At 38.3% G+C, this 72,089-nt stretch overlaps 4 protein-coding genes across 6 annotated transcripts in view; 1 reads left to right on the top strand and 3 right to left on the bottom strand.

Annotated features, from left to right (window-relative positions):
* camk1a (calcium/calmodulin-dependent protein kinase Ia) overlaps nucleotides 1-10,713 on the top strand; it is a 12,016-nt gene extending 1,303 nt beyond the window's left edge. The window contains exons 2-12 of the mRNA XM_034532272.1: nucleotides 172-290; nucleotides 6,478-6,609; nucleotides 7,501-7,575; nucleotides 8,095-8,233; nucleotides 8,347-8,473; nucleotides 8,764-8,839; nucleotides 8,920-9,032; nucleotides 9,131-9,209; nucleotides 9,672-9,759; nucleotides 9,876-10,044; nucleotides 10,610-10,713. Coding sequence (XP_034388163.1) covers nucleotides 205-290; nucleotides 6,478-6,609; nucleotides 7,501-7,575; nucleotides 8,095-8,233; nucleotides 8,347-8,473; nucleotides 8,764-8,839; nucleotides 8,920-9,032; nucleotides 9,131-9,209; nucleotides 9,672-9,759; nucleotides 9,876-10,044; nucleotides 10,610-10,713 — 1,188 coding nt within the window. The 5' untranslated portion in view covers nucleotides 172-204. The remainder of the gene's footprint in view (nucleotides 1-171; nucleotides 291-6,477; nucleotides 6,610-7,500; nucleotides 7,576-8,094; nucleotides 8,234-8,346; nucleotides 8,474-8,763; nucleotides 8,840-8,919; nucleotides 9,033-9,130; nucleotides 9,210-9,671; nucleotides 9,760-9,875; nucleotides 10,045-10,609) is intronic.
* A 2,604-nt stretch (nucleotides 10,714-13,317) lies between these two features.
* LOC117730538 (protein FAM107B) lies at nucleotides 13,318-18,546 on the bottom strand. The gene is made up of 5 exons (XM_034532293.1): nucleotides 18,038-18,546; nucleotides 16,861-16,903; nucleotides 15,152-15,317; nucleotides 14,907-15,063; nucleotides 13,318-14,330 (listed from the first exon to the last, which is right to left on the bottom strand). Exons 1-5 carry the CDS (start codon nucleotides 18,059-18,061, stop codon nucleotides 14,220-14,222), a joined length of 501 nt encoding a protein of 166 aa, XP_034388184.1. The 5' UTR covers nucleotides 18,062-18,546; the 3' UTR covers nucleotides 13,318-14,219.
* Nucleotides 18,547-18,550: 4 nt separating this feature from the next.
* Nucleotides 18,551-21,105, bottom strand: si:dkeyp-67f1.2 (uncharacterized protein LOC556106 homolog). Of its 2 annotated transcripts, XM_034532290.1 has the most exons (10): nucleotides 20,951-21,105; nucleotides 20,781-20,873; nucleotides 20,633-20,674; nucleotides 20,410-20,533; nucleotides 20,260-20,318; nucleotides 19,875-19,925; nucleotides 19,693-19,777; nucleotides 19,485-19,611; nucleotides 19,248-19,362; nucleotides 18,551-19,133 (listed from the first exon to the last, which is right to left on the bottom strand). In XM_034532290.1, the coding sequence occupies exons 1-9, from the start codon at nucleotides 20,961-20,963 to the stop codon at nucleotides 19,255-19,257; spliced, it is 702 nt and encodes a 233-aa protein (XP_034388181.1). In that variant the 5' UTR covers nucleotides 20,964-21,105; the 3' UTR covers nucleotides 18,551-19,133; nucleotides 19,248-19,254. The 2 variants fall into 2 exon arrangements, with proteins under 2 accessions (XP_034388181.1, XP_034388180.1); XM_034532289.1 differs by having other exon boundaries at nucleotides 18,551-19,362.
* A 5,680-nt stretch (nucleotides 21,106-26,785) lies between these two features.
* On the bottom strand, nucleotides 26,786-56,689 carry cfap20dc (CFAP20 domain containing). Of its 2 annotated transcripts, none has more exons than XM_034532259.1 (17): nucleotides 56,669-56,689; nucleotides 56,437-56,526; nucleotides 55,768-55,861; nucleotides 55,605-55,677; nucleotides 54,565-54,679; nucleotides 54,279-54,426; nucleotides 53,752-53,898; nucleotides 51,857-52,046; nucleotides 51,661-51,752; nucleotides 49,445-49,555; nucleotides 49,209-49,343; nucleotides 47,724-48,046; nucleotides 40,927-41,262; nucleotides 39,772-40,011; nucleotides 34,548-34,609; nucleotides 27,768-27,862; nucleotides 26,786-26,904 (listed from the first exon to the last, which is right to left on the bottom strand). In XM_034532259.1, the coding sequence occupies exons 1-17, from the start codon at nucleotides 56,687-56,689 to the stop codon at nucleotides 26,786-26,788; spliced, it is 2,391 nt and encodes a 796-aa protein (XP_034388150.1). The 2 variants fall into 2 exon arrangements, with proteins under 2 accessions (XP_034388150.1, XP_034388149.1); XM_034532258.1 differs by having other exon boundaries at nucleotides 39,772-40,026; nucleotides 51,661-51,769; nucleotides 51,877-52,046.
* Between the last annotated feature and the right edge of the window lie 15,400 nt (nucleotides 56,690-72,089).

The following is a 72,089-nucleotide window of genomic DNA, read 5'->3' as shown; positions in this document are numbered from 1 at the left end:
TAACACTTAATTCATTAAAAGTCACTGGTCCAAACAGGGAATCATTGGTTTGATTTAGCACAATACTCTTGATCAGAGATTTATCTTGATTTGATTACGCATTACACTTAATCGTGCATTGTCTGAGTCTACTCATAATTGTGTTTTCATTCTGCTCTTTTTCCCCCGTAGCTGTAGTGTGGCGAATCTGATCAGCATATTAGGATGCCTCTTGGAGAGGATGGAAATGGATGGAAAAAGAAGACATCAGATATCAAAGAACATTATGACTTCAAAGAAGTGCTGGGAACGTAAGTTGCGCTCGTAGTTTAGTGCTGTTGTCAGGTCAAGGCTGACCCCAAGACCCCTAATGGTCCCAAACACCTCAGCTGTGTCAGTTGACTTGCAGGTAACAGAGTATATTTACAATTCAAAGAGAGTTGAACAAATCAAGAGGGTCAAAGGGGCACCACTCATTCGTTCCCCCATCTGTGCTGCAGCATTTGAGTCTGGACTCTGGCAGCTCTAGAAATTGTATTGACATTTTGAACAGGCCTGTCACTTCTGCCTGTTTTGACTCAGACTTTTCTTGTTCTTGGCCGCTGTTGGATGGTGACTCAAATATTTCCCACTCGCCTGGAAGTATTCAAACACGCATTTCTTTCCCTTGGCCAGTTTGACTTTCTTCTGAACTGTGCAGAAACATTTAACATTGATTAAAGTGTTTATGGAGTGTCTGTTCAAAGGCAATGAAAAGTAAATAGAGTATATAATAACAAAAGCAATAACAACTTCACGTGAGCTAGTTTTGGAAGCAGTTTATATATTTCCACGTTGTTGGTCTGTGAGCAGATCCTGAGTTTAAAATGACGGCTCTATGGCTAGAGCTGCAATTGCATGCGTTTATTAATGAGCATTATTGTCAGTTTAGTTATTCTTCCTACTTTGGACATTCCGATTGTATTAGTGAACATGAGTATTTTAAATGTAACACTAGTTTATGTTTCAGAAACAATATGATAAAGACATCTAATGGCAGATTTAAACTTTATTTTAGCAACTCACCACAAATGATCTATATTGTATAGCAGCAATCGCTGATAAGCCATTATTGCCAAGCCAGTGTAGATACTGTGTAATGTGCATAAAGTGCAGTGCATGTGATATTTAGGCAGTTTGACCTTCATGTTAGCTCTGACTTAGTTGTTGTCACAAGACAGAAATCCTAAATGGATGCAAGGCAGTGGTCACTGACAAACAAGTGAAAGCCCATGTTTCATCCTGCCACTTAATTCAGTGGTTCTTTATTATCACCAACAAGTTGTAAGCATATGAATACTATTAAACTTAATGAAACCTGCAATATCTTAATATAACCTGTCTGTATCTTAATATGTAAGTCAGCTGCACCTTCCTCTGCACATGTGATGATTGACTGGAAGGCAACACAAGTTATGTATTTATCTTAATTTCTTAAAGGATCAAGAACACATGTTTGTTCAAAGCTAAACAAATAGATCACATAAACCCGTTTCTGCAGGTGCTGCGTAAGATTTCTCTGAACGTAATGTTTATGATGTGGCATGGTGGCAACTTCTTTCCGTTGCTTGTAGTCTGGAATCTAAAATAGGTTACATTTACATAAAACTTACATAAATACATCTTCCTTTTTGCTATAAATGTTGTTATAAATTGCTAAATGAATGCCCAACCAGCAGGGAAAAGGTTGCCTTGTAAAGGTGAGGGCTGGACTTACAAAGACATGGGACTGCACTTCCCAGGGGGATACGACTTAGCGCAGATGGTCAGTGGACACATTCAGATGGTCAGGCGGCCCCCCCAGACTAAGTAGAAGTGACCTAGCACACGTCCACCTGTGATGACACCAGTGTGCCATATGGGCTGGGTTTGTTTTCTATCTTCTTGGAATCACACCTGCTTCCCCAGAGAGGCTGCACAGAATCAGATTTTAATGACTGTGCAACTCTGGTTCCCATCCAAAAAAGTGAAATATCAGTGGGTAGAAGATGAGGCTGTTTGGTTATGTCGAGCGCTGTAGGAGGACATCAAATAAGACTCCATTGGTCTCATATGTCTCGAGTCTCAGAGCTACAAATGCTAGATGCAATGCACTGAGAACACATGACTGCTGATAACTTCTGTTATGAATCCACTTAGACTCACAGGTACTTACAATTGTGATTGTAATGTGGAGTATAATATGAAGGGTTTAATATGAAAGGATTGAAATAGTGAATTTCCAGGATAGACAGTCCCAGATTTATTAAAAAAGACGGGGGGGGGAGCTGGAGTAATATTCTTTCCCTCCTGTCCCCATAGCTGGACCTGGCAGAGGGCAGAATTAATGTGTTGACGGAAAAGCTCCTTATGCTCGAAGAAAAGATTACAGAGGAGCTTTATCCAGGAATTCAGTGCATGAAGTTAATTGATTTATGTTGAAATATTATATTCAGATCCAGCTAATCCTCACAGTTCTACCTCTGTTTGGAGTCCACCTCAGGACAAGCTGTCCTAGGTTTAGCAGATTGAAACAATTCCCCCACGTTACAGATATCAACAGATGTCTGTCAACCTTCGGTCACACTTGTTTTTTATTATTCTAACTATCATTTTTCTCCTGTCATTTATCTATGATGTAAACAACGAGACATGCACAGTGTATCTCTGATACAACTCTCTATAACTATTCTTCGGATGCCTCTTGGAGTTGTGATGTTGAGAATTCAAAGTCAATATGGAGCCATACATCTGCATCAAGTGATTGCAGAACACACTTTATGAGATTCTATCTAACGTGAACGAAGCGCCCCATGAAATTATTTGATGCGTTTACAGAATGTAGGAAAATGCAGCGTATAAATGCTATGGACAGAGATATCCCCATCAGCCAGCAGCTTGTCGGACAAAAATGAAGAGCATGGGGCCAGTTAATACAACAATGTCAGACCACAACACAGCAGTTTTAAAGGTGCTGCATATGAGATTGGGAGCATTTTGATTGCCTCTCAACTGCTCTCAACCGATGTCTCAGCTAATGTTTCTCCCAGCGCTAACAGTGCAAACTATGGCAAACGTGCTGACAGGGCTAACACATCCCTCAGATGCCGTAGCTCGGCTTACAAGAGTGACTTTATACTCTGCTCAGGAAGACATTACTCCGCTACATCTTTAAATAGCAAATAGTTGCTGCTACAAAAATGCTCTGAATACAGAATATTGCACCTTTTAACATCCACAGCAGAATACTTGTTATGTGAGAATATGGTCGGCCTTTGTGAACTTGTCTACCAACTCAAAATAATGAGCTCAAAACAACTAAACCTGCTTAGAGCTGCAGCATTTGGTTTTGCATTGAATTGGAAATGTAAAGACATATATTAGGCATATGATGAATAGTTGAATTTTGTACTGAAAATCAAAGCATTGGAATGGTGCCTTAAAAAAGAAACCAAGATATAAGAAGATGGGGGAGGTGATTTTTAAGAACTACTCGTGCAGTGCCGGTGGGTAATGTGTAGGAGCATAAACCACGAGTACTCAACACTGTTGGAAAGCTCTCATAATGGCTGTTTATAGAGAAGTGCAGAGGAGTTAAGAGGTTTGACCTACGCATGACTTTAGTAGAGTAGATGGAAAAGTGAATGATCCAGTCCCAGGCATTGTTGATATGAATATATCGTTTTTTTGCATAATGACAGCGATATAACAATGAATGTAGAGATTGTTTGGAATGGGATAACACTGTATGTCCATAGCTATCCACTCTTCTCTTTGTCTCTTTCTCTTAAACACCCCGCCCCCTACACACACACACACACGCACACAAACACACACGCACACAATATGGATTAGCCTAAAAAGAGAAAGCTTTTTCGGGACTTGGAGGCATGTTGGACTTGAAAGGGCGCACTTGCATCAGGTGAGATCGATAAACTTCCGGATGCTCAAAGCCGTCTGCAACAGGTCCAAGGGCCCTGAGCGACCTGATTGATAGTGTATCTTTAGAACAAAAAAAAAGAACATTATAGGAACAACATTTGACATAGCAGCAGACATCCATCATTTTCAGCGCAAATGGGATTTAATTACATCACGCTCTCTTGTCAGCCGAAGCCTTTAAGACATGAAAGAGTACAAGAAGAGCACACTTGTCACGGCGAAAAACACGGAGAGACACTGACAGCAGTATGAGAATGTGTGAATCAATATTTCCCCATATGGACAGCTGGGATTAAAGCGTCTTCAACAACCTGTGTGTGATATGTGTGATTGTGTGTTTGTGTGTCAGACCCAGAGTCCTATCTATCTATCTATCTATGGAGGTTTAGTCCAACCTTTAATTTGTTAACAGCAAGTTAATGTGCACGCCAGGACTATTTATTGGCATTAAATAGATAAAAAGATATTTCCGAGTCGTCTGTTGCAGATTGCTGGGGAAAAAAGAAACTGTGTGTTCTAATCTGAGACTGCAAAAAAATGGAAGTCTTTAATCTGGACTATAATCATTTCACTCCTGCCTAATGTTAAGACTTACACATTAGCTGTTAACTAAATCTCACGTTTGCCATCCGTTGTGAATAACAGCAGTCGCTTCCTTTCTCCCTCTGACTGCCGTTCCACTTCCCGAACCCCCTGAGAGCCCACCCCTATTACGTCTGCAAGTAGAAATTAGCAACTGGATGCTTACAGTAATTACAATCTGTCTCACAGCAACAGGAGAGAGAGCTTTTTAGGAGTAGCATAGATAGATAAAGCACGGATCAGGTCACATATAGTATAAACTTGAGTCAAAATATGTATATGAGCAGATATTTATTGTAGTACAGTTCTGACTAATTTTATAATAATCGTTAAAATAACGGTATATTGTTGCTACACTGATACTGTTGTGACTGTCATCCTCTTGTTACTGTAAACTGAATTTAAACTAATTTAGAGAATAAATGTCAAACGTGATCTAGTTCCAACTTCTCAATTGTGAGCTGTTGCTGCTTTTCTCTGTTTTCCACAGACATTTGAAGACACCGACATTGGTTCTTCGACACCCTGACTTGCATTTTTCACTAGAAAAACATTATAATAATCAAAGCCTTTCCCCATGCATATCTAGAAATAGAAACATTGTGTTCAGTTCCCACAATAACTACTCAGTCACCACCTTTAGGGTCACTACGTGTCCGTCTCCCTGTCCTGGCCAATTCGCCCTTCTATTTTAAAGTAAACAGCCAATAAGACTAAATAGATTATCACACACCAATAATAGAGTTTTATCGCTCCCGATCCTCTGAGGAATCCCTCGCTCTAAATGCTGCAGACTTAAACACATTAAAATGCTTTTATGGGTCGATGAGAATTGGAGCTTTATGTGATTTAGCTTTGAGATTATTTTCAGGACTGTTTAAAAAATGAAACCAGAGATGTGAGAATCGTTTCTACTCATGTGCATCAGCTTCACTATGCAAACGTTTCTGCTGCGCTGGTTCGTTGAGCACAAGATGGCCACGGTACAAAGCCATCTCAAGGATTACCACAGATCTGCACTGGGCATTTATTATGACATGGTGATGGGAGGAAGTGCACCAAGAGACGGTCGTGGTTGCACAATGACTCTAGTGCTTTATAATTAACTGTTAATAACCATTAAAAGCAGAATAAACAGAACATCAGAGAGGTTTGCCTTCTTATCACAGGGTTGTTGTTGGCAACAGCCCTGTGCTTTTTTCATTTTAGGCATTTTAGGTTGCACACTTAAGTGAACTTCATTTTGCGAAACCCTTAAGGTGCTCCACAGTGTGACGGATGGAAGAGAAGAGGGGATATTAAAACATGAACATTGAACTGCCATTGTGTATTGCATGACGGTGCTGTTTCACACACATGTAAAGGATCCTTGTGGTTTCCAACAATGTTTGAGCTCCCTCCCACGCTCCTTTGGGGCGACTGTGTAAATACACACTATTCTGCCTCTCACCATCACCATAATACATAATGCAGGTGAGTCTCCCTCAGAAACAGCCACACCACATTTACTGTATTTATTATTGAGGAGATTAAAAATAGTCTATTTCTTTGTTGTTGAAACAAGTGATATAAGTGTCTGTATGCATCTGTTGCTGCACCTCCTGAGGGTTTTCTCAGCCCTCCAAAACGCTCAGTAATGTCACCATTTTGAATTATTCATCTAACACACACAGATGGACAGTATTTGGAGATAATTTTTTTAAACCTTGTGGATAGTTGAGAGGCAGTTTTACTGCTCTTTATTTAGTGTGGGAATCAAACAAGAGCACCCCTTTACACTGAACAAATAAAACAAATAATAAAATGATTTGCATGAAAAGTTCCTTCTTAAAATTAGTCAAATTTAAATTTATCATGGCCCGTATAGCCTAAGAACAATACTCTCCCATCTTGTCTATTTCACTCAACACATATTCCTCTTACTTTTTCTAACATTTGCATATGTCCGTGTTTCAGGGGAGCTTTCTCAGAGGTGGTACTAGCAGAGGAGAAGAGGACTCAGAGGCTGGTGGCCATCAAGTGCATCCCCAAGAAAGCATTGGAAGGCAAAGAGAACAACATCGAAAATGAGATTGCTGTACTACACAGGTGAGGTCACTTAGGTTCCTTGCAATGCGTCAGCTGGTGTTTTGTGTCCAACGGGACAAATTAGTCAGTGCAGTCTCTTCCAGCAATGCATGCACAGATGCATAATATATCCAAGGGGTCAATTGCATGGGTGACTAAATGCATGGTGTCAGTAGAAACAGTAGGATTGTGCACCGGAAATGTCAGGAGTAAAGAAGATAGACCTATTTTTAGTGTCCCTGTTGCCAGGGCAACAGCACACAGAGGCGGAGATGGCGTGGAGTTCCCCGCAGCAGTGTACTGAAGAAAGAGAATGAGACAGAGAGGATGTGGAAGTGGAGAGGGGGGTAGGGTATGATAGAAGGAGAGAGATATGGCAGAATGGGAGGAGTGGAGTTTGGTGAAATACTTGAAGACACTATTAAATAAATGAGAGAGTCATGAGAGCGAGAGACTTGAAGGAAGTGAATCTGAAAAAAAGTCTACGAAAAATCACAGCTGCCGATGTGTTACAGCGATGCTGTGTCAACTTGACTTGAGAGCCAAGAGAGATGCTCGACTGTCTGTTGGCTGCTTCATGACAATAAACAAACCAGTTGGTGAGATTTGTATTTGTGATAGATATTCTGTCAAGCCCTACAACGACAATATCCCAAAGTGTTCTTTGCTACTGGTTCCAGCTGGTCATTGTGTTTCTTAGCAAGAGGTTGTCGCTGTATCAAGAGCTCTCTGTAGTTGATCTGAGAGGCTTTTTCAACTTTTGTAGAGGGCAAACACAAAGTTTTGATCCCAATTAACTGCATGGCCTTTCAAACAGTTTTTAATTTATATAACACAGCAAGAATGCCATCTGGTGACCAATTTAAAGCATGAGAGATTTGTTACGATTTCTGTCCATTTACTCTTCCTCAGAATCAAGCACCCCAACATTGTTACGCTAGAGGACATCTTTGAAAGTACTTCCCACCTCTATCTTGTCATGCAGCTGTAAGTACTTCTTTCTCTTACACAATGGCTAATTATATAATAGAAGGGGCTCATTTAGCATGCATTTTAACTGTAAAAATTATATTCAACAAAATGTCTAGTTCATTCGAACTATTGGCTATTTTTATGATTTGTAAATTGCATATTCCGGGGTTGGGACTTTACAAATGTCGCTAGTGGATCTAAAAACATTCTATTACATTAACATTCAGTTAACATGTTTCTCCTTAAATAGTTTTCAGGACCATCTTATTCCACATTCTATTTTCATATGTCACATGTGCATCATATATCTATTTCAATTAAAAAAATCAAAGTCAAAGCCATTATACATTTTCTTTACTGCACCAAATATTCTAGATGTCTTGTGTATCATTTTACTCACACTTTCTGTAAAATGATATTTGGCAACATATATATCTAGAAATAAAACAATATTGGACAATATTTGGCTGCACAGCATAAGTGTTTCTTATAGCCCACATTCAATACAAAACCACCATGATTTTCACCTGGCAGGGTATCTGGAGGCGAGTTGTTTGATAGGATTGTGGAGAAAGGTTTCTACACAGAGAGAGATGCCAGCCAACTCATCCACCAGATCTTGGATGCAGTCAAATATCTCCACGATATGGGAATCGTTCACAGAGACTTGAAGGTATTATTGCTCAGTGAAGGCAGAAATAAAACAGCTCGATCCGGCTTGCAGTTGACGCTCTTCTTCCCCTTTCTCTAACCCTCCTCTTTGATCGCTCGTCTTGTCATCTGCAGCCAGAGAATCTGCTGTATTACAGTATGGACGAAGACTCCAAAATCATGATCAGTGACTTTGGTCTGTCAAAGATTGAGGGAGCAGGCAGTGTCATGTCCACAGCCTGCGGAACTCCTGGATATGTGGGTAAGGTCTTTATTTCACTGGTCAGTCGGACTCTCCTCCCCGCCCCCGATCTCTTTCATGGGAACTTAGCGCTTGATGTTCAACTGATATCCCCTCTTTATTCATTGCGCTGTGATAAGCTCTTTCATCCACTACTGAGGCAATTGCAAGTGTTTCACAAGTGCTCTCTACCTGTTTAACGTGACCAAGATCACATGCTATTACAGAAAGGTCAAGATTACTTGAATTCAGCCCCTCTTCAGCTCTATTTTCCACTTTGCCTGAATGTTGTCTGTGCGTGTGTTTCACAGCTCCTGAGGTGCTCGCTCAGAAGCCATACAGCAAAGCAGTGGACTGCTGGTCCATAGGAGTTATTTCTTATATTCTGTAAGTATGAGCTCATTCATCACTGAGAAGTATGTCAAGTTAGTACTAGTATTTAATATGTTCCAATATCGCTCCCTCAGCTTATGTGGATATCCTCCATTTTATGATGAAAACGATTCGAAGTTATTCGAGCAGATTCTGAAAGCAGAGTATGAATTTGACTCTCCGTATTGGGATGACATCTCAGATTCAGGTACTACCGATAACAAAAAATATGCACAGCAGATCCAACAGTGAAAACTAACAAATCAGAGTTGACTATTACACCATGAACTTGATTTTTGTTTGTAGCCAAAGACTTCATCTGTCACCTAATGGAGAAAGAGTCATTGAAGAGATATACATGTGACCAGGCCCTCCAGCACCCATGGTAAGAAAATCAAAATACTTCTATCTATCTATATCTATTTATTTGGCAATTAGTTAATTGACCGAACTGAAAAATGGAACTACAGCAAAAGGGGAATAATTCATTGTCGCTATAATTCCACCAAAAAGTAACATAATGGCAGACAGAATATACGACTATTTTGGTCATGGGTTTCATATACTCTCTGTATTACCACATCTAAAAGAGTGTCTAATTTGTGTTAGTTTGAGAACCATCATTACTGTATCTGTGACAAAGAAAAGTAGAACATCTTCAGAGATGCTGGGACTAGCTAAAGTTTGTCATTTTGCTTGAAAGAAATACTGCAACAATTAATCAATTATCAACATATTTGCTGATTTATTTTCTGTCAATCTACTAATTGACAAATAATAAGACGAATAAGCTTTAGCCCGGTGCCACTCCTGCCTTTATAATCTGTAATTCTTGTTGATTTTTCAGGATCTGCGGAGACACAGCTCTGGACAAGAATATCCATGAATCTGTCAGCGCTCAAATCAAGAAGAACTTTGCCAAAAGTAAATGGAAGGTCAGTGCCGTGGAGGAATCCTCATGCAGCCTACTCAACGTACACACATTTTGTTTCTCACTCAGTCGCTGTCAGTCACAGACAGGCTTTTCCTTCCTCTCTCTCTGCCCGTGTAGCAAGCATTTAATGCCACAGCGGTGGTGCGCCACATGCGGAAGTTGCAGCTGGGTACTAGTCTCGAGGGACCGAGTCAGATTACTCCCACCAGTCCCTGCCATGGACATTTGCTCCCAGAGGAAGAGGAGGAGGAGGAAGAGGATCTGGGGAATGGGGAGGAGGAGAGCTGTAAGTTATCAGTGAATGAACAAACACTCTCAGTCTATTTCAGATGTCTGGCTCTCTTCACATACAAGCATCATGCCATACTATGTAGTTTAAGGGTTTGTTATGTAATGGATATTGTGATACATTGTATATTCACAGTATTTTAACCATCTTGCGGTCAACTTTGCAATGATATAATTATCTTGAGTAAGTCTACCAACTATCCCATACGACGCAAATGCAGAATCAGGAAAAGGAGGATGCAGGTTTGGCTGGTCCAAGACAAATGTTGAACAGAAAGGAAGACATCTTCCTCAGGCATTGACATCTAATTAGAGAAGAGGAAGAAATTACTTTTGCAAAATTAGAGTTTATTTTGTAAAGCTTTAGGTGGCTCCTGCTGCTTGGTCAGATATGTTGTTTTGGAGGTGTCAAATTTCCTAAGTATCAACAAAAGAGGTGGAAAGTGCAAAGTGAGGACGATCCATATTCAGAATGGCCATTATTGTGAGAATAGGACCCTATTGAAGAGTACCAGAACATCCCTTTTACTTCACATGCTCCCTTGTTTTGCTCTAATCTCCAGTGTCCCACTATGAGGACGGCCGTCGCGGAAGCACCGAGGGCAGCACAGACCGGGACAGCCTGAGAAGCTGCACCTACTGCTGCAGGCCCGCTAGTCGCGTTTGAGCCCCTCCCGTTGTCACGGTGACATTGCCTCCCTGGAGCACCCAGAGCCTGCTCGCCCAGTCTGGCCAGGAATGCAGAGTAGTTATCAGGGTACATCCACAGCGAGCAGGTCACTGTCACAGTGTGGAGAAACATACTGTGAGTCTCCCCCTCTGTAAAAAAAAAAACACATCCTGACTCAAGACACACAAGATTTTACTTTTTTCTTTTGCAGAACAGAATGCGACGCTGCGCCAAGTGGACAGTGATTCAAAGAAAGGGCCAGTCTGCCTGATTAGCAACCTAACATGTAGTTGTACCTTTGTGCAGTGTTAGCAGACAGGGGTCATTTGACAGCATGTACATTACAAAATGTGGCTCTGGATGTTAGCTACCATAAAGGTCTGAATCAAAGACGAGGCAGTGGCCGAAAGGCAGGCTTCTCCATTATTTTTGTTCTTGCATGATCTGTCAAATCTACCTCTAATCACAATTACTGTTCGTCTGCATCAATCTGGCTCTCACACTCTAAATTACTGGCAGCTTTCTCCAAAAATCTGTCCAGACAGGGCACAAAGGAAAGCGGGAACACTTTCTAGAGGGAACTACTGACAGCTACTCATGCATGTCTTTATACTTCTTACCCATCAATGTGACTCGGTCTAGTCATTGACCAAGTAGCTGTTTAGTTGAAAAGAGTTCATCTCAAGGCATGACTTCACTGCCGATGCCACCTGCTCATTTGTTCTGTTTTGATCACCCTGTCTTTTTTTCTCATATTAAGTGTTTCTGTCCTTTTTTTGAATAGTTGATAGTGATTCTGGGGGTTATGGACTCTATATTCTGGCTCAGACTGGGTTTGGTGATAAGTGGTTCTGACCTGGAGTGTCTGCATGCTGCTGTTTGGGAAATGGGAAATCAAAATGTATGAATATCAAAAGGAGACTTTGATTTGTTTGTTTTATATCTGTTCTGTTATCAGAGGCTCAAACTGAGATCCCTGTAAGTCTGTAAATCACAGGAATCTGACTTTCCTCCGTGGGCTCACATCATTTCTGGAGGAGTTATTTTGAACATGCGATTAAGTTGAGAATCCACTGTGCGTGGGAAGAAAACGATCATATTTATATCACGTTCATCCTCCCTTTTCTGTTTCTGACAAGCGTCTAAATATCTGTCTGCCGTCAGTCTCTTATGCCGAGTCGGCGGGATCTCAGTTTGGGCTCTCCGCTTGCTCTGTGCTGTGCACCTCTAGTGGAAGAAGTTTTGGTCTACTGTTTGCATGACCTGGTTAAATATGTTTACATGAATGATGATCAATTAGTATAAACACACATGATTATTATTACTATGTTGTATTGAAAAATGATGTAATACTGTAACTTTGAGCTATATAATGTGAAGTGAGTAACACCAGAAGTAATGTTGTTGACAAAGTACAACACAGCACAGTGGACTTATCCTTTCCATTGACTGTGATGGTCAAGTTTCTACCTGAGTGACATTTCAACTGTACTTTGTTTATTTACAACTAAAATATTATTTTTTTCAGCCTGTTTTCTTGCCGTTGCTTATGTTGAATCTATTTATCCCTCTATGATACCCAGACACAGGCAGAACAAATACACATATTTTACGCAGGTGCCAGCCACAGTACAAAACATCGAACAATTATATAATTTTATGTATATCACCTGTCTGCCATGGGAGCAGCATGTGCGAGCTCTACATTTGTTGCCCTGGGTAGATAAACTACAGTGCTGAAGCCATAAAGTGAAGTGGAGATATTTTACTGGGGATTCAGATATGTTGTCATCTTAAAAATATACAACTCAGATGAAGGGTGGCGATGTTTTGGCACAATATTTAATGAATAAAAAGATTCTCCCTGAAAATACTTTAATCCTGATATTAGTCATCCCATGCCATTGTTATTTTAAGGTTTGTCAAGACAATGACAATGACAATGACATATTATTAGTTAGCTGTAGAGATCATGAACCAATCCATGAAAACTTTTGATGCCCACATAAAACCAGTTCCCTCGATCTGCCATTGATACTTACAGGTCCATAGAACAATAAATGAAGGCAATCACTCTGGATTTACACAACTATAATTGTGGAAAATATGCAAACTGTGTGTGAAGGGCTCCATGTTAACTGTAAGATAGCCAACGTTGATGACTTTGATAACCTGACTATTATTATTTTGGTAATATTGAACCTTACCTGGGATTTGTTTCCACTTGGCTTATTCTACCCATTACAAACACATATAAATGCATAAAGAAACACATGTATATTATATATATATATAAATATAAGTATATATTGTATATCCCTTTTTGTAAAAGCTGTTTTGAGCTACAAATGTATGGATGCAATGCATCATGGGTTATTGAACAAGTTGTAAGAAAATACAATGATTTGTACCCACAGAGATTTGATTGCAGGAAATGAAATTAAACTTCCATGTCTATGCATTGTGTGTTTGGTCATTACGCAATAACTTTACTTTAGGATGTGAAAGTAAAACATTTAGACTGTGATGATCATAAATTACAAGCAGATCACTGAATTAAAAGTTTTCTTTACTTGTTTTACACCTTTACAAATTCCTCATATTGTCATATTACATTTCAAAAATACATTGGAAGCAATGAACATGTGCACAATGTAATGTAAACCAAATAGCACTTACGTACTACAGCCTCAAAAATGACTATTATGTTCATTTTTCTTGTATTCTTCATATATTTTATACTGATAAATAGGATTTAATAAGAAGATGTATGTGCTCTTTTACTGACCAAAGGAAATCCTCACCTCTCGTCATTCATAATCAAATTAATGTAAATGTTTTTTTTCTTATCTTTCCTGTTTTTCATCACCGTGGAAATACAACAATGTGTCATCAGAAAATATTGCAAAAATGTATTGTTGAATACATATTTTTGACAGGACACAATAATGTCTTAATAGTCACAATAGTCAGTGTTCAGTTACCTTGCCAGACAAATACCTGATTTCTTTGCTAGAATACTGGTGATGTTACACCAGCATAATAAAGCAGACTCAACATGGTTGAATAAAACAAAGACTTGCAGGGAATGGTGAATACCAGATAAACACATTGTAAAAAGTGTGCAATAACACAATGTCTCTCCTTATTATACTGAACACATAGAAACATGTGAATCTTATTGAATCTTATGGAAACAGTGGAAAGACACATCATGACAGACACGTAAAAATGCACTTAACACAGATTAGGTATGAATTCAGTTTGCATTGCGAGGAAAAAGAAGAGTGAGAAATGATACATCTATACGGCTGCAGCATATATGACACATTCAGCTGTCATCACGGTCCAGCTTTCTAACTCAGCTATGTAGACTTCATGATGTTACTCAAACTGAAACACAATTGTTTTTTCATCTATGCTGTTCTCCACAAAATAACGTATTCCCAACAGCTCATTGTGCTCAATACAATACATGAACATACAATCACAAATCATAACTATCACACTTCTTTTCCTCCTGCACCTTCCTCCAACACTGCAGTTCTTCTCAGTCTCTCTTTGACTCGGAGGAACTCTGGCCCTTCTCGTTGTGGTTCTTTGTCTCTCTCTAGCTGTAGAGGAATGGACATATACCAACACAATATATACCAATATGTGCAGCCGCAGTAAACAAGCAACATTTTCAAGATATTTTAGAATGTTTAGAGCTAATTCTCTAAAATAAAAAGGCCTTGAAGATCCACACAATCCATAGTTTTTAAACACAGGCACATTTTTGTAAATGGTTTGTGAATTATATATATATATATATATATATGTATATATGTATATATATATATATATATATATATATATATATATATATATATATATATATATATATACATATATATATGTGCTATCTTTTAGTCTATCAGACAGCATTCATGCATACAGGGTGTAACGTATGATTTGTTTTTCTTTTAAGAGCCCAGACTATCTACACTGCCCTCTAGAGGCTGACTGCAGAACAACATGATGCTCCACATAGACCACCAATGTCAATCTTTTGTGAGGAAATATTGAGCATTGTCAAATAACACAGTCAATAGATCATTTAATTTAATGTCAACCAATATGATGAATTGTAAGTCAGATTTGATGGGATTCTTTATGAACATTGAGGAAAAAGAATCTAGCATGCAAACCTTTTCTAGCCTCTGGTGTCTTTTCAACAGTTCCTGATGAAGTGGGGATCTGTTCTTCTTTGCCTCTTCCTGATCTCTGCTCGCCTTCATCCTTTGTTCCCATCTCCTCTTTTCTAACACCTTCTGGAGTTCAGTCTTTCCTTCATGAGACACTCTCCTGACAGACATATGGAAGGACTTTATGATTCTTACAAACAATGAAAGAGAAGTGTGAGTGTTTACGAGTGCACGTGTGTGTTTTCAACCTCTTGTGGGTCATCCGCAGTTCTCTGTGAAGCTCCTGGTGGCTCTTGGAGGCCGTTAAAGGATTGGGAGGTTTTTGTGGTCGGATGAGATTACTGCTGCCCTCCTCACTCTGTTGTGGAGACAAAGGGTCTTGTTGTTCACGTTGGTGTGTCTGCATCACTGAGGCTGAAGAGAAAAACATACACTACATATTTTCCAAATATAAATTTGGGATGCAACGTTTTTCTTGTGATTTACCATTTCAGCTGGTTATGTTTCAATATAACCAGCTTTTGGTGACTGCAGGATGATAAAGGGATAAATCTCGTGTGAGCAGAGACAGTAGTTACGACAACCCCCAAAACACCCCGTTGTATCTTAAACTCTGTGACAACGTGACAACAACTTAACTATCTCCCCGTCAAAAGAACTCCCTCAGATACAGCAATTTATCAAAACAACTATTTACAACGTCAATATAAACTATTTTGGAGCACACTTGTTTGATAGTATCTTACTCACATGCCAGGTGGCGGAGTGGAGTAGTGGTCTAAACATTTGATCAGCTCATCAGTTTGACTAAAACATGCTTTTATTTGTGCTTCTGTACAAGCCCAGTTGATTGAAAACAAGCCACCTGTATTAACGAAGGGAGGAACACAGCTGTCTATTTATAATACTCTCTCTTATATTAAGACCTCTGGAAGCAAATGGATAACCTAACTTTTGGACAGAAACTGATATCACAAACTACAGCAACTACATCAAATACAGTTGAAATGACCTGAAAACGTTGGTATTACACAATATTGAGAATCTAAAGTAACATTTCCAGTGACCCTGGTGAAAATAACACCATGGGAGTTATTTTTGAACACCGCATGGAATAACTTGAGTATCAGGTTGATTCCTAATGGGACTTAGCTTTGTAACAAGTCTAGCAAGGCCCATTTACAGAGCAGGTAGCTGGAGAAGTACCAGTTCACATCCTGGGCACTGTCGAGTTGCCGTTGAGCAAGGCACCAAAAACCTAACTGATCGGGGCCTTGTGGCACCCCATCACTCTGACCACAATAATTAATGCATGTATAGGTCCTGTGCATGTGTGTGCATTCTGGTCCTGTGTGAGTAAAAAAAAAAGAAAATGAATGTTCCCACATGGGGATTAATAAAGTACTTCTGCTTCTTCTTCTAGAAATGTAAAACCTTTGTAACCTTTGCTGAATGTTACTTTGCATGTTATGTTGCAGGGAAAGGTCAGAATGGCTTACATGTTAGTTACACAGCAATATCTGTGGAAAGTGTGATAGCATTAGCCACCAAAAGCGGCTGGCCTCAGCAGACCATAGAGGCTGTAGAAACACGACCTCTGATTAAGGGGCGACTGTGATTAGCAGGTCCGTCTTTCATTCAGGGGGTTGGTGGTTCAATCCCCGCCCTAGTGGATGTGTCCATGAGTAAGACACTTAACCCTGAATTGCTTCCTGTAGCTGTGTCTACAGTTTCTGAATGTAACATGGTTGTAAGTCGCTTTGGATAAAAGTGTCAGCTAAATGACATGTAATGTAATGTAAAAATGTAATGATTGTATTGCAATGAGCGAGAGTGTCTTGTTGCTAACAGAGTTGTTCACACAGAGCCAGCTACAAGCTCCATCAGTACTACCTCTGCACACAGTCCCAGAAACAGAAAATGGTTGAACGGTTTCTTGTGATAATAGATTTCTCACCAGACCCATTCAGGTGTGTCTCTGCTGAATGTTGGAGATCTCTCTGTCAACAGAAAAAATAATGTACACGTCAAATATAATATATATCATAGTTATAACCAAATCTTTTTTCATTTTTTTCAAAATACAAGTATGGCGATATAGTGCGACACATGAGCGCACTCCAATCAGAAATCTCTCAGTCCGGTCGCCAATGCGAGCAACACAAAGCCGTATTATGATGCTGACAGACAAAGCTCTAGTTCCACATGTCCAGTGGAGCGAGAGCCCTTACTGGTGAGGTGGAGGGCTGCCACCTCATTAATTACAAGGATCAAACAAAACACAGTTTGATTCCCACTGAGATTCTCATTTGCTAGTGTTTGAGCAGAATTAATAGTCGAGACAAGTGTTATTCCCCCCGTGGGACTCAGAATGGACTGTGGAAAAGAAGTGATTATTTCTGTTTTTGTTGTTTGATTGAATATTTGATGAACATTTAAATTAAGAAAAAATATGTCAAACTATGGTGTTTGCTCTGAGCACAATCTAATTTAGTTATAGGTACATTATCGATCTATGTACATGTTACATAATGTTTGTTGAGGCTTTGGCATTAGTTGCAATTCAGCTGCACCATGTCCGGGCATCTGGTACCATGCGTGCATTCAAATAAAGTAATTTTTAAACAAAATGACAGTGAATTGTCAAAAAAAGTGCAATTTAGATTAATCTAGGTATTTGAATGACAACTCTGCTGCTGGCTGCTGTTTGACGGATGAAGAAAGAGTCATGCTGTTTGGCTAAAGTGGATATTAATAAGACATGACAGGCAAATACTCTCCAAGGCCCACTCTCTGGTGTTGGCAAGGCTTTTTTTTATTGTGTTTGGTTCGAGCACTTGCTGTCGTTGGGAAATAAACTGTAGAGATAACAATGACAGAGACATCTACCATGGGAAAATGGTTACGTTCTGCCAAAAGAAAGTTGAAATGTGACCAAGAATACATAATAATAATAATTTGTAATGACACAGAACATAGTGTAGCAGTTGGTTTCTTCATTTGTTCACAATGCTTTAATCTAAAACAAATAATGCATTCCAAGAAAGTATATTTGCCACATGGATGCATCTGCTGGATCATATTAATGAGACACGTGTTATGAGTAAATAAGGAATACAAATAGACGCACTTACCTTCTTTCCATGGGTGACTCCCATGTCCTTATGAGTCCAGAATGAATATCTGCACAAACACCTCCTGGGCTCACAGTGGACAGAGTTTCAGTAATAATTTGAGGTCTCTCTCTCTCTCCTTCAGCAGCCAAGAATGCCAGAGAGAGGAAACTGTTCTGTGTTTGGGTCAATGATAATTATCCAAGTGGAAGACAAACCCAGGAGAACAGTACAAAAGTGCTGGAAGAATATTTAGTGTATAGCAGTGATGGGAGGTCACCAAATATAAAGTACACTGCATGGTTAGAAATTAAACCAGTGGTTCCCAACCTTTTTAGTTTGTGACGCCTTGTAAAAGTGTCTAGTCTAACTGCTTGAGCCCTAGAAAGAAAAAAACCTAAAGGTTTGTTGGAAGTCCAACAAAGTTAATCCAAATTTGTGTATCCAAATTCTTTTTTCCTCTCCCATTAATCATCTCAAGACCCCTCACATTTATCATTTGATCCTCTGGAGGAGGCTAGACCGGTAAATTAAACTACATAGACTAGACATGTTGATTACATTTTTTTTTACAATGAAACTTAAAATGTCCACACTATATTGTATCTGTACTTTTACTAAAGTAAAAGGAGTACTTCTTACACCACTGGTGAAATAAAAAGTTGTGCAACAAATGTGCTTCCATGGAAAGAAATGTAATAAATAGATAAAAAAGGTTAAAACACTGGTCTTAATTGACATTTAAATGATAAATGATCCCAGAGGGTCATACTGCCAGTATCCCATTAATATCATTGTCTACTGGTAATAAATAGTTGCACAGTAGCCAGTCACCTGTGTCAGTGTGTCAAACGTTTCCATTTCTTTCCATTCTTTGAACATTACTTTTGCATTTTCTATTATTATTAGCGAGCACGAGTGAAGTTCAGTACATTTTATTTATAAAGCTTAGAATCACAAATGACAGACTTGCCTCAGACATCTTTAGAATCCGTACAAAATCCTTAGAACCATGATTCAAGATGAGGAAAAACTTCAGGAAACTTCAGGAAGAGCGACAGAGGTCTTACGACAGATTGTCGTTATACACATAGCAGACAGAGGCAGTGTAGTACAACTACAACGTAGAGAAACACAATTCAATTAATATAGTACATATAATTTTCAGTAAATATATAAGGTACGTTCTGGGTTAAACTATTTACACTCTGAGAGTGGCATCATTTTTTACATGGGAGTCATATTCTCCGGTTCTTTAAGGTTAGGGTCCTTGGGATACAGCCGGCTATCTCCACTATCTCCGGCCATCCTTCGTAAATGTTGGTTTTCTCATCATTAACGGCTTGCTGACGGGGGAACAGGGAAGAGGACATTTCTTTTATAATCAATTATGTTGCTTTTTGATTTATTTTAATTTTTCTGTATTTAAAAATAGATGGACTTCTCTGACACAGACAGGCTCACTAACCTTCTCAAAGAGGGTTCTGTTTTCTGTCCCTGCTTTCCCGGCAAACACCCAGCTATCTCTGTGTTTTACAGACTTGATCAAAGTGCTTCCCATTCCGACGAACACCTCCCTCATTTCATCTGTCATTCTGCCAAAAAGGAATAGGAAAGGGTCGTGCTGTGTGCTATGAAATCACTTTAGCTGTTGAATCCTTGAGATTTGGACTTACTTTGGTGTCACATCATCAAACGAGGCCACCAAGACAATCATTCCAGGTCGTATCTCCTTCAGGTACGCCAGGATGTATTCTGCCTCTTTTGTTCAAATTCATTTAAAATATTATAATGTTAAGGTTTCAATAAATTTCAAATTGAAATAAGATTAAAAGATAACAAAAAAAACACAACTTACTTCCAGTATCCATATTAAGGTAGCCACATTTTTCCACTTGTCCATTTGTACCTGAGATGGAACCCCCCACCACAAAAACACAACATTTGCACCTTTATGGAAGTGAAGCAATTAAATTATCTGTTTCATGAGCACCATCAGGACTTTCCTCTCATTTAATCTGCTGATGAAGATTCTGTTATATAATCGAAAGCTCCAGAGTGGCTAACTATTAGACCTTTGGGTAAGATTGTTTTATCAACTGCTGGTTTTAATGTTAAAACTTCAAAATCCCAAAACTATTACAAATGTCAATGTTTAAAAAAAAAAAAAAAAGTTTTAAAAAGTATACATTATTTACACCACAGAACTTTACAATAATCTGTCAGAGTGTATTTTTACTCACCGTTTACCACCACAATGTTCAGTCCTGGTCCCACATTATTCATCACATTACTCATAAGGCTGTTGAGATATACAGATAGAGTTGAGTTTCACTCAGTCACACACATTTCCATCCTTAGTTATGATAAGTAATACCGTATAAAACACGCACATTTTACCATCGAAACAGATCTTTGGTCCCACAACATTAGCTGCTCCGCTGCTGATTCGCAAAGCAAAATGGTCCGACGGACAGACTCTGGTGAGGCTGCACTTAGGCCCAGTTATTGAATATGCTAAGAGAAAAGTACTTCTGATCATGAAGGAAACCACAGATACAGTTCATTTAGAAGTCATGTTATGTAAATTATGAGTACTTTCATAATTGAATTTACCTCTTTGGAATGTTGCTTTGATTTGGTGATTGTCATTAAACCCTAAAATAAAAGAATGGATGCAGTGTTATTAAAATGAGGCAAATGAGAAACTAAATGAGAAGAGGTCGTTCAGGATTTATGATGTAATAAGTAAAAATGAGCTCACCAAGAATATATCCTGCTTCTTCCAGAACATCAAATGAATTGGAAAGTCCCCAGGTTATAAGGACAATAATTACAGCAGCAAGAAGCACAACAGCTGTCAACCACAAAGAGATGAAGATTGGCAGAGATACAAACAAAAATACCTGCTTTTGAAATAAAGTGAAATCTCACCTTGATTTCTCATATCGGCAATAACTCAGATAGCTTCCAGTTCCTAAAGGCAAGCGCTGAGACCTTTGAAATGCCCTTCAAGTAGTTCCTGTTAACAAGTGATATTGTAGAAACAGCAGAGCTTTGGTGTCGTCTCATCTGTGAACATGCACTCTGGTAATTCCTCCAACCATCCCTGGGAGGGTTGTTTGGATATGGCGAAAGAAAAGAAAACAGCCTCTCCTTGTACGACATAAAAACCAGGATGTGGCACTATGTATGCACAGCCACTGTGAACTAGAAGATCAAGTGTCTCTCTTTTACAATGTCAAAGATGGGAACACATAGAACTTGTAGTGAACAATATGTTTTGCAATGCGTCATACAGCAGATTGTGCTCAGCAGACGTGCAAATAAACCCGGGAGAGGAAATGACTCAAAGAGGAGAAAAAAAGATCACAAGCTTCATATTTCAATTTGGATGATCAAAAATATGTTAACAAAATTCACTTTCATTTATCGGAGTTTTCTATTTGTATGTACATTTTTCACAAAGCCCATGTGATGTGTGAGGTTATCTGTTTATTTAAAAAAGCGCTACAGATGATAGAATGAAAGGCCAAACTCTCACTAAAAGCAAATAAATATGCATGGAATAGGAACAAACACAATCTGAAAAAAGAAACTATAACAAATGAGAACTCAATTTAGAAAAACACATTGTATCCCTTGTGTTGCAGGTAAATGCCACTGAGATTAAAGCTTGTTTTTCAAAGGAAACCTGGCTAAAAGGGACTTATTTCAATAAACATAAAATAAATATGCCAATGGTGTATTTGTCAAGACAATTTAAATCCATACTTTTGATGGATGGACAACAATGTTTGCATTAAGAGTTAGTCGTCACTGAAGAGCATGTTCAAAGGAACGGTACATTCCTAATGTTAATGTTATTCCTAATAAACATTTTCCACATGTTAATCCCAGAGGCCAAGCCCTCGTGTCACTACGCTTCTGCTCTGCTGATCCTGAGCAGTAGCTAAGTGAGGGGTCAAAACTAAAATAGCATTTCCTTCAGACTGTAATCAACTGATTTTAGGATTGTTATTAATGTTACTTTGGCCAGATCATAATACGGTCATAATTTATCCACCAAGACAAAGTTGAGTAGCTGATTAGGGAATTTAAAGCCTCTGCGTGGCCTTATTGCGACACATGAACCACACACATAAAGATGGCTGACAAATACAGGAAAAAACAACACGGAATGTATGAACTACAACAGCTTCAGCTGCACCACACAAGCATGACACAAATTGTAAAGAATTCAAAACTTTACTGACTCTTTCCACCATGCATCCAAACCTAGTTCAATTAGGGCTGTTATTGTTACATATGAGGGGATTTGCATTCTTTACGGCACTCTTCATATGTAATACTAAAGAGAACCAGCAGAGGGTCTATGTGTACCACATGTTACAGATAAGAGGGAACATTATGCATTCAGAGAAACATTTGACTGGATAACATTACAGAAAATATCCATGTTTTTTCCTTCTTTTTGTAAATACTGTGTGTACATTTAAGCAATAATAAAAAAGTAGAGGTGCTCTTCAGAAAAGGGACAGACATAGTGAACTATACCAGTTGGACAGAACAAGGACAATCCAAGCAGATGGCAAATACATCAACCAGTACACAGGATGAATAGATATCATTTGTACACCAACATATACAAATACATGCAGTAGTCATTACTGACATCATTCACGCCATCTTCAGTAACCGTAGAGTAAAATCTGCAATAATACATGAACTTTAACCTCATAATCAATCTCATAGCAGATGAAAACAGATTGATTATATTGCTTAATTTGTTGATCATACAAACACAAATTAAAAGAGAAACCATTGTGAAATGAATTTCTGATTAATGATTTATCAGTGTGAGCTGACACCAGTATCCTGTGACGCTGACGTTATCCCAACAATGTTCACTCGTGACTTTCTAGCAGGTAGAGTTGCATTTTTTTTTTTTTCTTTGTGGGAAATAGAGCCGTCTAAAAATATCATGCAACATCACTCAGCCTAAAGGCCATTAAAGAGTCGGTGGACTCTGAATGCCACAGCAAAAATATTTTAAGTGGGTTCACGTATTTCAAAGCAAACAACTGGTAGATAGTGTGACTACGTATAGCTGCAAGTCAATTGGGGAGTTTGAAACATCTGAAATGTCAAACCTCCATGTGATACTATGTAGCAGCCATGTATTTCATAACTGCTGGATAATGATACTGAATCATTGCAATAATTGCCAATAATTTGCACTTATTACATTGCCAGTGAATTTAAGCTACAACTTATTATTTATTTATTTTTATTTTAGGTATATTCAACCACATTTAAGCAAAGTTTTATGTTTTATGTTGCTGCTTAATTAGTACTGTGAGCGCTGTTAGCTGCAAGCCGCCGGGTCAGCCTAAGCCATGATGAGAGCAGTTGAGAGGTAGAAGAAATACTTCACATCTCGTATTTAGCACCATTGTATCAACAATTTTACCGCTGATTGAGGTTGTTTACATTCATAATGGTAATTTTGGGGGAGTATGCTTTGGAGGGAGGCCTAGAGAAACGGTCAGTGTTGCCGACTTTCTGACTTTCTCCAGAGATTTAGAATCTTTTGGGGCAAAACTGGGCTGGGTTTTTTGGTTAGACATTTAAAAGAAAAATCTGGCTTTATCTTACTGGTTTTTCAGATGTGATCTACTCAAACTTAAACATTTACATTACATTATATTTCATTTAGCTGACACTTTTATCCAAAGCGACTTACATCGCACACCGTAGACACAGCTACGGGGAGCAATTCGGGAGCAAGTGTCTTGCTCAAGGACACATCGACTAGAGCGGGGATCCTCTGAATGAAAGACGGACCTGCTAACCACTGACCCACAGTCGCCCATTGCGTGTTCACTAAAAAATAAATAAAAACATGTTGGTTCCAGCTTCTAAAAGCAAATTATATTTTCATTATAAAATAGAAAGAATCATTTGCTTGAGCCCTAAAGCACACAATTCATCTACAATAAACAATTTTTCAGCCAGACCATTTGCATCCGCTTCTGAGATTTATTCCAGAAGATCCTGTAAGGAGGGGAAAAAATTAATTTATAAAATGACATGTGAAGTGATAAGAAAAGTTACAGCTGTGTCAGCGTGTACAGTGGCACGAAGGACAGAGAAATCTGCAATCAGGGATGATGCACTGACCTAGTCTGACTCCTCTCCGACTGTGCAGGGCCCCCTGTCGCCTTCACCCTCTGTCACTGCTGAACCCTGGTCCTCCATCCGCCTCAGCTGTGAGTATCTGTATCCTGCCTCACTGAAATAAAGATATGTGACAGAAAGGGGTGATGTGTTGTTACTGCAATATGATTTTTTAATAATTGTGTTAAGGCTCATTAATAAAGTCTACTTACTTGACTGGGAAGCAGTATCTTCGGATGATCAATAGAGCAGCAAATATTGCCACCACAGAGACGAAGATCACCGATGCAATAACCCCGGGGTGAAGCCTTAACCCGGCCTAAAAAGACAAATGAATCCATTGAGATCAAACAGTGGGGTAGTTAAAGAGCCCATAATCGTAACAGCGCAGTTCATGATGTGTGGCTCAGATAAAAAAGGAAATATGGGTAGGAGATATGACAGCTGCACAGCGTGTGAGTTATGGATCACGCTGATGTATGACCCAACAGCTCAACAGCTGTGATCACTCACTTCAGAACTATGATCACAAGCCAATAACTCTAATATCAGAGCTATGCATAATATCATATGCTTGGAGTAGAGTGGGAGAACTTCAATCTTTGTAGTGATGAATGGGATTCACACACGGGAGTCAGATACAAAAGACGAGATGATATCAACTCACTTGTAACGTATCCACATTATTTTGTAAGATTAATACATTTTAGTCATTCCGTTTATGTAACGTGTTTTAAAATGCACTTGGAAGGCATCTTTTAATACCAGATAAAGACAGATTTGGAGCTTCCAATAGCATCAATCTATTATTATTATTATTATTATTATTATTATTATTATGTAATGTTATTTCTTATAACATTATGGCAAGTGGATTTGGCAACTAAAGTATTTCCGGATAGATAGATAGTGAACATTCTGCAATAAAGGATAGTGCATTTTTTTCTTCTCTCTTTAAGTATATCCATTTTAATAACCATAATATAACCTGTTTGATTCTTCAAATAACTAAATAATAACACAACCACATACTGTATATGTCAAGTTTAAACAGTTCAAAGTTGAACTTAATATATACAGTTTCAATTGTGGGCCTCTGCAAACTTAATGACAAACAACTTTGGCACCACGATGATAATAATGACTTACGGTATTTTTGCATGTTCACGTGTTACGTCCGCATACTAATTACAACCACAGCCGTATTTTAACGGATACAGTTGCTGTATTGCTTCTCATATTTACCTGTTGCGCTGACATCGTTGCGAATTTAGAGCCTGATTAACCTACTTTCATTGTGAAACATTAAAGCTCTGTACATTATAACCTATTTAATTATAATCAAGACCCAAAATGAAGGGGACAATTTCAACTATTCAATATGTTTTGTCTGACTGTTAGCAAAAGGTCAAACGCCGGTTGTTTACTTCTTGGTTGCTCTCACCTGTTGAAGAGCAATATGTCCACGCCCACTTTCAGGAAACGTCATGTGACGGATAGTTGTGTGTCACGTGGCTCTCGACACAACTTCAAAACTGTATTATTTTTCAGAGAATTTAGCATATTTCCGTTTGTGATCTCCTTGAAGAAATGCCTGGCCAGCAATCTACATTTGGCATCAAAAAATAAAAAAACAAAAACTGTGAAAACATATTATGTGTCATCCTGAAGGCTAGAAAACTTATAGAAAACAGTTTTTGTTGGAACTTAAATATATTCAAATGTTTTATGTTAATATAATGCAATAATAGTGTACACTTTACATACATCAGTATTTGACAAAAAGAGTAGGCCTACCCTGATCTGGGCCCAGTATGCTGGCTGGGGCAACTGAATGCTCAGCCATTGATCCAGTTGGGTTATTGTTTGATTAAAACTACAGGGTATCACAATTTGATAAATTAATGTGGGCTTCAAAATGAAAATGTGATCAGTGTTTTGGCAGGACTGATGAAAAGAACTCCCCGTCTGTTACTGTTGGTTACATAAAAAACATCTAGTACAGGTTCACATGTTACAACAAGGGATCATTTTAACTCTGAGGACATCAACCTTTGATTAATAAATACATTCAAAATCAATCATCTTCTTTCATAACTTAAAAACTCGCCTTACCAGGACACGTTCATAAAAAATTCACACATGAAATCAACAACATGTTTACTTCAATTCATATTTATTTCAAACAATATATACAAAAATCAACATATTTTCAATTACTTAAAAAAAATGTCATTTACTGTTATACTAATCCAAGCAAAACTTAAATGTCAGAAAACCTCTTTGTCAAAATAGACTCCAGGAAGTTCATTCAAAAGGATGACATATTAATCTGCTAGCCAAGACTCTTTCTCCCATCAGATGTGCTACTGAAAGGGCAACAACTCAATTTATTGCAAAAAGCATGTGTCTTATTTATTGAGTCCCTCTCCCTTGCATGACTATTTCTGGAGACACATATCCCCTTGTTAGTTTCACAAAAACAAAAGCAGCAATATTTCTGTGAATGGTGCCTCAAAAAGGGATGATACCATTCATCCACTGTCAATAACTTCTGATTAATTCATTTAGATTCTCTCAAGCTTTGAGTCAAGCTAGTTCATAGTACTTCCCAGTCTTTGGATCGAAGTAGCAGTTCAGGCAGGGGTCATAGAGCAGATTCAAATACTCATCCTCCTTCTCCTCGTCCTTTACAGACTCGTCCCGTCCTACAATATTGCAAGAAGATCACTCTGCAACACTTGATAGTAATTGTTCAGAACATTTATAGATAATGGTGTATTGGAAATTCAAATTAATTCAATTTGAACAGATGAAAAAATACATGAATGTAAAATGTAAAATGTAGTTTCTATGTATAGTAGCGTAGCTATGGTAGATATGAGTAAGGGTGATTCTATCAGCTGTTGCTGGAAAGAAATGACAAGTGTGGCTGGTGAGGTCACCTTCAGACTCAGGTGGATTTAAAAGTTTTCTGTCGCTGCCATTTTTTCTCTCATCAATCAAGACCTAAGACACCCAGTCCCTGTAGCACATTATGGAGCTGTAAAGAGATTCTCTATAATCCCCACTACTTTAAAGTGTGAGAATTTAGCCGTTAAATTGACAGGCAGTTAAATGCTAAAAAGGTTATGGAATGCTCCAGGAGGAACCTTTTATCTTATCAGAACTTTGACGACGATAATGAAAACTAATTATAAGACACATTGTGTAAGAGGTTTAAAAATGATGTTGTAAACTGAAAGGTTTCATCAATTAACCTTGTCGATGTGTCTTGGGGGTACAGACCTGTAATGAACCTGTCTCTTTTGACCTATGGAGTTATATGGAGGACAGAGAGCTCCACTCTTATGGGTCTTTACCCTTAATTAGATACAGTTTCACATGCTTTTCCACCATGTTGAGTGCAGTTTTTGGGTGGAAACTTTGACACCGGTGAATGTCTCGATTAGTTCTAAACATTTACGCAATTAGTGTGGTAATGTTAAGGCATTGTATTGTTTGCTGTCTGTGTGTACATTACATAGTAGGGTCTTGGGGGGCAAAAGGACCAACATTAAGGTTACTGTACCTCCGATTAGATCTTCTAAATTCTTACGACTGCTGCCTGACCTTCTCCGCTCGCTGGGAGGCATAATAGGAGGGCTGAGTACGTCCATCCACTCCCTAGAGGGAAAGACCATAAAAGCACACAGTCATGACAACACATGCCATTATTACACACACCATCCTACTGTACCGTGCCACTCAAATTGCCTCCATATGACATTTTAACAATGAAGTCCCATCATGGTGTGATCTCACAAGCCCATCTAAGCAGCCATTGTCCTTGAGCCACTTCTTCAGCACACTTAGGCTCACCGCCACACAGTTTTACCTGAAGGATCATTTATTACATTCTGACTCAAGCTGCGAATTCCAACTGTCCACATTCTGGCCCAGAGTAGATGTCTTAACCTTGCCTGCGTCTGAGGGAGCAGGACTTCCTTTCTCTCTAAATGAGTTTATGTTCCCCGACTGAGAACTACACAGGCTACAACTATACATCTATCATTTTCCAGTAAAGTGAAAGACTGCTCTTTTAGTACGGAGCAACAGATTAGAGGGAGACAAAAAAATGCCACAAGATGAATTATTACTTGGAAGCACTGCAGGATTCCCCTGAAAAACTGAATTCATAATAGTCAGTTACGCAATTATCCATTAACATCTTTCGCCTCTGGAGATACCATCTCACAAGTGCATATCACAACATATTTAATGAGGTACTATAATCTTCTTCTGTACAACATTTAGCTGACAGCAGACAATTCGAACGTTCATTATCAATGATTGATAATGTCACTCCCTCTGAAAAGAAAGTACATTCACTAACCCCATTATAGTACGTTGACTAGACTAAAATTGTAAAACATTAATACTTTTAGCAGGCTACGTTCAAAAGATTTCATTAATGATATTTTCTGATTAACTTTAGTGTTAAAAGACTTAATAGCATGTTGGTTTTAATGGATGCCAATAAATCCCCATTGTCATCTATACTATAATAATGTAGGTATATGTACCTTTAGTGACATGGTATCTGGAACTAACTGCACCAGTGAAGTAAATACAAAAGATGACATAGCTACTTCAGAGACCTGTATAAAAAAGTAAAAGCTTCAAATTCACAGCTTTCAATTTAATAACATCTGAAATAGCCAGACACATACATGCCCAGGCACTATTGTTACCAAGGATTAAATTATTTCTGGTGAAAATCAAAAAGAAATGCAAGGATTAACACCATGCCGGTCTATCTATATCTCATTTCTCCAAGCATTTAAGCCTGAATAAGAGATTTATTCATTTTTACCGCCTTTAAAGTGACCAAGTAAATTATCTTTACTGAGGCTCTGATTTTTCTTTTTAACAAAGGCATTTACCATACTTTAACATCCCTTTGATTGTGTGATAGTCAGGAACAGAGTACAAAAGTTAATGAAAGCAATTTTCAAGGACAAAGGTCTCTACAGAGCTGAAAATTTAACTTCAAATGTTAAAAGGAACTTGGAGAGAGTGAATCAATTGTTAAGTAATTATTAATCAGATACGGAAGAACCAGTGATAGAGGGAATACATTAGTTTGATTTAATTTGAGTGAGAACACTGATTTTGCACGGTTATATTATAGTCTATAGAAATTAAGCTTTCCAAATATCTTCCAGTGAAACAGTCAAGGCAACTCTATTTGTCTGAAATCCTTGCAATTGTACTGCTTTTTAGAATTGTATCTATACTAGATATGATCAATCGGTATTTACAACAAGGCCATGTACCAGTACTTCAAAGTAGCTGCAATTAAACCTCTTCTTAAGAAGGCCTGTCTTGATCCAGAGGTGTCTTGGTAACTACAAGTCGATCTCTAACCTTTCCTTTCTCTCTAAGATCCTTGAGAAAGTAGTCTCAAATCAGGTGTGTGGCTTTCTACATAACAATAGTTTATTTGAGGATTTTCAGTCAGGATTTATAGTGCATCATAGCACAGAGACAGCACTGTTGAAAATGACGAATGACCTTCTAATTGCATCAGAGTTGTTAGCCGTGCTGCATTCGACACCATTTACCATCACATCCTATTACAGGGACTAGAACATTTGATTGGCATTAAAGGAACCATACTAAGCTGGTTTTAATCCTATTTATCATATCGATCCCAGTTGGTATATAAACGATGAATCCTCCATGCACACAAAGGTTTGTCAAAGAGTTCCACAAGGTTCTGTGCTTGGAGCAATTTCACCTAATATAGGCTCTCATTAGGCAATATTATAATCCATAAACTTGAATTGTTACGCAGATGATACTCAATTATTGTTATCGATCAAGCCAGAAAAAACCTGCCAGTTTGCTAAACTTCAAGCATTTCTTAAAGACATACAAACTCAGACAAAACTGAAGTTATTCTACAAGGCCCAGAACACCTTAGAAATGTAATCTAATGATTTAGTTATTCTAAATTGCATTGCCCTGACATCCAGCACCAGCGTAAAGAATCTCAGTTATCTTTGATTAGGTTATGTCCTTCAATTCCAACATATAAATTAATTTCAACGACTGCCTTTTTTCACCTTTGTAACATTGCACATTCTGTCTCAAAGTGATGCAGAAAAATGTGTTCATGCATTTATTACTTCTAGACTAGACTACTACAATTCCCTTTTATCAAGATTTTCTAATAAGTCTGATCCAGCTTGTGTACTAAGAAAATCCTTCTCGTCACCTACAAAGCTTTAATTGGCAAGGCAGCATCATATCTTAAGGAGCTTATTGTACCCTATTACCCCACTAGAGAGCTACGCTCACTGAATGCAGGGCTACTTGTGGTTCCTAGAGTCTCAAACAATAAGATGGTAGCCAGAGCCTTCAGCTATCCAGCTCCTCTCCTGGGAAACATATTCTGTGTCACTCAGGGAGGCAGACACACTCACCACATTTAAGAGGAGACTTTTCTTTTTGATAGCGCTTATAGTTAAGGCTGGCTCAGGTTTGCTCTGGTCCAGCCCCTATGCTGCTATAGGCTAAGACTGTCGGGGGACTTCCTAGGATATACTGAGCTCTTTTCTCTTCTCTCTCTCCGTCTGTATATATTCATGTTTTATTAATGCAAATTACTAACTTTGCTTCTTCTCCGGAGTCTTTGTGCTTTCTCGCCTCAGGTTTCCATGGATTATGGTTTTATCTTTGTGGTTGTGCCTCCTGCCGTGGCCCTGCTAGTATCATTATTATTATTATTAGTCACATTACTATTACTTTTATTATCATTATTATTTGTATTGTATCCACTTATTGCTATCAATATTCAGCTTACTACTGTCATTATACTCTATGAATCATTTATATCATATGCATTAAAAGTGTTGTAACTCCATTTTGTTGGTCTTTCTTTTTTGGGGGGAGTTTTTCCTGTACCGATGTGAAGGTGTTGGGACAGAAGATGTTGTATGTGTACAGATTGTAAAGCCCTTTGAAGCAAATTTGGTATTATGGGCTGTACAAAATAAATGCAATTGAATTGAATTGCTACTCAAGGTCTCTGTGTCTGATTTGTGGTTTTCCGTATGGTATACCAGCCAAAGAGCATCACATGCAAAGACGCATGTTAACAATGCTAGAAAAGCCCTGGTAACATTAAGCACAGCAGCAGGAGCATTTAGGCTGTCAAAGAGACTGTAGATCTCAAAAGCGAGGAAGCCTTGCAATGATGTCAAATAATACCATGATAGAATTCACTGTCAGGAATTCTCAGAATGCAATGCCTAAAAGAAAAGGAGCATAAAAAACAACAAATCCTGTGCAGCTGGTCTTCCGATCTGTAAATCAAGGCTTGCTTCATAGTCTCATTTCAGAAGTACAGCTGCGGATGCTGTAGTTCTTTGTGAGACAAGTCGGGGAGCATGTTTGAGGTAGCTGTAAATCGTCATATTAATTTCAGTGGACATTCAATAAAACAGCATAACCTCACTGAATATTTAAAGAGCCCCAAAACATGTTAGGATTGAAATATGAACATGTCTAAGTCTACACATGTTCACAACAGGCTACCTCACTGCTCATCAATAAATCAAAAGTGTTAGATAAGAGGTGGTTGCATAATTTGAGTAGCAGACCTATGATGCAATCCCTTCGTCTTCTCTTGTAACGTGCCGCATGGTTGTATACACCAACATAGAGATGGATGAGCAGAGAAAGGGCTCAGTGGGGTGACGCAGGGTCTCCAGAAACCTTTAAGGACAACCAAGGGATCATCCAAATGCTGACATGGGCCTTGAGATGGATATACAATTCTTGTAAGCCTTTAGATAATGTCCAGATGGTAATGTGTGATATTGTAGTTAGTTTTTTCTATCTTGTCCTCAACATATTGTCTCCAAGAGATATTTGATTATTGGAATATATATTGCAGGAATATATAATTTAAAAAAAACTGACTGAACGTCAATTAGGGTTACACTTTTCCGAACTATATTTCATCTCATCTTGAAACTTAAGAAGCCCATTTACCTTAATTTAAAGAAAAGAAATTCTACTCCCAGATAATCTTTTACTGTTACAGCCATCTGTAATGTTCAACACACGACAGACAAAGTGTTGTTTGCCTTTTTGATTGAACCACTTTCTCTCAACTTTCTGAGCTACACAATGTATTCTTTTTAGCATTGTATATAGCTGTAGTTGATATTGGATGCACTTTCCCAAAACAATATATGTTGTAAATTATGCAGCGTCCTCCAGTAATATCAGCCCATTTATCAACATGTTTTCCTTTTGAGGTTAGAACTGTATCCGTACTCTGGTTGTAACCCGTAGGCGGGTAAAACAAGGTGGAACATGTCTCGTGGTTGCTTTGCATTATGAACTACAAGCTCCTGCCTTGCAGAAGTTGGCCATTGCTTCATCAATGATGGATTTCTTCTTTTATGACTGCTGAAAGACAGTGCTTAATGGTGAGTCCAACTCCAGCTTTTCATTTTTTAGGACTTTCTCTGTAACATAAATTATCTAGAAAATATAGAGTCAGAAAGTTGCCAGTGGTGAATATAAGAAGCAAAACAATAACTGAGTAACGTAAGAATAATTAGAAAAGACTTGAATAATGCTTGTGCAACTGTCGAACCCCTTTTAGACGCTAGAGATACTCTCTCATGTTAATCTTTGTAGCTGTTTACACGGGGCTCCGTGTATAGGCTCTCATCTCAGTTGTGTCTTAAGAGCGTAACTGCGACCTGAAGCATTTATTTAATCCTTCAAGTACATTTTCTTTACAATACGCATGGAAACGTGAGGTTGATGCTCAATAAAGCATGCTTGCCTGGCTCTAGACATTTGATTCCGCCGCCCACTCAACAGAGTTGATTCCTTTGTCTGGTATCCTGACACGAAACAGCAATTTCTTGGTTTGTCAAGAAGCTGTAAAGTTGTTGTTAATCTGTGCGCTGTAGACTACATGTTTTATATCTAAAGTCATAATGCCCCCATTTTGGAGGAGCAGACAGGAGTACTTAATCGATTTGACTTCTCTTTGCAACCGGAGCCTGCTGGCCAGTACAAAGAATGCAAGTTTTAAGACACGTCCGCATTGGCTTTACTCTGCAGAACCGGAAGTTGCCGCCTATTTTAACAACCTATGAGACAGACCCACTTAAAACAAATATATATCAGTTTAAGTGTAGCCTATATTTAGAATATTTTCTGATAGGAAACTGAACTGAAAGTGAAACGGATCTATACTGTGTTTGTTAATGAAGGCTACTGGCGTTGAAGAGAGCTGAGATAAGTTTCACTTTTAGTTAATTTCCCACTTGGAATTCTAAACATACCGTACATTTGAACGGATATTGATTCATTTAGGTGACGCTTTCTTTAAGGATGCTAAAATGCGTTTTGCAGCTGTACCCTTCCACAGAAGTACATTGCTTTGGTCCTCTGCTTCTCCAAAATGGGGGTGTACTGCCTGCCATCGACTGAAAATAATATGCTATGGATAAGGACATCATAGAACCTCACTTCAAAGGACCTGAACTATCCTTTTAAAACTCGAGCAAAACAAGTATGCTGGCATTGCTATGCGGATACGTTGGTTGCAAGTGGAGTGGAGGCAACGTTAGATCAAAGATGGAAATGGAGTGGAACAAGTTGACAATTCTGTCAGATATCAGACGAGGAAAATGCATGACAAAATTGGAAAATGTGTCCAATTTGAAGATTCCTTCCAATCGTTTGAATGCATGTTTTTTCTGAAAGTATGACAGGTATGAATGATAATAGTAATAACAATAATGTCTTAATTGCTTCCAGCCTTCACAACCAATCATGTTCACTTTTGAAGCATTTATGGGAGAAGAAAACTACAGTACCTGACATACACTCAATTTATTCAGACTCATCTGTGAGCGAGAAAAGCCCCAATTTGCATATCTATCTGACAGTTGACCTTTAGCCTTAATTCTGCAGTCACTGCAGGTACCATCTGATTATGAATTTCAGTGTGAGTTTTATGATCTTGCTGCCAAATACAAAAAGAAGGCTACATTAGGCAATTGTCAGCTGTCTGTCTGTTACATGAAATACATCAGTGTGGCTTGCACCTTTCTCAAGTATTATCACTTCTACTCTCCAAGAAGTTGGTGGAGACACCATGTTGTTATTTTTAAAGAGAACAACTCTATCCATAGCTCGACCTTCATGCACAACATATAAGTAACATCTCAATATGTGTGGTTTCTACTCAAAGACTGTGTTAACCTTGTCGAGTAGTGTACATTTTATTATAAATTCACATTGTGGAGCTGTGTGACATATGCTTTCTTACCTGGGGTTTGATTGCAGGAGGGGGTTCATTTCCTTCTGATAGTGGTGACCCTGATTAGCTGGCTTGATCAGCAATATAAGGAGAAAACCAAAGGTTGTGTTAAAATTCCCACAAATACTCAGAACTCAAGAACGAGCAGAGTGTTTCCAAAATTGATTAGTTATCGCTATTAAGTTTTAAAGAACACTGCATGGTTTATTGGGGCAACAAATAATATAATGAACACAGAATTCAATGTAGTCCAGTGATGAAGACTACTATTTAATCTTGATTGCTTGACAAATTATGAATGTTTTTCAACAGAAATTGTGCATGTTTTGACATATAAACTGTCCCAGAGATCAGCACGTTTTGTGGAAAGACCACTGTCAAGAAAATCAACTCAGTTGCCCAATATCACATACAGTGCCTCATTAAAATGTACAGGCACACATCAACAACATTGCCAAACCAGGAATATTATCTCAACGTCATTAGTTTGAACACAAATTAATCCTAAAGTTTCTACAGTTTAGGGAAATCCATATACGGCCAGTGCAGGTCACAATTTAAAGAAAAGGCCTCCTGTATGTTGTGTGCCATATTAAATGGCAAGTATGAAACATCACTGACTTTCTGGCAAACCTTAAAAAAGAAAAGAAAAGAAAAGTGACATTCTTTGAGAGGTGTGCGTATAAGATACATTTCACAGAGGAAGAAGATAAGAATGGTTTCACATTCATTAAATAGTAATATTCCGCTGTTAGAAACACAAGTGCATTATCCTCTCTATCTTGTCAAAGCTAAAGACCATATTATAGCCTCAGGAGGCTATTTAAATCTGGAGCCTGTTTAAAGGCTATTATGTTACATGGCGTTGATGAAGAAGCAGTCATGCTGAAGCTGTAGTCTTTGCATTGCTTAAGTAAATGTTGAGCTGTCTGTGCGCCCCAGTGCCTTCTTTAGGCAATCCTCTTCTAAAAAGAGACCTTAAATAGTACCCTGTGGAATTATGCAAGTAATATGTACTGATGATGATGATTAGTTACATGTCTTGTGATGGAGAAAATGATTTTGGGCAGGTAGGAGCTAAACCATTTCTGTACTCTATCTGTAATATTAAACCCAGTGCCTCAAGTGTAATTTAAACTTGCATGAACTACAGAATCAAAGGGAAGGCTTGGCTCCAAAATAATTAGACAAACATCTGCTGCTAACATAAGTGCATCACCAGTTTTGATCACCTCTTTATTCAACAGCACATTGTGGTCAGTGAGTGAACACAACAACATGCTGCCTGTAGCTGCAGAGTCAATGTGATGACTTGTCTAAAACACTACCTGCTGTCCAGCCTCCCAAAATTCAATTCAGTTTATTTTGTATAGCCCAATATCACAAATTACAAATTTGCCTCAGAGGGCTTTACAATCTGTACACATACGACATCCCTGTCCCAGGACCTCACATCGGATCAGGAAAAACTCCCCAAAAATAACCTTTCACAGGGAAAAAAGGGAAGAAACCTTCAGGAGAGCAACAGAGGAGGATCCCTCTCCCCGGATGGACAGATGCAATAGATGTCATGTGTACAGAATGAACAGCATTATAGAGTTACATAAACACATTACATGAATATGACAATGTATGAATGGAACTCCAATCCATGAAACAGAAGGAGGTAGAGAGGAGGCGCATCAGCAGGGCCAACGCGGGAGGCCGGCTCACCAGGCATCAGACACCTCCAGGTCCAATGGACCCTATGAGACGTGAAGTCACAACGACTCCGCAGTTAATAAGGTGCAATGGAGAGATGTAAATTCATCCATAAGGAGAGAGAGAAGAGGAGATAGGTGCTCAGTGTATCCTAAAACATCCCCCAGCAGCCTATAAGCCTATAGCAGCATATCTAGGGGCTGGACCAGGGAAGCTGGTTCCATATAAGAGGAGCTTGATAACGGAAGGTTTAAAATGTCTCTGCACAGCCGGTATGGCTTGGTCCTCAACACAGCCCAACTTCTAGTTGGCTCTTGTAGGTGGCACCTCTATTGTTTCACCAGTCTCCTTGACTGATGCTCAAACATTTAGCGATTCTGGTGCTCAAGCTGCACCATCCTTCTAACATATTCACCCCTGTGCATCATCCATTATCTTGCTGGGTCAAATGATGCTACAACAATCAGAACACTTTAAAAAAAAGAGCTCTGCTTGTCTCTGATCAGCATTGCTATATAGACTCAATCATTTCTGGTGCTTTGCCTGCCCTCTGTTTTGGAGACATCATCTCAGCAGAAACCTTTGGGTCAAAACAGTTGCTTGTAAAACTACGCTGCACAGTGCTAGTGATTTTAACGTTGTAACGTCCATTTTTATCAAGGCACTTTCCATGCTATTGGCCGTTTTCCTGCTTTTTCCTCATTATCTGCTACTCCTATTATTAGCCCTACCCCCTTTGTACAACTGACCCGGCAAAATTGCAGAGCTGAGCAGTTTAACATTAGCAAATCTCTGACTTATTACTACTCTTCACACATCTAATAATAATAATTTTTATTCATATATTTTAAGAAATGTATTGGATTCAGCCTACCTAAACATAAGAAGTTCTCTTCCCAAATTGGACTTTGAATTGTACTGTGTTATTTAATGAAGCTACACCTTGTGTTTTTATCATAACAGAAACATGGCTCAATGCCAGTGTTCAAATGAACCACTTAGCTAGAAATATTAATTTAGGTGGGCCTGTGGGATATAATGAGGGCAAGAAACAACGTGAGTTAGGGTGGTCAGGGGCCATTTACCCCACAGAGAAAAAAATTGGCAGCAAAAGACCAAATTCCATCATAAACACTGGCTTAATTATTTTATATTTTAATAAGTCTGCCTACTGGATTGTAAACATGTAGTGAATTATTGCAAAAGAGAATACTGTCTGTAAATAACTATTTATATTTCAAACTATTTCAAAGGCTAGTGGTTGTAAAATGTATACACAGAGCAAATTGCAACTTGATAATCCAAACTATTTTATTATAATCAGAATTTAATATATTAAAGTAGCCAGCTGGAATTAAATGGAAGTAAATCTAGGCACACCCGAGAATACACGGCGGGTTCAATTGAAGACTCAAGTGTTGCCGGACATAACTCATTTAGAGGAAAAGCAAAGGACATGTATTGATTTATGTAAAGAGTTGTTTCACTGGCCAATTACTTAACTCTTCAACATTGACTATGTTGTTCGGAATGTATAAAAGGAAAGCTGCGAGAGCCCGTGTCACAAGAACTGACAGGCAGAATTTTAGACGGCAGACAAATTGTCTCAAAATCTTCCTAGGGAGTAATAAATATTATTATTATCTTTTGTTTGTCACAATTTTTAAATTCAGATTCTGTCCTTCAGTTCAGTAAAAAATATTTGGGAATAAAATCAGTCCTTCACACTGCTCTCATCAGTAATAAATTGTTATTACCAAAAGATATAGTTGAATATTTTAACAAACCTTTCATCCCATCACATGAAGTATTTGATAGTTTACCTCCATTTCAAAACCAAACACCTATTCAACATCCCCACTGGAGTTTATTTGGACTGACACAAATTCACAATGAAGGATGAAACTGCCACTTTTCAAGCCAAGGGGAGTTGAAAGTATTCTATACAAAAAGATGTTGGTTGGAGTTTTCCTTTTTGAGTGTTTTCTTTCTTCAATCTGTCATAGCTATAATCCAACACCATGGTCCAACAGGAAATAAACAGACTTGACAGTTCTTATCTCAGTTATGTGCTAGAGAATGTGTATCAAATCTCTCTCTTGCTCTTATATATAATCGCCTGGGGGTGAAGTTACTGGTACAGTAGTTTCAGCAGCAGAGACAGCAACAGTATAGATGGCAACAACCGGCCACTTGAGTCACAGCACCCAGGGACAAGACATTTCTACTGGAGGAGTTACAGCTCCAGACAGTGACTATTCTCTTCTTGGCTCCCAAAACCATCTCTGTTTTTTTCCCTTTCACAGACACTTATTAGATCATTTTTAAAAGTTGTATTTGTTACAAGGGGTGACTGGCTCAGTGGTAGATCCCCAGCTCCACACGTCCATGTGGATGTGTCCTTGGGCAAGAAACTTCACCCTGATTTGCCCCCGCAGGTCGTTCCTGCAATGTGTGAATGTTGTATGAATGATTAGATAGTCCTGATGGGCATGTTCACCGCTGTCTTCAGGGTGTGAATGGGTGAATGATGACATGTAGTGTTAAAGTGCTTTCAGAAGGTCGGAAGAATAGAAAAACATTTACAAAAGAACAACTATATCTGTATTTGAAAAATTAATTTAATGTCTTTTTTAATGTCTTTTCTTCTCTCTCTGTATTGGCAAAGCATTTTTTGTATATGCTGATGGTGGTGCTGTTGCCATATGTAATAATAAGTAATTGTAAAGCACTGCAGCTTATTCGGAAAAAACATCCCTTCAGGGTTTGATTAAGTCAAAAGTAAATTTCATCCTGTCCCTGTGGAAAACTGTTCTAATGGTTCGGTCAAAAGATATATGTTTTTATTGGTCACCACATCACTGTGTCCTCTAAAAGAAACAGTGAAATGATAATCCCTGCGGCATTACCACTATTCAATGTGTTCTGCTTGAATCTCATTATATTAATGCATATCTGCAAGTACAGAAATGGTAACAGGCCTTCAACGCCAGCATCTGTGATGATTGTATCACTGGGGATCTCACAGTGGACCCAGTAGGGCTAAGCAGAGCAGTGTTCTCTCTTCATGAGTGCAATGTGCTTATGCTAATGGTCCATGGATCTAAATGACCTTCAACAGCCAAGAGCAAACTATGCCATCTTTGAATTCTAAAAAGGCATCTGGGGATCATGTCAAATGACCTAAATCATTTTTTCACTGGCGGGAACCGTGGATATTATGCCAGTGTGCTTTTTAAAGCTGTAAGAGGCCAATTAATGTGCTTATATCTCCATAATCTTTTGTAATGCAGAAAACACGCTGGAGAAAGAGGTGCATTAGCACTTCACGGTGGTATAAGCTGGAGGTTTGAAATGGAAATTAACAAGGTTTAGGATCAACCCGGGTCAAAAAAATTATTCCAGACGGGAGATAGAGAGAAGGACAACGTACTAATGATTGTAAATAGTAAATGAGCTGCATGTGAGTGTTGCTCGTTAGTGAAGAATCAACAATGAAGGATCAAGAGTAGCAGAGGATGACGGTACAGACCGTGGAGATGTGGGTCCAGGTAGAGGCGTCGTCACTGCTCATGCTGATGCTGACATTGCAGTGGTGGATCTGTGATGCACTGAGGCCTGAGGCTCTACATTCATATTTGTCCTGCTCCCTTTTTAGACTTGCCAGCATTCGAAGCTCGTGATCATCATCGCCGTGCATCCGCAGACGGCTAAGCATGTGTAGGTTGTAATCGCTGGAGTCAACAGGCTTCAGAGTGTTGTTGTCTTCTGCCTTTAAAACGATTACCTGTGGGAACAATTATTTTTTTTTATGCAATGACAATGCACTTAGTCACAGTCACACATACACACTAGAGGGTAAACCAGGAGTGGATTTTCACTACTGTCCCATCTTACTCCCACAGAAAAACTCCTGTCCTGTCCCAATCCCACAACAGAGTAAACTATATATTCCTTTCTCGTCCCAATACCAGAGAAATTACTCCTGCCCCCAGCCTGTCATTCATATTAGAACAGCATATTTCCATATAAAAACTGACCTATTGTTATTATGATTCTCGTTGGTACAAAGTCAAGTAAATCTCAAAACAGCAGACAGAAGTCCTCGACAGAGCTCAAGGCAAGGCTGGGTAGTCTTTGTTTAGACCCTGTGAGGAAATGTCTTACACAGTGGATCTACTGGTTTAGGAGAGGGCTATGCTAACCTGATTTGTGCAAGGATGCCTGGTGTTGCCCTGGTATTGAATCAATGGCAGTCAATAAACCAGGGATGCAGGGAGGGAAACAAACTTGGTGTCATTTTTCTCTGACAACCTTTCAGTCAAAGCCCTCACTGCATGCTGCCTGCTGGAGTTGGCACAAATCAGCAGTCAAGAGCTGCTGTGATGAAGGATGCTGGGACATGTCTCAGCAGTGAGTTACATAAATGCAGAACTCAACAGCCAAGTGACAGATCTCCCTTCAGGCCTTGTGATCTCTCCAGTTGACTATCCTGTGATCCTGGATCTTTTCAACTGGAGCGGCGGCCAACCTCAATTTGTAACAGACTGTATAGTCTGATCCTTCTGAGCACGGCATTACTAACTTTTTTTTTTACAAGTCTTCCTAGACCGTGTCTCTCTGTCACAAAATAAATATATAGAGCCATAGCACTCTGAATGAGGGCTGTTGTAGATACAAGCAGTACCTTGTGCTGTGTGGAGTCATCCAATTTGACTTCTTGCAGGAGTCTCCTTGAAAGCGATACACTGCTGTTCTCATCCACAACCTGGTTCACCACCTCTGATCCACGCGTGCCACACTTGACTTCCTGTCTGCTTGGTGAGAGGCAGCGTGTGGGGGCGATCCCAGCTGGTTCAGCTCTCGCACTGGATGGAGACAGCATACCGGTGGTAGCTGGATTGAGCTCTTTTGGTGTTATTTGATCAATGTTGTGAGATTCAGGATGGACTTCACGTTGCACATCTAGAGTTAGACTGGGAGATCTGGGAGTGACAGGGTTGAACGTGTTGTAGCTCTTATCCTGAAAGATATACAGGGAAAATGTATTAATTGTAAATTATTTCAATCACTGTAAAATGGAGGATTAGTCATGGCCGAAGAGTAAATGGTAGACTGTTTCTTATGTCACCTGAATAACTTTAATGTTATGCCCTTTAGATGTAACTGTGCTTAATGAAATTTGATAATGAAATGGCAAACAGTCATTGGGATTGAACAGGTGTTGGTGGGTTAGCTTTAAATTAACCTCACATTTAAAAAGGGTAATGGCATTCTCTTTAAGTTTGCTAATCTCCCCCACCTTCAGATCCAAAGTTCCAAACACTCAGAAATATAGTTCACAATGTGTCGCCTAATCAGGTTACATAACACAGACACAGTACGTGGCTCTTTTCAACATTACACGCCAAGAAACCCAGAAAGATACGTGATTCTGAAAAGTTTGTAACTTGCTCATTTACTGAGGACGGCAGCTACAAAAGTAACAATACATTCCAACTGTGACCCAGTTTCATAGCGAATAAACGCCCATGGAAACTTTTCAAAAAAGCCCTGAAACAAAAAAATATTCTCTCACCGAAAATACAGGTTAACACAAATGATTCTTAGAAACCCACAATAAGGTAAGTGTAGTATATACACAACACAGACTAGCGGCACTTGAAAGCTGGACAATATGCCATACTGGAGAAAATGTGATTGTTTTGGACCACACTGAGCATGCAGTATGTGTGGAGTTTCTGTGGACATTTTGATACATTGTCTTTTTACAGTGAAACTGGGTCACAGTTGGAATCCATTTTAACTATTGAATCAAAGCTGACTACAGCTGCCATTGTCCACAAAGTAGAAAGCTACACACTTTTCAGAGCTACCACTAACGACAAGGAGTGAATGTTTCATACTCAAAACCTACATGAGATTGTTCCTTTAATGCCATTATTATGCCCCATCTCAACAGTCAGTCAATCTACAGACAGATTGCCAGCACACCTAGACTATTTAGGTTCATATTATTGACAATGTTTCTTATGAATTGGAATGTTTGAAGCTTCCCTAAGAAGTGCACTCTTTCTTTGTTTCTTCATTTTGCTGTCTCCTTTTGATGCGTTTTCTATCATCTCTGACTTTAGTTTGGGGGTTCAAGACATTGGCACTTTGAGCTCCACACATGTTATTTGTTTTCTCTTTTCTTTCAAAGCGTTATCATTTTCATAAGAGCAAGTGAATAAACAATGAGCGTAATGTATTATTGAAAGGACTTTTATGGGCGTGGCTGTGAGTGTGTGGGTTGGCAGTGTGTTAGTGTGTGTGTGTGTGTGTGTGTGTATAAGTGTATGTGCCAGCCTGTGTTTTGAGGGCATGAAGCGATGCACTGTTTAGCCAGCATTTGAGTAGACTGTTGCTGTACTACTGCATAGCCCATTATTTCAGTTCTTATTGCATTCAAATAACTGAAATTCCAATTCAAATATATAACATTTTAAATTGGTCTATTATATTTCATACATTTCAAAATGGTTCTGCAAGTTCATTGCTTTGTTTTGCCTTTAATATTTCTCTATGTTTAAGAAAAAAAGTTAGCTCCAAAGAATTGCATGAAACTGATGCAACACCTTGAAAGATGATATTGCTCAAAGTTGAGAAATGAGCAACCTGCCATAAATGAATGAAAATCAAAATCAGGATAACTTGTGTCCGATGGCAAACCACAGTCTAATAATTACTATAGTCAGGGTGTCAGAATATGGTGGTTTGAACATAATAAAGCTTCTAGCTGTCATGATCTTGGATTTGACAGTTTGTTTCCTTCTATATTTTGAAGTTCGCTGCCTCATGTGTCCTGTGGTAGTTTGACTTCCTGTCTTTGTGGTTTTCCCTTTTCTGTGTTCCCTTGTGTTTCTTCCACCAATCATCTTTCAGCTGCCCTCATGTCAGCCCACCTGTGTCTTGTTGTCTGATTAGTTTATTGTGTATGTATAGTCCTCTCTTTTATCCGCTGGTTGGTTTGTCTGCTATGTTCCTGTTAATATCCCTTTTGCACATGTCCAAGTTACCCAGTTCTGTTTAGTGTCTTTTTCAGTTACTCATTTTTGGACTCACCTGCTTTGTAACCTTTGTTTTGGATATGTCTTTATTAAAATCACCGTTTATCATTCCTCTGCTCCCTGTGTCTATCTGCGTTTGCGTCCATCCCCTGTTGTCTTTTGTTCCAAACCGTCACACTAACAATGTGATATGCTAAAACTGTTTGACAACCGATGTCGCATGTCTTGCACTTTATACTGTACCTATACTGTATCTATTTTTGTCATGTGGAAGCCTATTCTAAGTAAGTCAACGTTGAACTCAGATAAGTGTTTTGACATTTTGTTTTCTTTCATATATCTTCATAAGATAACTTCTAGCTTTCTTCTAAGACACTTGCTGCTGGCTCTCTGCTCATTTTATATTATTTTGCCGTTATCCTTGTTTTTCTGCTTAAAATCACGGATAAAGGCTCCTGGATATGTATAGATCACTGAAAATTTAATTTATGGAGGACACAGAAAGCTACAACACCAACAAGACCACTAAGAAACAGGAGTGCTGTCAGTCAGGAGAAAAATAGTTCCTACGTAACCCTTTGGCTCCCTCTGAGGATTTCAAAATAATGACAAGAAATAATACAACACACCAGAAACCTTTAAAGGTAGGGTTGGTAATCTTCTTTAAACCCCTTTCCTTTATATATATATATATTTTTTTAATTATCATTACATCCTGACAGTAATCAATGAATCAAATGCTCTGACAGAAAAGATTAAATGTGTGGCCGCGGCAGGACTGTAATAAACCCGTCCAATCGTTTATTTCAGCCCGAGTGGGATGATTGGATGGGCTACCTGCCTACTTACCGGCCAACGTTGCAGACTTGGCAAATTTCTTATTAAATTTGGCAACTTTTGGATCTAGTGTTGCCAGCTACATTCATTGGAAAAGAGTTTAAGCAATGGGCTAGTTTTTTCAGTTGGGCAATTTTTTTAAATCTAGCGTACTCTTTCCCAAGAATACCAATCCGAGCTTTAAGAAGAGCCATTTTAGACCCTGCCGTAAGATAATTTAAAACATGAGCGATGTCGGAATCAAGAGTCTCGACCCCACATGCCAATTACCACCTGTGAGGATTCACTTTATTCAAATGTCTTTTTGTCTTAAACAATTCAAATCTCCTCCACAGAAAGGAACAGAGAAGACACATTGTCTTACTTTATGCATTCTATGTATTCTGTTTCATCTTATTTTGTATCTCTTATAATGTGTTTCTTTGGCACTTTGTCTCAATGCTTTTAATGTTCCATGTAAAGTGCTTTCTCTCCCCTCCTGGAGTTCACTGACCAAATGAAAGAACCGGCCACAGCTGGAACCAAACTTCCCTCTCGTCCCTTCCCTCGTACTTCATTTTCTCTCCCCTAAAGCCTCTCAGCGTCACCCACCACCACTTGCGTTAAGCCCCTGGCCAGCTTTGACAAATTAGATATAATCTGTTTTTTAGTCTTTTAACTGAAACTGTGTTAGATTATAATGGCAGTACAGTAGTTCTCATTGAGTCAGCGCCACCAAACTTTGATGAATATTTCTCAACCTGACATGTTGGCGTTGCTACGATATTTTAAAGATTAATTTCAGTGCAAGCCGATATCATGTGGTGATTTAGTCTCCTTTGAATATCTTTGCACTGCGTTGAAAGGTACACCTGAAACCCTACCGGTAAAAATGTACAGACCAAGTTTTGCTGGATGAATCGATATTAACATTCACCTCGAAAATCCCAGAGACCAAACTCTAGAAATCTCTAGAAACGTTTGATCTGTTGCAGCATGTGAAAGGGTCAACACACACAAGGGAGGGGCACACACGGCTTTCGCTTATTCACACAGGTGTTGATATTTCTAACAGGACAAGAATATCAATAATAAGTTAAGAAATCCCTCAACATGAATAGCCCCCAACTTCCTATTACTCAATAGGTGTAATGCACTTTTGTAAGTAATAAAAAACTGAAAATGTCAGACTGAACATGAATTATACCATGTCAAACCGTGGAACCAGAACCACTACTGCAATCTCCCAGAAACAACGTGACTAGTTCAGTAATTCATCCACCAGCTGTTTTGACATCTTGCCAACAACATTTTTTTTCAGCTGCGTGGACATTTTTGGTTGCTTCTTAGAAAAGACAATCTTGGTTATGATCTTTTACTATGAAACCGAACCAAATTACAGAACCATATCTAATTATCACAAATATCTAGAAAGTTGTTGACATTGAACGTAACCATTTAAAAAATATAAAATGCCTTTTGGACAGATTTCAGTCTGGCATTGAACCACATCACAGTGCTGAGACTGTACTCATAAAGGTGTTGAATTACATATGTATGAATAGTGATTTAGGTAAAACATCAGTTTTTATGCTTCTTGATCTTAGAAAAGCCCTTGATAGTGTTACTGTTACTGACCATAAAATACTTCTTGTTTATCTTGGTTCAGATCATATTTGGAGGGCATGAACTATGTTAATGCAAGTGATGATAACACATCTGATAATGTGGTTAATATGATCTTTTGTCGTATTTAGAAATGTTTTATTTTCTTTGGATATTGTTGCTTTTCCTTTTGAAAAATGACTCACTGAAAAGTTGGAGGTGGGAAGCAGAAAAACATGAAAGCGGTCTTCTTTCTGCTGGGAGTGTTTCTTCACTGCCCTCATGGTATGATCAATATCAAAACCATCACATGACTCAAAATATTCTCGATGCATCTCAATGTATCACATCATCACTGCAAATGGCCTTTAATTCATCAATTAATACCCAACAAATAGTCAGATTATTCTGAACTCGCTGTTTATTTAGAAAGCGCTTTACAAAACTATAACTCTAACAGTCAATAATGTATAATGTATAATGTTTTCAATAGCAGCATCGGAAGAACCCACAAAAAAACACATAAATCCTTCGAAAGTGCAATACACATATGCTGTCATTTACGAAAAAAGGTCTTCATTTAGCAGCTCTTAGACAGGACACTTCCTGAATGCCTTTGGCATTTTACACTACATGAATGAACCTGGCTGCTCATTTATGACTTTTCCTTTCTCATTCTTCTTCTACTCTAACCGGGTTTAAGTCCCTGCACCCCCCGAACAACACCACTTGTTCAGGCTTTTTTTCTGCCTAACATTGCTGTAGACGAAGCAGCTAATACGTTTTCACACGCAAAGGTGAAAGAGAGATAATGACTCTATAAGCTATGCAATATTAATGGCAAGTGAATTGTACTGGTTCAGACAGCACACACTGCACAAACTATTGTACTAATCAAAGCCCAGGCAGTACTTTTCTATCGTGGCTGGTTTTTGTTCAGAAGTATTTGTATTATTATTTTATACATTATTCTGGTTGTGTTTAAAAAGGCTATGTGATCATTACCCATTTAACAAGGTGACCTGTCTCTCAACATGTGTATGTGTTGTATGATTTCTACCTACCTTGCCAAAAGCACCTAAGTGTATTTCACATTTCTTTTGTATTGGGTAGTAGTACCAGTGCCTCACTGCTGATAATAAGATAATAACAGTGTAAGTAATTGAAAATGGAAGATGAAAAATTGAAACGCTGTGCAGGTTCCTCAGAGGTGGATATAAATCAAAACAAGAAGTAGTAGGGAAAATGTCAACTCTGGGTAGAGCCTTGCATAAGACAAAGAAACTGGAGGTTTAGTACCTACAGTTTACAAAATTCACCATAAAAAGAATCACATTTTTGGCAAACAGAACCTGTTATATACTGTTTTTCCTACCAGGGCACCCTGGCATGAGTGTTTTGTGTTTTAGGGTGGATGTTGTCTTTAACTTGGTGCATAGAATACATTACTTTAATGCAATATAAATTGTATTAAAACTAAACTAATCAGCTGTGCAACAAAATTTGCTTCCCAAGTATGAATTATCAGACTTATTATAATGTTTTAAATAAGTAAAAGCAATTAGCATTTCTTTGAAGATAGTCATCTTTATACTCAATTCAACAGTTTAGTTTCCCTGCTCAGCATAAAGAAAACTAATATTCTTAATTACAAGTCTCAGAGCCATCAATAAATGATCAGATGACAAATAAGCCCACTGAGCTTTTAAGTCAGTTAAAGTATTCTGCATCTCAAGTACACTGCAATTAATCAAACGAAACAGAATCAAATCACAGATATCAGAATTAACTGAATCTATTCTGATGAATTGAGCTTAAATTAGATAACAACAATCTGAATAGAGCCCTACATTTGACAAAAAAATATTTTTTAAATCTGGTGTATGTCTATACTGTTAGTTTATTTAAAGGCAGATGGTCATTAGTGTCAGATCAACACACTGTAAGATGCACTTCAAAAGTGTGCACATTTAAAGTGCAGCGTGCATGTGCCCCTCCCTGACAACACACGTACCTCATCACTTTCACTGCCGATAAAGTCATCCTCAAGCTGGGCCTCGGTCCGCCTCACATTTTTGTTCCGAACCTGATCATCTCCCATCTCCGTCTTCTCCTGGTTACCCTGGCCTTGCCCAGGTTTGGGTGAGTGTGGCTGCGATGAGAATGTGAACACCTCCCCTTGCAGAGTGAGCTGGGGCTCGGGCCCCTCATTACTCTCCCAGCTGCTCCAGACCTGCAGGTCACCAGAAAAAGCTGGACAGATCGAGTAGGAGAGAGACTCTGCTGCTGTGAGAGCAGCTCCTGAACTTTCCTTGGCAGGAGTGCAGGTATACACATCTAAAATTGTAAACAGATTAAAGAACAAAAACAAGACAGGAGTAAATCCTCCATTTGAAGCATATATTGCTAAAAAAAGAGGCTTTGAGGACAAATTGTATAATAGATGAATAAGTCTTTCAGAATACACATGAAGGTCTAAGCCACAAATACCGAGGAGAGAATAATGATAGGAATCTAATTACAGTGAGCAATAACTCCATGTTTTCATCACTTGACTAACTAATATCCTTCTAATTTCATTTGATTTTATGCACATACAAATTCATATTAGCAATATGTAAAATTGTAATGAATTTCATTGCTTGCCAAAAAAAGGAACATTCATTTCTCCCACACTGACATTTTTGTAGGTTTTGTTGATAGCCCAGCTATGCTAATACCTACGGACAATATAACAATATAACAATATAAACAGCATAATCTGTTGTGAGAACAGCAGTTTACTGCAAAGTCGTCACACGTGAAATTACTGCTCTGTCCAGCATCCTTAAAACTCCAGCTGACATATTTTCCAAGCAAATATCGCTTTCATTCTGCATTAATCTTTTGGTTTTCAACTTTTGTAAAGATGGAAGAGAACATTTTACAGCAGTGTTACAATATCGTACAATATGTCCCCGAATATATGGGTACATTATTTTGAAACCTTAATTGAAAGAAGCAATCATTCATATGTGCGTGCAGGATACACTGGATCCTTAAACTCCTCGATAGGCCTGAGATCAAAGAAAGAGCACCTCTATCTGAATAAGTGAGCGGATCTGAACCTCTCAACAGGATAATGACTTTCTCTAATTGCCCACTGTGTGGCAAACCCTGGGCTCAGGACATGTCCCTCTGACTTGTATTTAATGTGCCACATTACCATTAATGAACTAACTATTTTCTGTCTGTGGGTACGGCTGCAGCAAAGAAGCTTATTATTGCTGTGGAGAAACGTTGATAAATGAGCTCTAGGAGCACACGCACTCATTTTGTGAAGACAATTTTTCTCAAGTATGTATACACTTGTTAAGTATATTGTTCTCTTTTGTTCCATCCCTCACTGTCTTTTTACACCTTTCTAACCGCCACTCCGTATGAAAGTGCACACGTCGTCCTGCTGCTGCTGCTTCCTGCTGTCATGCTCGCCGTCTATTCAGGCCGAAGTTAGCCTCACCTGCTGTTAGGTGATCTGTCTTTTCTGTTCGGGTCAGAGGTTCTTGCTTGCTCTCTTGCCAACTGGGTGGAGCAGTGTACTTCTCCCTAGTTTTACTTCTCTTTCTTTGGCCACCAGGTACAGCGTCGGGAGTTGCTTTTAAGCAGAATTAAACTCCTTACCATAGGCACGTTCACCAAACCATATTCTGCATTCCAACATAGACAGAGAATATGAGATGCTCTTCTATATTTTACCTGACGATACTAGCCTCTCTCTTCCAGCACTGTAGACTCGTAGCTTCTTATATCCCTGCTTGTCAAACACTCTGTCTCTTGGGGGATGGGGCTGTATAGTGCCAAGTGTCCCTGCATGCAGTACTTTCAACATTAGAAAAGCTTTATAACACAAAACAGTCAAACAACAATGTTATTATAGTTTGCCAGAAGCATATATGTTAACTGATTATGCACTGTGACAATCTCTATTAATGAAGGCATTTCAGTAACTGAGCTTCTTACATTTATTCAGTGCAGGGAGAATACATGATGTTCAGCTGAATTAAGGAATTATAATTATCGGTTTTTGCATTCAGTCATGCTCAAAGGATGTTGTATTACCAACTATAACATCTGTTATTAGGTGCTTGGGAGAACATGCTTTGACAAAGATGGGCACTTTTTTTGTTAGTTCATTTGTAATGCTTTTACTGATGTACAAGAATAAAAAAAGTGATGTATTTTCTGAACTTGCCAGACGGTTTTATTGTTTTTCTTCACCTAATTAGTCATTATATCTACATTACTAATGTTTATTTGACACAAATTGTATTGTGTAAATATATTGTAAAAGAAATCAAGTCGACCCTACAGTATCGTTGTGTTATGGGTATCGAGGTATTGGCTAAAAGATAACGTAATATTTTATTTTTCTCCATGACGCCCAGCTCTACACTACATTTTATTTACAATTTACTTATAAAATTAATCATTCAACGATGTTTTTAGTGCGTACCAACAAGAATACGATGAAACAACATCACAAACCCAACGCTATTATTGATTTGCTTTGTCGGCAATTGAGAAAAAGGTTAAAAAAAACATTATGAGAAAGAGACATTATGAACTAATGATGTTTTGGTAGTGCTGATATAAGTATTTACTTAATAATCGATAATGATTGCTGAGAACTTAAAATGTGCAAAGATGTGAGCATAAAAACTAGGCGTTGCTCTTTCCAAATAACGTTTTATAGCTACAGGATTCAACTGTAATTCTCTATAGATTTTCCATAAATTTATCAGCAATATTTATGTATTGAGTTCAGTCTCTTTTTTAATTCATTTTCAGTCACTAAGTATATATACTGGTTCCCCAACTCACTCTCTTTGCAAAATTGTTTTACGAGCATGATATATGCCGCCCTGTCATCTCCCTTATTGGCTCTGTGTGCCTTTGCTGATTGCTTACCTATTATTAACCGTGCTTTTGAACAAAAAACAAGTAATCATCTGCCTTTTAAGATAACTGCTCTATATCTGCATCCTGCTTCTTCGTCCGCATTACAACTTAGTCTATAAATGTAACAATTTATTTGGTTCTTTCTTCTTTTTCATTATCTGCTTTGGAAGAGGAAGTGAATCAACTGAATGTTCTACAGATGTTAAAATGAAAATGGCAGGTGTTGGTTTTAACATGCAATCAGAGAAGGAACCGGTCATGTATGGGCTTCATGAAGAAACGTTCAGACTCACAAAGAAGACTGCTCTGGTTGCTAATGTGGGTCATAAATACACACGTTTGGAAAACAAGATCCAAAGTAGTGACAGAGTTTTTATTGCTCTGTATTCAACACTCCTATAATGGCCACCACCCTTACCCCTTAAATATCTTGTGAGTCTGTGTGTGAGTGTCAGGATACAGATGTGCTTGTTAAAAAGATACAAAGCTCAGTTTGAATTACATTTACTTATTTTTTTAATTTGTAGTGTGAAATTGTATTGTTCAATTTAATATATTCTATAAGTACTGTACATATTAAATATGAATAATACAAATTAAAAATAAGAGACGATGATGACAGTGACAGTGCACAAAAATATGTTTACTGTGTGGCATGAGAGTCTTAAACAAGAAAAAAAAAAAAAGGAGCAGCTTCCATATTTGTCCAGGAAACCAAAGAATGGTTGCCATGGCAAGTACATGCACCCCAAATAATCCACAGCCCAGATATGTGCGTTCCCCTCCTATTTCCTTTTTAATAGCCAGCTTTGGTTCAATTTTCTGAAACAGCCTTTCATCATTGAGTTCAAAGTCCTCCTCCTCATGCTCGCCATGTAAGTAGCGACACAAACCAATACAGAATTAAAACAGTGGTGAAATGTGATTTGATGATAAAATAATAGACGACGGCATGTATAGGTGTAGCATGCAGACTAGATGAAACAGTACTATGAAGACTTATTCAAATCTACCCTCAATAAGAATGGGGGAAGGTTCTCCGTGTGATAAATTCTCCCTCAGCTTGGCAAGGCTCTCACTTTCTGCAGTAACTCTTTGGTCCATTCTTCTGGATGGGGATCCCTGTGAGGTGCAGCACAAGGAGAAGAAAAACAAGTTCAAAGACAACATGTTCTATTTTGTACTTTGGTAATGCAAGACATATCGGGCTGTATGTTAGTGTGAGACACATTTGAGAAAAAGAGTACATTTTTATCCATTCCGTCTGAGGCTGCACTGCTTTTTCTTCCAGTTTGAGGGGGTGGCCCTGAAAGTGTGGAGCCTGAGGCTTTGTGTAAAACCCCCTGGGGCCTGGATCGTCGATAACCAGTTGATATCGCCGTGGTCGAGTGATCAGGAACTGCAAAGAATATTCCATTATTGATATTTGTTGTTCTAAGTCATTTTTCTTACATCTTACAACACTCATACATATTCTAATTAAACAACTAGAGACTAAAGGCACCAACTCCACTCACTTGGACCTACGCTACCTAGTAAGGTTTTAGGACAATTATTTAATCTGTTGTCAGTCAAGTACATTATAAAGTAGCCACGGCAACTTCCCAAGGATATGCTTTACATTTACAAATGTGCAGCATAGCTCATCTAGATGAAAACCAGTTCAATGTGAAGGACTCAGAGCACCATTTTGAAGATCAGTAAGAAGCCGCCTCCGCACTAGCTACAAAGCCCTTTCAAAAACCTTTTTGCTGTGAATGGAAAACTTTAACAACTTGTCTTTCATAGTTTGAATTAGAGCCTACTGATTACAACACACAGTTTACAGTTGAGGTTTAATGGCTGTGTATGAATTAGACTGCTGAACTGATTGAGTTGGTGTATTTCTTCCGGTCCATATCTTCATGTACAAACATTGTGCTGTGGAGGGAGTCATGAAAGGGACACAACCTGACCCTGCTGTATCTTTGCCAGGGCTCATTAAGACCACGTCAGCTGACAAAAAAAACACACTTTCTGTTTCATCCTGATCATCAGAGCTGAGAGCAGACGCTTTCATGCCACAACACACATAGGCTCGTCAAGATGATAAAGACCGAGCCCAGTTGGACATACTGAGAATGAAGAATGAGAAGCAGTTCGAAGCAGATTCGACACTCAGAAAATGACCCAGGTTTAGGAGTGAGTAAGGTTCAGTGTACTTTACGCCTACAGAAGCCCATAAAATAATGTGGTAACAATAAGGAATAAAATGATATCTATGATGGTTGATATTTTGAGCGGTGATTTTGATCCATAAAAATTTATTTTAATTATTTGAATAATAATTGACCTTGAAACAGAATGTATTTGGTGTATAAGACAATCACGGTTTGTTTGTTTGTTGCTGCATTGTAATAACTGCTGTAGCTTACCGTTAACCGTTTCTGACAGATTGGGTACTAAACCAACAATATTCACCGAGCAGTTTGGTCACAGCTAAATTGGATGCCGACTTTAATAGCAATCGTTTTAATTATGATTAAGAATGTTATGCTAATAATGCAGATGCTAATTATGAAAAGCTATTCCTTCTGTGTGGTTACAGCTCCCTTCTATGGGCATTGCCGGTTGATTCAACATGACTTAGACAGCTGTCAGAACAAATAAATAAGCGCTGATAAAAAGGCCATAGAGGCGGCGGAGCTGAATTACTGGTGCATGTCTTTTTATATGAGGAGATAATTGCAGCTCTCTGAGTACAGGTGAGGTGCAAATGAACACAAAAACGAGGACCACAGGAATTCCATACAGGGAAAATAAATCGATTATCATCACAATCTCTTTGTGGAAAACAATTTTCCCTATGTCCAACAATTCCAGCACCATGATGCTTCTCTATGATTAGTAACCATTTCACTGGTAGATTTTGGGCAGAAAAAACTAAATGTAGTGCAGTAAAAAGTACAATATTTGCCTCCAAAATGTAGTGGAGTAGCATAAAATGGAAATACTCAAGTACCAATACCTCAGTATAAGTATAGTGTTTGAGTAAATGTACTTAGATACTCCCTCCAACACCGTTAATCAATAAATTCACAATTCCTTGATTTGCTCTTACTCACCACAGTCAGAGCTCAATAGTCCAGGCCTCATGTCAGCTTTCTGCAAATGATCCATGTTCAACACCTGAGTGACGTGATTTACATCTGGTGGGAAGCGGCAACTGCGAGGTATCAAGTCCATAATACCAGCACCACTAAGAAACATATCTAGATAAAAAGAGAAACATCTCATATTTAGCCTACAGAAGAAAACAAAAGACATCATCATGACATATCAACACCCAACAATGGTAACACTTTGATCAACAGAAAAATACAAACGACAAGCTGTCTTGTAGTGTAAATGTGCGCTGACTAGCCAGCCAGGTGCAGCAATAGGCTCTGCTGAGCAATTTCAAGGGTTAAACAAAAACTACGACAGAAACGGGTTCTCTCTCCACACACATGCACACAGAACTACTTTACTCAAACTGAAGACCACTGACTTACATTACTTCAGTGCTCCGCTGTTGTTTCTTTTAAGTAACCACTTATGGAGGGGACTTTAAGTTAAGCTGATAAAACTTTGTTTTGACGTTAATGATTACCATCATTTGACATTCCTGTAGGCTCTGTTTTCATGGTGAAGATTCTGCGGACTTTACAAGTGGCAAACAATGTGATGCCATCCAGTGTCAAAAAGCCCTTGAACAGTTCCCCGGTGAATGATTCAAGGTCGATGCACAAAGTAGACCACTGAGACAACAGAAACAAAATGATTGTGTAGTTACAGTAAAAGGATCTCTGAGAGATGCAGTTCAACACCTTTATGCATATAGCAGAAGGTAAATCTAAAAGTACTAAAAGAATATGTCATGGATGTTGGATACTCACAATACTGCGTTTCAATCCAACAAAAGGTATCCTTGCATGCAAAAGTGTGGCAGACAACTCTTTATGCACTGTTGACAAGTGAAGTCTTCTTTTCCGGTGCTCTACATCAGTTATCCTGCAAATAACAGACAACAGAACATAAATTATCACCAGCATCAATTGTGTCATTAAGAAGTTCTTCCTTGGTGGGATAAAAACTGTGAAAAACAATAAAACATAGTTACAAAAAAAAAGAAGTTCTGAGCAGACACTGTATTATTCTGTGAGATAAGCTCTTAAAAGGTGCTTTAACCTTAATGTAGTGTTGTGAAATCAGCTGTCATGACACTATAAAGGAAGAACAGCGACACCAGCAATATTACTCAAGATTATTAAAGTGTAGTGTGTGAGTAAAAAGCTAGATAGGTAACTTTATAGTGAGAAATTATTTCAACATGGCTTCTGATATGGCTCTCATGACACAACACAATCTAAACAGCAGCATACTGTCTAACACAGTCTGAGTCTGTAATAAATTGAATTCTACCATGACATGAATACATTGAGCACAATAATAGACTACATAAAAAGAGTGTGATTCTTCTTTCTATCAATAAACATCCACACATTATAGGCTACAATGTTATACACAATTAGTTATTCCTTTGAATATGACCTTGTAGAATTTATTGAGGCTGGTAGTTCATCAAGTAGTTTACAGTTTAGCAGTTCATAAATGATTATTACAGGGGAAATAACAGTCATTGCTAATATAATACATTTTCCAGGTGGCTCAAGTGTCTTGTCATATTTTCTGTGGTCTGGGGGAAATCCACTGATTCAATTCATTTTGTTTTATTTCAGTGTAAATTATAATATCAACTATTCTGTTAATATTAGTTTTAACTTGCTCCATTTAATGATAACTGTGGTTACCATATTCAGCCACACTAACAGTAATACAAGTCATTTATTAACAACAGAAATAAAGATTAATTCAGATATACCACAATGCACGCGATAAAAACTAATTTAAACAATATTAAGCTTGCTGTACTTACATAAGCTCAATAGAAAAATCCTTGCACTGGGGAATATTCACTTGAAGGACCAAGAAACGTTGAAGAAGTCCAACTAAGAAAAAAACAGGAAAAGATTTGAATTACTAATAATAAGTAACCATAACAAATTATAATTTTGAAATTGGTGTTGGTTGTGACTTACGAGACATTTTCCCATTCTCTGGCATTTGCATCTTGACTGTCTGGCTGCTACCCTCCAAACAGTAAACAAAGCCTTTCACTTCTTTATTGTATTCCTAAGGGAAGAAATAACATAAGAGCCGTTTCTAAGTCCAAGGATCTGCTTTATTATGATGAGCAGTATTGTGTATGCATACCTTTAGTCATTGAGAGCAGACTGTACATGTTTTTATGTGAGCAAAATAAAATATGTATGGTTTGTGCCAAGAACAGCTCTATTATGACATAGAAAGAAAAGGTGATGGGAAAGTGTATATACGTATATTTGTAGTCATTTTGCTTTTACAGTTGTACAGTTTGTATTTCCCTTATTTTCACAGTTTACGACAGATCTCTCTTACAAAAGTTTGGCTGTGCCAGCATCCCGACTTTTGTAAGTGGCCTACATCTGATTGACGTCTGTAAAGGATGACATCCATGGGAACTTGCACAACACATCATTCAGACTCTGTTAACTCTATGATCAATCAGCCAATTGGACTGCATTAGATTGCATTTGTTATTGTGTATCCAGGCCCTGTGTGCAAGCTTGAGATAGAGGGCATGCAACTAGGCTAGTTGAATTGACTAACTTATGTGCAATAGTGAGCACATATACGGCTCAGGTAAACTGGCAGCTCTGAAAACTCACCTTATGTATGGCTGACGGGCCTCCGCAAAGTTTCCATTTGGCTACAGGGTCCTTTCCTTGTCCACTGAATATTTCCACCACAGCTCCACCCTGCGAGAAACACGATTAGCGGCACTGGCCTGCAGCTGATGTGATGCTACGTCAAGCTAACGCGCATAGCAAACACGACAACACGCTGTCTGCGGATACCTCAGGAACAGATTCAGACTCGGTGGGCGTCAAACAAACTCACCTGATAATTACTCCTGAACATTATCCGTAACTTACGTCAACAGTCGAAAAAAATATCTAATTTAATCACTTCTTTTCTATCTGTTTCATTAACAACCCCAACGCGTTGGATGCGTTATACCCGGAGTTATGGGACACCCGCTTTGCTAACCCCGGACGTGTTTCCATGGTTACCTGACGCTACTGAAGCTGATTCTAATCTAAAGGCTCAGGTTGTTCCGCTCAGCTGTTGGGCATCGGGACCCGGTCGGTTCAGGAAAGGGAAAACACATCGACGTGGAAATATGGCATATCAAATATATTGGCTGCGTACCCACATTAACCGATGAATGAAGACAACGTCGCACTTATTTGTATGAAGTGTTATGTTTATATCGTTTCGGTGTTTACGTATTTGGATTCGATATTCATATGAATCAATACTGGCAAAAAAGAACTACGGAATTTAAACTTGATCAGCTTGACCTTATCAAATTGTATTTCATCATGCTTACTTTCACCGAATTTAGGTTATTTAATTCCAGCTCTTTTCCACAATCTGTTTTTTAATTCACAGTCAAAATATTTCCATTAGACATTTTCTTTCACACAGGGCAATAGTCTTGTGTAGAATGGCTTTCATTTTTTAAATGCTGATAGCAAGTGTTTGTTCTCTTAACTCTACACTCTCATCACCGGACTTCAAGAGAAAAACAAGATTCTCATACCAGATAATCCCTATGGGGTTCATAGCGTGTGATATGGGTTGTTTTAATAAAGATGTTTCTAGAACAGTAAAAAATAGAACCGTATTCAAATTGTATCTTCTCTTGAAATGCAAAAAACATTATTGTGTCATTGTCGCTTGCTTTGTTTACCCTGGCAGCAGGGCTATTATGAGATCAAAAAGATGTCTTTTTAATTAGCTACAGAGGGAGACCACGTCCTTAAATACAACGGTATGGCTTACCACTTATTAACATTTCCTGCATGTATCTGACTTCAAACACATGGTGGTCTCAGTTATTTATGGGTACAGAACAAAAGACACCACACAAACATGAATCTGTCCCGTCACACCGTTGAATGCTTTGAGTTTTATTGTTCTTGAACAAGCGCCACGACAACGTTTAATATCACTGTCCCTATTTGCATTTTCGTGGATCTTTTTGTATTCAGGCTCACTGTAGTGATTCTAAAAAAGCTCTTCTGTTGTTGTAGCAAAAACTAAGGATTTATGTTCCTGAAAACATTTGCAGAATGAATGATGAGAATGCATCATAGAACAAAAGGAACAGGGTGCCATGTGTTCCATACTGAGACCATCCTGGCTCCACCTTTGCTAGTTGTGTCATTCAATCGATCTTTAGGACACGTACAGAACTGTTGTGTGACTAAAAGAAACATGTTACACAATGGGAATATGTAACAGGGAGAGGTAATGGATTTTCTATATGATATCACGTCCAAATGGGGTCAACTCTGCGGAGTATAATTCATCTGAGATTGTTTTTCCTTCATCTAACGCGTAGTTTGGGCTGCCTCTCCTTACACTAGTTTCATATTCAGAGTATTGTAAATGCGGGTGCTTTTTCTTGCTTCCTGAAAGTCCTCTAGTTTCATCCTTTCCTCAAGTTGATAAGTGGAATCGTACTTCTCTACATACTCGAATAAACCTCCGTCTGTAAGATTATGATTCACTTCACTTTACCATGAGTCATTCACTGTAATAAAGAGCAATTAGGTAAACTTTAGCTGCATCTCTGCTGAACTAATAATCACTGCAGAGTTTCCTCTCTGTTTTACTGCTTTATCATGACACTCAAGGCAGAATTGCGTAATATAGAAACAGCGTCAATGGACCATGGCACGGGGAAAGTTTCATAATTAACTTTTTTTCTTGGCTAGACACTGATTGGGACAGACAGCATCATTAAAATAAAGCCTGGCATGCAGTGAACACTGACGAAGCCAGTATGGAGAAATCAGTTAATAAATCAGTGCCTGTTAGCATACATAATTATGACTAATTATTTACTCATTATTTTGAAAATAATCTATTCATTTGCATCAGTCAAAACACATCAATTAGTGTAGACAATGTTAGTGTTGATATACTGTAGAGTGACAGTAACCAAAGCTGGTTTTGTCATTGATGTTGACCACCTTCACGTTACTGATATTCCCAATACACATTTTAAGATAAAGCTTTGAATGGAATTAAGGGTTTCAGATTTAAAATCACCATTACTATGAACAATAATTATATTTATACAGCATTTGAGTCCAGCTTTCCACAAAGGAGCTTGTTTTGGGGCAATAGGGAAGCAGGGAGTTTAGAGATTAGCTAATGCATCTCAGAGTATATTGTACACACAACAACAAAATAAACCTATTTGTATTGATCCAGTCAGTGTTTCTCTTTGTAATGCTCATCATCACTGAAGCATAAGCTGAATTCTTTCAAAGTAAAACATGTAATCAATACAAGACATTACAGAAAATGGTTTCCCAGAGGGCCAAAGATAGTGTGTTTATAATATAAATATATAATGTTCCACGTACATAAAACATTTGTTGTTAGGTGCATTGTCTACTTTTCAAAGCAAAGACATTTTCAAAGCTAAGATAAGAGAAATACTAATCCAAAAGACCTAGTGGAAAATAAGCTTCATCTGTTTTCTTTAGCAGCTTTGTTTTTTGTTTTTTTTGTACTGATTTGAGTGATCATTTATTAAAGTGAAGAGGCTTTGTTTTCATCATTGCTGTAATTGGGGACATATTAGGTTCAAGCAGCAGTTTTGAATTCCTTATGGTTCATTTCAAATTGTGATGCAGACTGTCTGCATCTAACATGATGTCATGAATTTTGAGCTTGTTATGCTTAATATTTTTGCAATTTTGTATGGTGCCAGAATATAATTAAGGAAAAGATAATTGTGCTTCTCTTGAGTTAGTTAACAGTGCTGGTTGTATTTGGCAGAGACTTATTGAGGTCGACCGGGAGTGACCCATCTTTGAAGCAGTGCTTGTAAATGGGATAAAGACATTGGGAAGTTGAAGTCCTTGTCTAGGAGATTTCTTGTTATCACAAGTTACATTCCTGTTTCACTTTTTTTCATTTGTGACCTACTTTAATCAAATTAAAAACAGCCACTGTTCAAGTCATCTTAACTGTGTCTGGACACAGTGCAACCTTGAATGGGCAACATCTATTAATAGAGCCTTGCCATAAGACTTGTCATAAGTTCACAAAGACAAAACGAATCAAAATGAGAAGTCTGTGATCAGGGTCATTACTCCATATTCTCACTTCCTGATCTTGGTGGTAAATGGGACACCTTGTCAACCACTATAACCTTGTTTTGTACTCCACACGTCTAACCTTAAATAAAAAACTAACTGGGAGAATCAGAAAAGCTTCTCATACCTTGTATCTGCTCATATTCCCAAACAAGGGTTAATTTACTGATTATTTTTAATCTAGCCCTTAATCTCTGACCCACATCCTTAAACCAATCACATGTTAGGGTATTGCCAATACTTGCTCTAATTTAATATTATATTCGGTCTTGGTTCATTTGGTTAAAGGTTGCATCTGTTGCAAAACATTTAACTAGACTTTGAGTACAAACTGTGTCGGTGGGAGTTTGAGTGGAGGGGCTCAGCTTCTGGCCCAATAAATTGTGTCATCTTAAAGGCCTTCTTTATTTTCTGAAGAAATATATAGATTACTCCAGTCTTTGTTGCATTCTCTAAAGGATTGTATTCAGCTAGTCTACAGTGATAACCAGTAGGTCAATGTGAGCATGGCCATCGACCAAATCCAGAACAACACCAATTCCTTTGGACATGTTACATATTCTGATTGATATGATTTGACAATGAGAGCGCATTGGTAATAAAATAGATTAAAAGTATGGCCTGCAAGGTGTTAAATGGCATAATGGTGACCAAGTGGTTAGTACCTCCCGTGACTTTAACGTGTTTGTGTCCTTGCTCGAGCCAGACAAACCTGTAGAACTTAAACATTAATATCCCAAAAACCATATACTGAAGGCCTTTTTCTTCACAGACGACATTCTCAAGTTCACGTGTAAATAATAAAATGGCTGAAGTTCATGTAGCTACGGTTTCATTGTTCTGCTATTCTGCATGTAAGCTCGCTATCACATGTTCAAGGCTACAACCACCAATCATTTTTTTATTAGTAAAATGTATTTTAAAGAATTGTAAAATTGTAGAAACTAGTTGAAATATCGCTAGTATTTATTGTCGATAATTTTTTACAAAACAGCAAATATTTTATATAAAAAAAGAAGCTGTAAATTGCCTTGAATTAGCTCATTCTCTCATTTAAAACACTTTTCCACTACTGAAAATCCGAATGTGTGGTCTTAAACAGAAGAGACAATCCCTCTGTGGAGACCTAATGTGCTGAAATATCCTTTGTAACGAAAACTTCAAAGTGATTTGATTAAAAATTAAAACTCATTTGCCTTAATTTCCCAATGTAACACAATGGAATAATATATCAATGTGCAGGCTTCAAATCACAACGCAGTGATTCAATCTAACCTTAAATTCCCTCCAATGGTTTTTATTTTATCTTCTTCCATTTCATTGCCATTTAGAAAAAATATTTACTTCACTCTTTTCAAGGATCACCGTCAAAGAGAACACCTGCACCTGATAGGGAGCTGGAAACTGAGGATGAGCAAGGCCATGTCATTCTGTAAAATTAGCCCGAGGCATACGCCAAAGTCAGTAAAGTATCTGACATGAGGAAGTCTGTTGATTAATTTGTCAAAGTATGCGGTTTCCAAATCATATTTCCTTTCTGCTCTGAAAGAACGGGTCACCTCGATGCTGGGCAATAATTCACATACATGGTTACAGACAGGCGACTGCTTTCCGTATTTAAGGTGCTGAATTTGGATAATCATGTCAGTTGTGAGAGAGGTTTATCGCTCATGCTTCAGGGTAGCAGATGAAGAGAACACGCATTGTAGTGCCTCTAAAGTAGAACTCTTTCCGGGTGTTTCATCTTCAACACAACTGTGCCCTGAGACAAGGCTTTAGAGTAGCAGCGATTGATGAGTGTGTCTGTGAAATGTAGACACTAAGCTGGTGATCTTTGAATTGGCTAGGACCACGAGGCGCATGATGAAAATACATCGCCTTTGTGATCATTGTGAAGATAACTGGAGAGCTCCGCTGCAGGTTACAGTACCTTAGCTGCAAAAAGGAAATGATGAAATATGAACTCTGCCACATTAAGTCACCATGCTCAACTAGCCCCCCTGACTAATATAATGTTTTACCTCGGAGGATGAAAACATTGCAGCATAAGCCACACGGTTACCATGCACGCACAAGACCTACATTTCAGGGGCCAGGCCTACAGTCTGTTGTTATACTATATTTTTGCATCCAATTTGCTTTTTCACAGAAGATGTCCCTTGCCACTTTGACACTCATTCACACAGAATAGGCAGAAGTATTACTTACTTATGATTCTGACTTGAAATGTGACTGTCTTCACTTCTTATAAAGTTCATGCATCCGATGTTGATCAATGCCCGAAGCAAGCAAACTTAAACTATGTTTACTTTTTTACCCTCTCTCTCGGCTCCTTAAACCTCTTGACATGTCAACAGGGTAAAGAGGTGAAAGCAGAACATTTGATAGACGTGGGAAAAAAAATAATTCCAATGAGATTTTTGTGTATCCATATGCAAAGAATTATACATTTTTGTATGTTTGTTTCAATATTCAGTATGTGATTTGTGCATTTGCTAAGGTTTTGTTTTTAATGCTGATGCCTCTCTATGACCTGCATAAGTAAACAAGACAAATATTATAGTTTTTCTTAATGCTTGTCATCAGTGTCACCGGGTCAGATTCTGGCAAATCAGAAGAAATCATGCAGGTTCACCAGAAACCCCCTTCAGCTCAGACTGAGGCCCCTGGCAGTGACCAGCACAACGACCCAGACCTGTCTCAGCTGCCATCGGTCCCCGCTGGGAGCCAACGCCAACATCATGCTGCTTGAGCCTGCTGGAGGGAAGGGAGGCTGGGGAGAACCAGAACCACGACTGCAAGGGGGGCAGACTGTCAGAACTTTGCTGCAGTTAAATGAGAAACCACATTAATCATCACCACTTTCACAGACGCACATAGACTCATGTTTTTTTACGGGGGAGAGGAGATCTGAAGTGGAAAATAGCAGGTCAACAATATATGCCACATATAAGTGGTGTACAACATTTGAAAGCTGGGAACCTGATGATTAATTTAGGAATCGCAAATAAATATTGTAAAAACAAATGTAACCCTTTTTGACCACTCAGAAAAGGAATTTTTTTAAAAATGGTCAGACACCCTTACAAAAAGCCAAGACAGCAGGACCTTGAGGGACACCATTGAAAAAGCCATGCTGGGATTTGGTATTTAAAACTTCTGTATGGCATTTTTCTGGAATTTGATGGCGAGCACTTTGGTTCTGGAAATTGCTCAGAAACCCCTTTGTTGTCCATATACATCCTCTGAATGCCTTGGTTTCTAGTTTGTGATTGTATTGATACATGAGGCTGTAATTATGCTAGACAAGTTTAATAAAATACCCCAAAACTCACATTATAGCTCTAAAACTACTGATGCTGCAAGTCTCATTAATGTAATGTCAAGGATAGTCAGTGCTTTTTTAATTGTATCCTATATATTCTATATATATTAGTGCTGTTTAGTGAATAAAGTGCTCCACACAAACCAATCCAAGCAGGGAACACAGAGTCTGTTACCTTGGATTAAAAATGATGTATTCTGTCTTCCATCATTTAGGTGTCCAAAAAACGGTGATAGAGCTGGATGATTTTTATGGCAATTACTCCAAAATCTCCCTCCACATGACAAGAGCTGGCAACACCAAACTTGTACTTTGGCAAAGCTACGCGCTCATTCTGATTCAGGTTATATTAATGCTTTGGCAAGGTGGATGAATGGTGATTCAGATAAAGGGTAGATTTACAGGCTTCATAAAGTCTCACTCTGATTTAACCTACTGGTTGTTTTTGATGATATATTAGAATCTGATCATTTAAGGTCTCCACTTTGTAGTCCTTTTTTCAACTATGGCAAATCTATTGGTGAACTGTTTACTTATTGTTAACCTCTCTGTGGTAATCAATAAAACCATATAGTAACAATAAAGGGTGTTGAAGCTCTCTGGTCCAGTAAACTGTACAATGGGAAAACAGAACTGTAACAGGTTTCCCCGTTATCCGGTGAGTCTCGGACTTAACAGATGCAGCAACACGGCTGAAGATGAAAATGTGTCTTAAAATGGACCGTTGCACATGATTCCAATGCTGCCCATCTCTGTATGATTGATAGCACATTTAAATGCAATTTCATCAGGAGTTCTTCGTATAGCACATTTCGCAACTAATATAATTTAAAGTTGACTGTTGCTGATATTTACATGGCACTTAACGACGAGCAAGCTGGCTTCACAACTCCAATGGTGAAGTTGGTCATTAAAAAGGATTTGGCTCCTCCAGTTTGTGTTGTTCTCATACCCACCATGACACTCTTCTTTTAAAAAAAAAATAATAATAATACTTTCAGGTGGACAGACAAGAACAAATTAGCAAATGACAAATTCCTCACAGCGAGGCAACTTCATGTAGTGCAGAGTGATTTTGAATAAAGAAAAATGATAAGCTGCTTATCTTAATGATGTTACTGATATTAATTGGGTGAAGCACAAAGTCTGTCTCAAACTCTAACTGTAAGGAGGCTCTGTGCTCATTTAATGAGAGATAAGCTGCTGCTGGACAGTCAAGACAACTGAGAAGACCAACCAGCTCAGTTCTTTTCATGTTGCTCGACAGCTGTGAATAGATTCAAGACTGGTTCAGTCGACCCTCCTTTGTGAAAATGATTGCTTTGTAGATGCGTGTGTGTGCATTTGTGTATTGTATGAGTGTGTGTGTGAGTTGGAGAGAGAAGAAGACATTCACACAGAATTGACTATTTTCTGTGGTGCTTGGCACAGCTTCATTGAGAGCTCAGTGGTGGGTTTGTTTAACCCTGCTATGGCACAGCGGTGCCAACAGCTGCACATCACTGGCTACCCAGCACACGCCCACACTACCTGCCAGTAAAGACTGCTCTGTCATTTTGAACTGATCACAATGTTACCTTTGCCATGTCATTCTTGTTTTTGGTCGATGCATATAGTTTCAGGTTGCGTCTGTAAAAGGATCTAATTTTAATTTAGACCCAGTGGAGGTGGTCTTGTGCACTTGATCCCTCACATATGCCAGCTTGTGTGCGTGTGTGTGTGTGTGTGTGTTTACACCGCCCTGGAGGTGGGCTTGGCAGTGTGACAATGTTGTGGTTGTTAGTAGCTTTCTGCAGGTTGAGATAGCTCATATCAGCTGGAAAATAATCATACATTTGCATTGCAAGCAATTTGGTTTATGGTTTGCTTTGTTGTTAATAACAATCATCAAAAAACAATTACATCACAATATAAAGATTTTCTATACATGTTACATAAGAGAGTCTTTGACATTAAGTCACTTTCCTGTACAGGGGTCTAAGTGTTATCTTTTTAGGCGCAAAGCCTGTATGAAAAAGAGCACACATATAATAATATAGGAACAGGAAAACTTCCCCTGCATCAACACAACAAGATGTGTGTTTCAAGAAATAATTCATGCAAAATGTGTCCCTTTAGAGGTGTAGTGCAGCAGCTGCGGTCAGCTTGAACAAAAGAAAAGTATTGTAGAGTCCTCTCTGTGCTGAATTAATTCACCTCTCTGCTGTCCGTCTGAATATGTTGCAACATTCATAGTTTCTCCAAAATATAAACTGCTTTCAGCTTGTTCTATCACTCCCTTCATACAGGATTCTGTCTCACTTTTAAGGATTATGTTTGATTACATGATGTCCTTAGCTGGTATTTATGAAAGGTACATTGAAAATAATACAACAAGCCATGAAAGCATTGATGAAGGGCCCAAAAAAATACTATTAAAGCTAGGAGGAGGAAATCAGGGTATTGTGCTTGCAATTTGATGAATGGAAATGATTGCTGTCAAATGGAGGGTGGCTGCTTCTTAGGTTTTACTCACTTTTAATGAGGAACTGCCAAAATGCTTGATACACCTTTTCACGAGAATGATGTTTTCATGATCTCTGAGTCAGTGAATATAAATTACATGTTAATCAAAACACGACACATGGTTTATTCTCATTAGTGGTGGTAACTAAAACATGTTTTACTTGGCTCACGCCATTCTGTAATCCCCATTGGTCATTTTAATTTAATTTGCAGCTGAGTATGAAGCATTTGCTGAAGCAAGCTTTATCTTGAACACATGCCTGCACATAATAATGTCCAGTCCATTGGGGGATTTTATTCACCTAATATGCTTGCATTGCCACAAGCTAAGATTGTCTAATGTAATATAGTTATTCCTAAATGGCATATAGTTGTGTAAGTAAGGAATAATCCATGAACTGCAACGCAGTGAGGCATGTTGGTTGTTTTAAACAAAATCTATAAACACAAAGAACCATTGAATATGACTCATGGGCCAAAAAAATGTAAATACACAATTTTGTTGAACAATCTGAACTCATGAAGGGTATAAAGTTAGAGATTCCATTTTTCTGCATGTTGCCATGATTATGAATATAGGTTGGTTAACCACTTTATGAGCAATTAGGCAAATAAAGCTGCTATGAACATTTTTCACAACCAATGGGTAAACAGGTTTGAAATCAATCTGACTCACAGCAAGAAATGTTGATGTTTCAATGTTCTGAACAAACTTGTTCCAAATGTTTTTGCAATAATTAAATAAATAGTTTTGACTGTCTTGCCAACAACTGCTAGAGTTGTATCATCTCATTTTCCTGGTTCATAGTGATGTTTTCATCGGAGACAAATACAAAATCCTGCCATGGATATTGTTCTTGTTGTGTGATTGACAGGTCAGCTTAATGTTTAAAGTTTTTCATTGATCCGCTTGTTAGACTTGAGAGAATTGCATCTTGCAAACATTCCTAGTAAACCATCTGGCTGGGATTTACAAGCAAGGTATTTTAAGTGAAAGGATAGGGTATATTTATACAGTGTGCATTTCAGCCAAGACTCTCTCTCTCTCTCTCTCTCTCTCTCTCTCTCTCTCTCTCTATATATATATATATATATATATATATATATATATATATATATATATATATATATATATATATATATATACTGGGCTTTGTGAACAAGAGTTAGTTCAGGACACAATGGTTCCATTGTTGGCATTTTGTAGAGTTCAGCACAAGGTCTAACATTAAAGGGCATGTTGGCATCATTAAATTAACACGTTCTGCTCCCTACCTCAAACACACACACATACATACAGACCTTTGAATCATTTATTGGGTTGTTGTTTTGAAACGATTCAGTGGATTACATTCAGCTGGTCTAATTTCTCAAGTGCATTGATACTCTGGCAGTGTTCAGCACAAAGGAACTTTTCGTTCTGTTCTCAGGTTAAATGTTGCTGTGTTGCTTTGTAGTATTTTCAGTTTGTAGTATTTTCAGTTTGTGTTGTAGCTCATTCAGGCAAGGATGAGCTACAACACAAACTGAAAAGAAGACAATCCAACAGGATCTCAGGTGTCAAGAAGCACCAGCAAAGGATACTTTTTAGTTGAGAAATACATAAGTTGGAGCACCATCACATCTTGAACAAACAAAAAGCAGAAATCCAAATGCCAAAGTGTTTTCCCCCTCAATGGGCAGGTCAGCTAGTCCTGCCAAATTGCATTTCAATCAGGTGAAACAATTGATTGAAGTATAGATAACTGTTTATCATTGCAGATGATATGAAATAAAGTCTTTGGAGCGAAGACTTTTCCGGGATAACGTTTCAATGGAAACATATTGTCTCGCTTATTTTAGTCACAGTTTTGAACAATTTGAAAAAATGTGGTGAACTGAAACAAACATACAGTTCATAGATAAAATAAATAGGTAGTTAGGTAGTTTCTAAAAAAGTTTCTAAAAAAATCAAGTATTCTTGGCTGGAAATAGCTATAAAATGGAAAGAACTCAACAATTGATTATGTAAGAAAAAAAACTTCACGCAACATGAATAGTGATCTCTTAAAAAAAGCTTTTTTGACGTATTCAAAGCAAATATAATGCATGAAAAATTGAAAATCCACAAAATTGAAAACTTTACTTAATTCTCAATATGGTGGGGCCTTCGGGGGAAAATGAGAGGGAACTACAACGCCACCTGGGGAATTAAACTTAACCTTAATATATGTTTTTTTAGAATCGTTAAGGCCCACAGATTCATTACTGATATGACACAGACGTGTTTCGTAAAAATAATCCAACGCATTTATTAAAGGAATCAAAGGAAAATGATCAAAATAGCCAAAACAGAGGCAACAAAGCAGAGAAAACCTTCAACTGATAAACAGGGCTCAACAGGGTTCAACAGGGTGCAACAGGGCTCAAAGGGGCTCTACATGCTGCAAAATAATACAAATTAGGGTTGTGACTACTTACCACCTCATATATGGGGTACTAACATATGTGTCACTCAGACGGCAGGACAATGAAAAATTGCAGCCAACATGTCAGTCCAGAGTAAATAAATGTGGCTGTATTTCATAATGGTTGGCATGCGTGGCGATCACATTCAATACCTGTAACACAGAAACCACTACGTGCCACGACCGGGTCAGGACAGGGCCAAAAAGGAATGAGGCGATGCCAATTGGTGCCTTTCATAAGCTCGCACTGATATGGGAATTGTTGGGGGGGAGGAGCCAGCCTGAGGGGTGGATTCATACCCCTACACCCTATGCTTTATGCTCTATGGAGCATTCCCCACCACATCAATAACCAAAAGCATTTTGGCATAATCCTCCAATACACAACAGTGTTTAGTAATAGATACCACATGTTTTTTTTTTATTATAGCTGAATAGAATCAGGGCCAAGTAAGATAGGACATTTACGCAATGCAAATATCTACCTAGCAAGACATATAATAAGCAAGGAGGACTGCATTTACAAAAGCCACACTTGAAAAAAAGAGGAATACATTTGATCTACCAATCAATGAAAACATTTCCTGTGTGCCGATTCATTTCTGTAAAACATTGGTGAGTAATCCTCTGTCTGCCTGTGTGGCACCTTTGGCCACAGACAGCGACCCTCCTTTCATCATTAACCTTTACCTCACTTTCAAATTACTGTATAATAGAGTAAAGTAATCGTTTGCTGCTTGAAAAGGCCACCTTATGCACTGCATTTAGTTCATCGGTTCATACAGTCTTCTTAAGATAAAAAAGTAATTTCTAATACACAGTCAGATAAGAGCCTGAATTATTTCATTTTCCACAGCACGGCATTTTGAACTTAAGGCAGAACCTTTATTTTACTATCTGTGTGTCTAGAGACTATTATTCCCTGCATATTGCCATTTGTCCTGTTCTCTTTGCCAAGGAAACCCAGCTTTGTGTTTGCCATGAAAACATTTCTGAACATCCACCTCTGCATCGTGTGAGCATGGCTGCAATAATTCAGTGACTTGTGTTGTGAATAAATGCAAACTAAAATAAATATGATTCATTCATTGTTATTATATATAAGTGAGTAAGTGAGGGGGAGACTCCTTCCTTCATCTTTAGGTTTAAGACCGTGTGGTTGACAATTCTCCAGCCCCTGAAGCCATAACGGTATTCTCAGATCTGCCTCAAAGTGACTCATCCGCCTGAGGGGCCCTCCGACGCTCCTCTTCCCAAAGCAGGTCTGCCTCTGCCAATGTCTCTTGCTTCAAGGATGTTTTTCTTTAAGGGAAGGTAAGGTCATTCTTTTGCCCGCTGTAGACACACAACACACTTGCTGCTCATGCACCAGTTTAAGTGATCCCACGGGCCGTGCTACAGTGTGCCTGATTCACAAAAACATGGGCAGGCGAGTGTTTTCAGTGCAAAAAAAACGGAGGCAGTACTAGAAATATCTGATTGTGTGTGAATTAATTTCCAAATGAGAGAACACTTAATCATTGACTTTGGAGAGATTGCAAGATCTTTGGGGTGAGAAAAAACCCATCCATCACTGTCGTCCATGACAACAGGACTGTTACTATTGTCACACATTTTTACTGGGAATCAGTACCTCCAAAAACTAGCCATCACATTGGTGAAATACAGTTTAAACTATCAGGTTTTTCCTCCATCATCCAGTCAATTATAAACGATGATGACATTTAGGTTTATCTAAGCATGAATAATTTATCTTGATCTAAAGTGTCAGCATTACTCACATTTGTAATGATAATGTAGCATTAAGCTGCATACAGGTCAATATTTTCACTTGAAAACTGATAATTTAGCTGCTTTGAACCTCAGCTGGACTTTGAGATGAATGCTAAAATAGCAATAAAATACTAAGAATTTGATTCTTACCAAAAACATGGAAGGTTTGCACTACAGCAAGGCCTCCAAATCAAACATGACAATACAAGTCATGATTTCATAGTCTGCTTTGTCACTTGAACATAAACAAGTGTAGTTTTTGGGAGAATTTGCTAAAACCATTGATACGCCATATTTGTTTAGGAAAGTGTTGGCAGGCCTGCTTGTATTTATACTTTTAATCTTCATAACCAGATCTGTACCACAATAACAAACAATATCAGATGCTGTGTTTATGTCATATGTTTTACTCTAATGCAGTCGTGAACAAATATCACACCTGGAATCTGATGACTCACGTTCTCCTTGAATATTTGAGTTTGGCAAGCAATAAACCATCCATTTAACCAACAAGTATGTGTTTGGAAATCTTTGAAATAAGCTTTTGAGATGTATTGAAATCTAACAGACAAAGAGATAAATAATCAAAACCAAAATCAAACCTCTTCTTCTGAGGCCAAAATAAAGGGTGTAATAATCATCAGTGCCTCTAAGTTCTTTTCATCATGACACAGCGGACAGACAAGCCAGGAACAATAGAGCACACATAATTAAATAAATGGAAAACAAGCTGAATTATTACAGGATATTACAATGGCAGGAATGGATTAAGGGCTATTTAAACTTTGCATCTTGAACTCATTCAACTGTCTTTCTCAGAGCCAAGGTTATTTTCTTAAATTTTAAAGCTAAAAATTCAAAAAGCAATTTACAAACTGTTGGCAGTGATCTGTCTGCAAGTCGTGCGTTTTATAACAGATTCTGTTGATTCTCTGCTGGTCTCGTTTGTGTTGCATTGGTGGATGAATGGTGTCTCTGTTCAAAACCACTGAAGAGACCTTGATAGCACTCTCCATATGTTCAGATAAATGATTTCCAGCATTATGTAGTCATTTGAGTGATGAAAGACCCCATCACTGGTGAAGGTTGTCAAAAAGCACAGACGTGCAGTGCTCTCAGTTCAGCTGATCCTGTGTTCAGACATGGAATCTTCAGTGAGATCATGTGTAATAGAGGTCGAGACATGATAAGAAAAATAAAAAATGTTTACATATGTTATGCCTGTTATACCCTTTTATTTGCCCCATCACCTGACTGAAGTTAATTGAACAAAATGTTTACTACAAGACAAGAAAAAGACAAATAATAATATATATATATTTTTTAATCCATGCCATGTTTACGCTCACACAATTGTTATCCCACACGTGCTGTACGTGCCATGTGTTGCCTTCATCCAGTTATACTGAACAGAATTAACTGTGTGGTCTTTTGTCTTGATGCAACGTTTTAAATTGCTTTCGAGAAAACTATAAAACCTGATACGATTGAAAAAGATGCTACTCTCACTTTAATTCACGAAGCTTCACCCTCGGGATAACAAATGTATTTCTCAAATGAGTTACTGAAAAACACTTGTAACGTCGAACAACAGGGAATAAATGAGACATTTATGTTTCTTAGCTAAAGCAATACATCTATATGCTGTAGTGTCCAGGATGCAGTAAATTGCAATGAAGCATTTGCACTTGAACATATAGATTTTTTGAGGGGCCTTTCTTTTTGGACGTATAATGTTTTAATGAAACAAGTCTCTACCGGGGTTATTGAAGGACATGAATAAAGACCAACACACAGTCACACAGAGCTCTCTATTTGAAGAAAACAAACAACTATCTGTGCACAGTTGTTTGTGGACCCAGACTCACTGTAAGAAATGGAGATTACTATGAATGTTATGTAATCACTGTTTACTCAGCTGTTAATTCACCTACTTAAAGCTGTGCAATCCGCTCATTTGAGTCACTAATCACTCTCCGGTCACACATGATGCCTGGAACAGCCCCCTGCTGCCACATAACCCATTAAACAACATTCTGGGGACTCATCCAGCCAGTGACCGACTCCCAACCGCCCAAATGAGCTGGAGG

This window comes from Cyclopterus lumpus, chromosome 5, assembly GCF_009769545.1.
Source record: "Cyclopterus lumpus isolate fCycLum1 chromosome 5, fCycLum1.pri, whole genome shotgun sequence".
In the NCBI taxonomy this organism is placed as follows: domain Eukaryota; kingdom Metazoa; phylum Chordata; class Actinopteri; order Perciformes; family Cyclopteridae; genus Cyclopterus; species Cyclopterus lumpus.
Note: the sequence above shows the minus strand (reverse complement) of the source record. Positions and strands in the feature narration are given on the sequence as shown.

Coding starts and splice junctions, on each gene's coding strand:
- LOC117730538 (XM_034532293.1), bottom strand. CDS start 18,061: ATGGGAGTCACCCATGGAAAGAAG. Junction 16,904..18,037: donor GAGTCACCCATGGAAAGAAG/GTAAGTGCGTCT, acceptor TTCTGTTGACAG/AGAGATCTCCAACATTCAGC. Junction 15,318..16,860: donor GACACACCTGAATGGGTCTG/GTGAGAAATCTA, acceptor TTTTCTCTTCAG/CCTCAGTGATGCAGACACAC.
- si:dkeyp-67f1.2 (XM_034532289.1), bottom strand. Junction 20,534..20,632: donor CAAAGCAACATTCCAAAGAG/GTAAATTCAATT, acceptor CTTTTCTCTTAG/CATATTCAATAACTGGGCCT. Junction 19,363..19,484: donor ACAGAACCCTCTTTGAGAAG/GTTAGTGAGCCT, acceptor TTCCCCCGTCAG/CAAGCCGTTAATGATGAGAA.
- cfap20dc (XM_034532258.1), bottom strand. CDS start 56,689: ATGTTCAGGAGTAATTATCAG. Junction 53,899..54,278: donor TACAGGAATGTCAAATGATG/GTAATCATTAAC, acceptor CTTTTTATCTAG/ATATGTTTCTTAGTGGTGCT. Junction 26,905..27,767: donor TTTAGAAGATCTAATCGGAG/GTACAGTAACCT, acceptor GCAATATTGTAG/GACGGGACGAGTCTGTAAAG.